Here is a 71000-nt window from a genome sequence, read left to right as displayed (position 1 = left end):
CCAACTTAGCCTTGTTCCATTTTAACCCTTAAACTCCATTTTTCTATACCGTTTAAACATTTATACTATTTTTTATAATTTGTTTTTATTTATGTTCTTCAATTGCAATTTCTTATTTTAAAAAAATAGATGTGTGCCTATTTATTTTCGTAAAAAAATTAAACATTCGAGAACGAACATAAAAGTTTTCAAACAATAATATTATTTTTTGATATTTCTCTGTATTTTTGCATGAAAATAAATTGACGGAAGTTCTTTGATTTTCTTTCTTAAACATTCAATTAAATTAAATAACACTACTTATTTATTTTTTCTTATCATCTAGGCTATTTAAATTTAATGCAAATACTCACTTTTAATTTTTAATATAAATCAATACGAATAAAAAAATCCACCTTCAAAAAGACTTGACTGACTTTGTTAATAACACTACTAATAAAAGACTCTTGTTCATTACTAATAACACTACTAAACAATGTTAAAACTCGACTGACTTTGTTAGGTTGTCGGTGATTTTAAAGAAAGAAAACCAATACAATTTCGTCGGTTATTTTTCACACAAAAATACATAACACTCTTAAAAATAAATTATTATTTTTAAAAAGAATTATTTATTGTTAATTTTTAATTTTTTAACTAAAATTAACTGACACATGTCGATTTAAAATAAGAAGTTGCAATTGAAGAATATATATAAAAATAAAGAAATCATAAAAATAGTATTTTGTGTTAAAATGGTACATAAAAAATGGAATTTTAGGGTTAAAATGGAACAAGGCTAAGATAAAGTGTAAAAATTAAAAATGTGGACAAGTTAGAGGGGCTATATATGTGTTTGGCATATTATTTAACTAGATATGGGACCCCTTGCTAGCACGGGGCCCAATATATGTTACTGTTTCTGTTTCAATTTATGTGGTACATATGAAATTTGAAGTTAATCAATTTTTTAGTATGTTTTTTATATATTTTAAGTTGCTAATTATTTTTATTTAGAGTATGTTTTACGTAAATATATTATAAATCACAATAATTAACAAGTTAATATAAAAAGAAACTTATAAAAAATTTATTGACTTTTGAAATTTCATTTGTATCACATAAATCAGGACAAAACGAGTAATATATATGAAAATTATATAAAACGTACTATAACTCACAATAATTAGCAACTTAAAATATCTATATATCTATATTTCTCCCAATTTATGTGGTATAGATGAAATTTTAAAAGTTAACAAAAACTTTTTATATGTTTTCAAATATTTTAAGCTATATTATATTATGATTTATAATACTTTTTACATAAAATTTTTATTTATATAAAGTATAAAATAAATTTTTTTAAAATGATAACATAAATGTCAGCATGAGTCCAATCTATGTTAATTTCTATGTTTTAATTATTGTAATACCGATTGAATTTGGAGAGCCAACTAAATTTTTTTAAAGGATTTTTTTTATAAATTTTAAGTTGTTAATTATTATAATTTATAATATTTTATTTATTTTAAACCAATATATGTTTCTCTCTGTCTCAATTACATGACACATATGGAATTTGGAGAGTTAACTAAAATTTTAAAATATGTTAAGTTGTTAATTATTATACATTATAGTACTATTACGTCATTTTCAAATAAAATATGTAATTTTTTAATTTCAATTTATGTGTCATTGATATAATTACATATATTAAGTAATAAAGAATTAATGTCTAAATTATGTGACACCTATGAATTTTGGAGTGTAAATCAAATTAGTTATATGATTTTAAAAAAATAAAGCGGTTAATTATTACAATTTATAATACTTTTTATATATTTTTTAAATGATATATATATATATATATATATATATATATATATATATATATATATATATATATATATATATGATATTGATATTAATATTATAATAAATTAAATTTTATTATTTTTAAATTTATGATCTCAATTGTCAGCCTATGCCACATTATAAAATGTTCCAAAGTAGATATCAGATTTACAAAAATGTTGATGCCAACTAAAGTAATAAAATAACATCTAAGGGCATGAACCTATATATATATATATAAAACTGAATATAGACAATATGATGTGGCACCTCTCTATGGCCAACATTTCTATTCATTTTTTTTCTCCTTTTTTTGACATTTTATCTTTGTTTTGTATTTTTTATTTGTATTGTAAAAAAAAAAAAACTGAAAGTATTTATGTCATACCTAATTAATTATACTCTTTATAACATCCATTACACTAATATAGATTTAAGTAAATGGAAATGGAAGATGAAAAGATAAAAACTATTCATTTTTCATAACTATTTATAATTATTTAGCCTATAAAATAAAATAAAAATAGTTGAGCATTTGTAACAAATAAGAACAAATTTCTTCACTTTGGCTCTTCTTCTTCTGACGATGATGATGAATATATGGTATCAACTTATGTCGCTAAGATGTCCATCAAATTTCTAGGTCATGTGACTTTTTTAACAAAAGAGAAAGAGAGAATATCTCATGATTCTTGTGAAGACATTAATGTAAAGAAAGAAATCATGTAACAAAAGTTTCTCCTCAAAATAAAAGACTTTTTGAAAAAATATTTATTCCTCCTACAAGGAGAGAAAATTCATTGTGGTTGAGAAATTTATAAGAAAGCAGATTAGTGTTTCAAAGGGTAAGAAAAATTATTTGGAGAAAAAATCATTCTATTTATGGAATTCTTATCAAATTAGGAGGAGAAAAAACAAAAATTTATTTTGTGATTTGAAAAGAGAGAAAATTAGATATTATTTCTTTCAACCTCATTATTCTTCTAATTTCTTTCTTCTTTTATTTTGCGTTGATTTTTTGTATCTTTAATTAAAGTTATTTTTTGTTATTTATGTTTAACTAAAGTTTATATATATTTTCTTAAAAAAGAATTTAAAAAGATGATAATATTTAGTTCCTTTCCTCATCAATGCTATTAATCTCATAATTAGTGTTATTTATATTATTTTCTTAATTAATTTTTTCTTTATTTAATTATTTATTTGAAGAAATTAGTTATCATAACTTTATAATAATTACACATGTATTTTTACATAATTGATTTGTCATTTTAAAATTTTTTGGATCATTCTTCATCTTAAAGTTTCTATCTATATGTAACAATAAAGCTAAAATAGAAAATGTGGGGTGACACCTTCTTAGCAATAAATATTTGTTTATTCTTATCTATGTTTCTGACATTTTTTGTTATTTTTTCCTTCAAATAATTGTTGCCTCGATTTTTAGTTTTAGTTTTATTTTTTTTAGCATTTTATAATTTTAAAAGACTGAAAAATTCATATATTGAAAATTTATAAAATATAAAAAATAATTTATTTAACTCCTTTCATCATCAATATTATTATTAATTTCTTTTACTTCTTTCCTTTATCTTCATTTCATCATTAATGTAATTTATATCATTTTCTTAGATATATATATATATATATATATATATATATATATATATATATATATATATTTATTTATTTATTTATTTATTTTTTGTGACATTTCTTAGAAGTTAGGATTACTATTTATTTAATTTTTAAAAAAATTGAATTCTTTTGTCATACTAAATACAACATGTTTTATTATAATTACATTCAATATATTAATCAATATGTTGTACGAATGAAAATAAAATTATCATTTCACAAAAACAAAGGTTAAAATATAATTTATTATGATTAAGGAAAGATAAAAATATTATTCCAATATCCATAACCATATTTAATACATTAAAAATTAATTGAAAAGTTGTAAATGGAAAAGGAATCACCATTTAAGGAATCATTATTTTTAAATTTTTGGATCATTTCTTCTTCTAAAAGTTTCTATCCATATGTAACAATAAAGTTAAAATAGAAAATGTAGTGACACCATTCTTAGTAATAGATACTTATTTATTCTTATCAATTTTTTCTGACAATTTTGATTATATTTTTCTTTAAAATAATTATTGCCTCGATTTTTATTTTATTTTTAACATTTATTTTTAATTTTAAAAGATTGGAAATTTTATGTTAAAAATTTAAATAATAGAAAAAATGATTTATTTAACTTTTATCATCATCAATACTACTACTTTATTTGACGTTTTTTCAAAATCTTCATCTCATCATTAATGTTATTTATATAATTTTCTTAAATCACTTATTTATTTTTTTAACTCTTATATATATATATATATATATAAAAGTTGGATATGTAAATGATGATGTGACATTTCTTAGAAGCTAAGATTACTATTTATCTAATTTCTCAAATTTTTGAGTTCTTTTATCATACTAAATACAATATGTTTTATTATAATTACATTCAATATAGTAAACAATATGTTCTAGGAATTAAAACAAAATTATCATTTCAGAAAAATAAATGTTAAATTATAATTTTATTATGATTCAGGAAAGATAAAGATATTATTTCAATATCCCATAACCGCATTCAATACATTAGAAATTAATTGGATATAACTGTAAATGGAAAATGAATCACCATTTAAGGAAAATAAATGTTTGCAATACCATAATAATTAAGGAGAGAGTAAGATATTATTTTAATATCCTAATTCGGAACTTTTAATCTACTACTAAAATTAAAAAGAAAATGCATTAATAACATTAAAAAGTTATTTGTTTAATTTTTTTTCTCATTCTACTAATTCAATTCACTCAAACTTAATTTTAAAGATAAAATAACAGCTCCATTTTAATTGTTATCAATATATTTCAAAAATATTTAATTTTAATGATCGCGAAGTGCGACCAAATTCTCTAGTTTAAAACAAAAAGGTAAAATTTAAATGGGTCTACAATAGAATTCCTAGAAATCCAACTTGAAAAATTATGTTAAAAATGGAAAATAAAAAGTGAAATAAATTTAATTGAGAGTTATTCTTCGTCTGTCCCATTTTATGTGACACTTTTTATTTCTCGAGAATCAAATAGTTTAAGTTTGATCGTAAATTTGCTTATGGTATCTTCAATTTTTTAAAAATGAAATTTATATATTTGTAAATTACGTAAAAATCAAAATATTATAATTCATAATAATTAATAATTTAAGATCAAAGATAAACTAAAGAGAGTAAAAGGGGAGAATGGAAAGTAGAAAAAAACGAAAAAAATGAATACATAGAGAGAGAAACTGAGGAAAAAAAGTAAGAAAAGTAATTATTCATGTGGGTTGTTGTATATGTAGAAAGACACGTGTACAATTAATGAGCGACAATGAATTTTATAGTACAATTTGAAATGCTTTGTGTACAACTTTGTAGTGCCATGTTCGTCCTCTAAAGTCTCACTTCTAATAATGAGTAATGACTAATGCACTACATATGAGCAGTGGCGGATCCAGGATTTAGACTCCGTGGGTGCCAAATAGACTTATCGATTAAATTAATTTTATATTTGATTAAATTATTCGTCTTTTCGATATAAATTAATTTTAGTTCTTTAATTTTTCTTAAAAGAATGTGTGCAGCAATTTCCTTTTTCTTAAAAAAACGTCTTTCTCAAAAAAATAGGTACAAATGGGATTCGAACCCGCAACATCAGCCTTCTAAAGTTGCCCTCCTACCGTGGCACCACAAGCCAATTTTGTTCTGTGAGTGGCACACTTTATATAAATATAAATATTATATATATATACCTATGTATATATAGAGTTTCCGTCGAAGTTCGGGGGTGGCGTGACACCCCCAAACCCCTTAATAGATCTGCCTCTGCATATGAGCGGACTCCAATATTAAATGATTACAAAAATTGAGTCTTTATTAGTTGTCTTTTTTGGTTATTTGGAAGCCAAAATCCAAACCCATCAAATCAAAATATTTATAACGTGCTAGATTTTGCCCCCCCCCCCTTTTTTTTTCCCTCTATAAAAATCAGGTATAATAAAAATAATATATGTATCAACTTTATGTATGAGTAATATTTCATGTATTAGTAATATCTCTATAAAAAAAAATATTTAGCTACAATTAGTTATTATCGTTAATTAATTGACACTAAAAATTAGTTTTTATGTCACTTATATTTATTTCAATTCAAAATGTTCTTTTCAATTTGTTTTTTCTTATCAATTAATTGGTGTTTTTTGTAATTAAGTGAAGGAACATGTAGTTGTTGGGACCATGTACTAGAATTTGTATTTATCAACAATTTATTACTACGTTGTACCGCCCCTCTTTAGGGGGGATGGCGTGAGGTACGGACTAATTATGTACCTAGTATACTATACATGTATTGATAGCTATGTTATTTCTTAATTAACCCATTAAAAAAAGGCTAGAACCACTTTAAAATGAATAATTTTTTTTCCTTAATTAATTCATTAAAAAAGTTGCAATTACTTTTAAGGCATGAAAAAAAATACTTTTAATCCTCAATTACTGTGTACTAATTATCAATGTATGTAGACGTGTATTATACATTATATTATTGTAGATTATGATATATTTTTGCTTAGTATATGCATAACTATAGATTTGTTCGTATATTCAGTTAAAATATATTTGATCAAGTATATGTTTGCACTATAACGTATACAAAATTTATTTTCATATTTTGTTTGTATATTATGACCTAAACTTTGTATTAGATGTCCAATATATGCATATATATACATATGTGTTGAACTTTAAAGTCTATTGCAAATAAGCATGTATTCATTTGAATATATGTGATTAAGTATACATTAAATTAAGTATATATTCGTACTATAATATATACATTACTTATATTTTGTTTTTATACATTATTAGTATATATTAGCATATTTTGCAGCTATTGATGTGTGTATATATATATTTACTTTAATATTTTAATACATAAAATCAAATTTGTACACATACTTTCAACTGTGTATACATAATAGCTATTGAGTATACATTCGATTTGAAGACGTATACATTAGACTATTATAGAGTCTTGCATCAATGTATACAAATTCACTTTTCATATTAAATAAGAATCAAACATTATTTCGAATTGAATATCGAAGTGAGTTTGCATGTTTTGAAATCGATGTTGCAGGTAGAAAATCTTCAAAATCAAAATTATTATCCACTAGTAACTATAATTGACGATTTTCAAACTCATCATTGTTTTTTCATTTCCTCCAAGGATTTTACACCATCGTTACAATCTTCGTCATTTTCTATATACATTTTTTCTCTTTTGAGAATTAACTACTCTTACTCAAAGAAATATAACAGAAAGCACAAAAAATTGTAAAAATTTTTGTATCCAGCTACACGATAAGGAATGGAAAAATCCTTATTTTTTTTGAAAAAAATCGCAGACACTCAATATCAAAAAGTTTGGTGTGATTTAAGTTACTTATTGTGAAAAGTTACTGTTGCAACTGATCTCAGATGGGATATTTTAGGGAAGAAGATATTCTAGCCTAAAAGAGGGAGAAAAAAAAGGAAGAAAGAGAAGAAAAACTAGGAGTTGAAAACTACTGTGATTTTTATTAGATTATTCCCTCTTCCATATTAGTGGATTATTTTCATTTTTACATGCATATAAAGAAATTATAAATAAGAAGATAATTTTACTAATTCACATCTTAAAAAGCTTTTTAAGAATTTTACAAACAAATGTGAACGGTTTAAAAAAGAATTAATTGTAAGGTAAGAGAAAATGGTCAAATCCCCCCTTAAGCTATGATTGGATTTTCAACTATACACTTATTATTCACGGGAGTCCTATCACCCTCATAAACTGTTTAAAACTAAAATTATTACCACCCTAAATGCCTACATGACAAAGTGAATGTATTGCATTCTCTTTGAGAGAGCGAAAATAAAAAAATAAATATTAAATATTTTTTCATAAATATGCATTTTAAATTTTTTACTTATTTGTTTCTACTTCTAATTTGCCTTCTTCTCCATAGCAACTTAGTAGTTTTGTCAAAGTCGGTTTAAAGATTTTTCTTTAAGTTTTAGACAATCAATTCAATGGATAAATTTTATTCTAGCTTCAGATAATACTCCTCAACTGATTTTAGCAACTTGTAATTTTCTTGCAAATCTGAAAAAATGTAGTTCATGTTCTTCATCTTCTTTGTATAATTGCTACAAAAATTTGATACAAAACCACCCTAAATCTTCTCCAAATTGCCTCAAATTTTAGATACAACATTTCGATTCTTTTGACATATTACCCATTCAAAACGAAGCTCGTTCGTGGTAACTCAAAATTAAAACTCAAGCTGATAAATTAACTTTAATGGTGGTTTCAAGTTGTGCTTCAAAGTTTTAACCTTTAGCTTCGATTTTCAGCCTATAGTTAGTGATTTAAAAAAGAGGAAAACAATTACCGTCAAATAAATCTCAAAAAGCTAAAAGTATTATATAAATTAGGACCACTTAGTGGGGAATATTTACCATTTAATGCATGCATTACATATGAGGGGACTCGAGGAAGGTGGATCACTTGATATGAATATTGGATAATTATAAAAATGGGTCTTTTTATTTTATTTTTTTAAAACTTTTTTGGTTAGTTGGAAGCTAAAATCCAAATCCATCAAATCAAAATATTTATAACGTGCTAGCCTTTTTTTCTCTATAAAAAGCAGCTATGTTCACCTTCTTCTCATCACAAAATTAATATTCCTTCTTAATTCTTAATTAAGTTATTAATTATTCGCAGTGATGGCAATCGTAGGAGGCCTTGTCGATGTTCCATTCGAAAACAAAGTCGAGTTTGATGATCTTGCTCGTTTTGCTGTCCAAGATTACAATCAGAAAAATGTAAAGAATTATTTTTCATTTACTTCGATTTATATATGAAGGCCATCTTAGCTTTGTTATGAAAAGTTAATTACATGTCTTAGTTAACATAATTGATAGTGTAAAATATCTACACATCATCCGTGCACAACATTTAAAATGCATTAATGTTACAAATAAGCAGATGACTCTTCGAAGAATATATAATTAATTTTGAAATGCTGCTTAATTACTTTGTGAATAATTAGTTGATTCAGATGACTATTCATAATTGTTTCATTTCAACAACATATATTTTGTATTTCAGGATTCTAGTTTGGAGTTTAAAAAGGTTTTGAACGTGAAGCAACAAATAGTTGCTGGAATAATGTACTATATAACATTTGAGGCAACTGAAGGTGGAAACAAGAAAGAATATGAAGCCAAGATTTTGTTGAGGAAATGGGAGGACTTGAAGAAAGTTGTAGGATTTAAACTTGTTGGTGATGACAGTACAATGCCTGGGGGAATTGTCAATGTTCCAAACCCAAACAACACCGAGTTTCAAGAACTTGCTCGTTTTGCTATTCAGGATTATAATAAAAAACAGGTTAATTATAATGACTTACTCCTCTTTTATTTTTTCGTTAATTTCATATTTAAATCGCGAGTTCACTACAGTAGTACCAACATCATATACAATCTATTTTCCAGAATGCTCATTTGGAGTTTGTAGAAAATTTGAATGTTAAAGAGCAAGTTGTTGCTGGAATCATGTACTATATAACACTTGCGGCAACTGATGATGCTGGAAAGAAGAAAATATACGAAACTAAGATTTGGGTGAAGGAATGGGAGGACTTCAAGAAAGTTGTAGAATTCAAGCTTGTTGGTGATGATAGTGCAAAACTTGGGGGCATTACTGATGTTCCATTCCCAAATAACCCCGAGTTCCAAGATCTTGCTCGTTTTGCTATTCAAGGTTATAATAAGAAAGAGGTTAATTCAAATGGCTTACTCCTCTTTTATTTTTCGCTAGTTTCACATTCAAACTTATAATATTCAAATTCTGAATCTGTTACAGTTTCTAATAATTCTTTCATTTGAACGAATGACATATACAATCTATTTTTCAGAATGTTCATTTGGAGTTTGTAGAAAATTTGAACGTTAAACAGCAAGTTGTTGCTGGAATGATGTACTATATAACACTTGCGGCAATTGATGCTGGAAAGAAGAAAATATATGAAACTAAGATTTGGGTGAAGGAATGGGAGGACTTCAAGAAAGTTGTAGAATTCAAGCTTGTTGGTGATGATAGTGCAAAAACTGGGGGCATTATCAATGTTCCAAACCCAAACAGCCCCGAGTTCCAAGATCTGGCTCGTTTTGCTGTTCAGGATTATAATAATACACAGGTCAATTATATATAATGACTTACTTTTATTTTCTATTTTTTTGTTAATTTCACATTAAAACCTATAATATTCAAATCTTTGCAGTATCTAATAATACTTTCATTTGAACAAATGTCATATACAATCTACTTTTCAGAATGCTCATTTGGAGTTTGTAGAAAATTTGAATGTGAAAGAACAACTTGTTGCTGGAATGATGTACTATATAACACTTGCGGCAACTGATGCCGGGAATAAGAAAGAATATGAAGCCAAGATTTGGGTGAAGGAATGGGAGGACTTCAAGAAAGTTATAGACTTCAAGCTTGTTGGTAATGATAGTGCAAAAATACTTGGGGGCTTTACCGAAGTTCCATTCCCAAACGACCCCGAGTTCCAAGATCTTACAAGTTTTGCTATTCACCAATATAATAAGAATCAGGTTATTTACAATGACTTACTCATCTTTTATTTATTTATTTCTAGTTAATTTCACATTCAACCCTATAATATTCAAATCCAGAATTCACTACTGGATCTAGTATATGATTCTTTCATTTGAATGAACGTCCTATACAATTAATTTTTCAGAATGCTCATCTGGAGTTTGTAGAAAATTTGAATGTGAAAAAAGCAGTTGTTGCTGGAATGTTGTACTACATAACATTTGTGGCAACAGATGGTGGAAAGAAAAAAATATATGAAGCTAAGATTTGGGTTAAGGTATGGGAGAACTTCAAGAAAGTTGTTGAATTCAAGCTTGTTGGTGATGATAGTGCAAAGCTTGGGGGCATTATCAATGTTCCATTCCCAAACAACCCCGAATTCCAAGATCTTGCTCGTTTTGCTGTTCAAGATTATAATAAGAAAGAGGTTAATTAAAATGACTTACTCCTTTTTAATTTTTTCGTTAGTTTCACATTCAAATCTATAATATTCAAATCCAGATATTCCACTACATTATCTAATAATACTCTCATTTGAACGAATTTCATATACAATCTACTTTTCAGAATGCTCATTTGGAGTTTGTAGAAAATTTGAATGTGAAAGAACAACTTGTTGCTGGAATGTTATACTACATAACACTTGCGGCAATTGATGCTGGAAAGAAGAAAATGTATGAAACTAAGATTTGGGTGAAGGAATGGGAGGACTTCAAGAAAGTTGTAGAATTCAAGCTTGTTGGTGATGATAGTGCAAAAACTGGGGGCATTATCAATGTTCCAAACCCAAACAGCCCCGAGTTCCAAGATCTTGCTCGTTTTGCTGTTCAGGATTATAATAATACACAGGTCAATTATATATAATGACTTACTTTTAGTTTCTATTTTTTGTTAATTTCACATTAAAACCTATAATATTCAAATCTTAAATCTATTGTAGTATCTAATAATACTTTCATTTGAACAAATGTCATATACAATCTACTTTTCAGAATGCTCATTTGGAGTTTGTAGAAAATTTGAATGTGAAGGAGCAACTTGTTGCTGGAATGATATACTATATAACACTTGTGGCAACTGATGCTGGAAAAAAGAAAATATATGAAGCTAAGATTTGGGTGAAGGAATGGGAGGACTTCAAAAAAGTTGTAGAATTCAAGCTTGTTGGTGATGATAGTGCAAAACCTGGGGGCATTATCATTGTTCCATTCCCAAATAGTCCTGAGTTCCAAGATCTTGCTCGTTTTGCTGTTCAAGATTTTAATAAGAAAGAGGTTAATCGCTAAATTAAAATGACTTAATCTTCTTTTATTTTCTGTTTAGTTTCATATTCAAATTTATACTATTTAAATTCTGAATTTACTGTTGTATCTAATAATTCTTTTATTTGAATGAACGTCGTATGCTCTATTTTTCAGAATGGTCATTTGGAGTTTGTAGAAGTTTTGAATTTGAAGGAACAAGTTGTTGCTGGAATAATGTACTATATAACACTTGCGGCAACTGATGCTGGAAAGAAAGAAATATATGAGACCAAGATTTTGGTGAAGGAATGGGAGAATTTCAAGGAAGTTCAAGAATTCAAGCTTGTTGGTGATGCTACAAAGTGAAATGAAACAACTTTTATATTGGTACGAAATAAAGCCAGTTGTTTGGTATGAAGTTATTGTAATGTTTATGACAAATAAAGCTAGTTGTTTGGCATAAAATTACTATTATGTTTGTGAGAAATAAAATCAGATCTATGTATCTGAAAGTATTTGATTATGTTATTGTAAACGTATTTGAATAATATTTTGTTTTCAGAAAGCTCTCTATGAAAAATATGTTATATTGTACTTACTATATATGCAAATAATTAACTGAACAAGTTGTAAGCAAATGATAATTAAATGAACAAGTTGTAAGCAAATGATAATTAAATGAACAAGTCGTAAGTAATTTATAATTAATTGGACAAGTAGGAAGTGGTTTTTTTTTAAATATTTTTTAACACAAATTGGTTTTTTAACACTAATTAACATTTCAAGCAAATAATATATAAGGAGTTTCTAAGCCACTACTCATAAACAATCCACATGTAAACGTCAAACACACGTATGATAAAAACTCAAAGTCAACCAACATACAAAATAACCACAAGCTCATCTATACGAATTGGACGGAACTCAATAATTTTATTTATTTATACTTTTTTTTCTCCACATTCATTGAATTCAATGGTTCAATAAAATGGTCCATGGACCACAAATTTTATTTTATTTTTTTAAAAATCAAATGTGAATTGGGTTTCTTAGCTTTTCTAATTACTGAAAAAATAGAAAAAACTACATAGCCACACATACTTTATTACCATATATACATATTTTATCTCTAGTTTAAAAATATTACACACAATACCACTTTTTAATAATTATACCATATATTTTTAAAAGGTATATCAGATACACAATCCCTTAAATATGATATTAAATAATTATCTTAAAATATAATCTCCTTAATTAATAGGACACTAAAAATTCAAATCCGATTCCCTCCCCCAATCCCATTAATCGTATGTATCTCTCCACTTCTTCCTCAAACATCTCTTGCATGTTCTAAATCAACAACCAATTTTTGAATATTAGCAATATATCAAGAGGTAAGATTTTCTTTAGGTTTTCGATTATTTTGTAATGTATCTTGAAATTTATACAATTTCATGTATCTGGGTTAGAGTTCTCCTTTTTCTAAAGTTCGATAGTAGTTATTACATTGTTTGAAGTTGTGTTGTATCCATAGAGCAATGTCTCAAAATTCCGAAAATAGTATGAGTTCTTTATTCATAGATTATTGTTTGAAGTTGTTCAATCAATTATTTTCTAATATTAATTTAATGTATTTAGTATTAATTTGATGTATTAAGTATCAATTTTATATGTTATATTAAAAACATGTGTCTCGAATTATGTGTATCTGAATATGGAATATACAAAAAGAAGAAGCATATACATCTAATTATGTGTATCTAAATATGGAATGTAACTGAAACACATGAATTTAGGAACAAACCACAACTGTAGAGTATCTGCCGTATCATTAATCCAAGAAAAATAGAAAATTATAAAAATCCTTCCCTTTTTAGCATCTGAAAGTTTCTCATAGATATGTAGAGTATGACTGTAGACTATCTATCGTAGCATATGTTGCTAGTTATGCTTGGATTCGATGGCTCCACCAAAAAATTTGCTTTTTCGTCCCTCCGATTAATGAATATTTGAAAAAGGTCCTCCAAGTGTTGGAGAAGAAATTTGAGTCAATTGAAGAATGAGACTGTTAAGGAGAAACCATCACTATAATTTGGCAGGAAAAAATTACAAACAAACAACTAAAAACCTTGAAAATTGAAGCTTGAAAGGAAGGAATTGATGAAAAAGATGAAGGTTTCAATATCAGATTTAATAACGTTTATGATTTTAATTTTTTAGAAAATTAGTTAATAGTGATACAGAATGATTTCCTAAATCTGTTCTGTTTGTTAATTTTCCAGAACTTGCTCTGCTACTTAAGGTATTCAGTTATAGTAGTTTAATTCAAAAAATTTATCACGTATCTCAGCCTTACACACCCAACAGATACACGTATCTGATATATCTCGACACATGTATCCATCAGCCAAAAGTGGTATAGCACGTAACATAAAAAAATATCAAAATTTCTAGTAATTAGGCTCTAAACTACTGGGATATATGTAGTTTACCCAAAAAATTCTCAATATTAGTTAAACGTGTTTAGTAACAAAAAAAAGTATCTGCCTATTGTCTTGAACCTATAATTCCTCATTTGGTTTGGCAACTACTCCCTCACTCCCAAATTATTTGTTTCTTCTTTCAAGAGTTAAATTACATAAATTTTGATCAATAATTAAAATATATTTTTTTCTCACCATATTGATAGTAAAAGTATCACAACTTATAGTACTTTTTATGTAATTTTTGAATATTTAAGTTTTAATTTTAAAATATTGAATTAATCTGATTCAATTTAACTCCGATAATTAGTTAGATTGACTCTCGAGAAGCGAAACATGACAAATATTTTGAGAGAGGAAGGAGTATTCGATTTCTTTGCAGTTTTTCTTTTCTTTTGGCCCATTTTTATAGTATTGGACTATCATTCCTAGATAAAAATAACGTTTATTGACCACTAAAAAATATCCAATTCATATAGGGTTTCAAATTTCAAAAGATAGAACTACTTGTTTTTTTAGTTACAGGTGCTGAAAATGACTATTTGTGTATCATACCCCATTTCTATATATTCAAAAATGTGACATAGTGATCAATAAGATGAATTGAGAACCTTAAAGACTCAGGTTCTAATAAATTTCAGCAGAGATAAAAATACTAGATAGATCTCGAGAAAATCCTCTCATGCACACAACAACTTGAAAATCAAAATGTAACATAAATTTTACATGATTATTTGAAATGCCAATTTTTTCCCCATTATATGTGAACACTTATAAAAAGCATAGAAAATAATTCTTGTGAATGTTGAAGCAATCATGGACGAAATTTGCAGGCAGTTTTGAACTGTTGAGCAGCTTCATCTCCTTTAAACTCATTATCTACCCATGCTGAGTATCCTCCTTCCAAGTTTCTTACATCCTTGTACCCCTACACTCAATAACATCACACGCGAAATGAAATCAGAATTTTAACTTTATGATTCTAAAATTTATTACGTACGATAATTTCAAGTGTATGTTAACAACTGATGTCTAAATTTTGATATTGGTATATATTTAATAAATTTCTTAATACAAATACACTATTTGAGCAAATGTTATTGAGTTAAGCCGACTCCCCCAAAATTACATAGTAGTGTATAGTACAACACTAGTATTAATTTGTAAGAAAATATTGACTTTTTTTTTATGACAAGGGAAATCCGCAGCAGCTACCCTTTGGGTGCACACAGGGTAAAACCCTACTCCTATGCAATAGCTCGCAAACCAAAAATATTAACTTTTATTCATGTAGACTAAACTTAGATCGAAATAAACTTAACTTTCAGCCACTTATAATATTTGCATTAAGATAGACTTTCTACATCACATTCTTTGGGTGCCACTTTTTTCCTGAACCCTGCTAACGCAATATGTTTTGTGCATTAAACTGCCCTTTTTTTAATTATTATTATTATAAATGGGAAATTGAAAGGTTCACTAACCGCATTAAGGAGATCGACACATGATCGAAGTCCTCTCCCTCCACTGTTGCATCCCTTCAAAACAGATCGATCACAATATCTTGTTAATTTACTCACCTATTACTAGATAGAGAGACGTAATCAAAATTTAAATTTTATAGGTTCAACTTCGATCATTACGATTTTTTAAATATTGAATTCATTTCACTTTTGAAGTTATATGTTCATGAATTTGGCATCCGCTATGAGAGTTGTTGGTTCAAAATTAAGTTACTTAAAAGATTATTATATATAGGTACGTAACTCTATTTAATAAGCCTTGAGATAAATGACAAGTAACCTACTCTAACAAGTTAATTTAATTTATACCATGGTGTAAATAACTTTTAGCGTTATAAATATATATATATATATATATATATATATAATTAGTAAAATTATTAAAAAGAAAGTTAAAAGGTTTATGAGTTTATTTACCACAATCAGATGATCCTCCTTTTGGCACACTGAAGAGACTTGCTCAAGAAAATCTGGATTTTTCACCCTTCCTAGCAAAAAAAAAAAAAAAAAACCTTCTCACACTAGAAAATAGTTTATAAGAAAAAAATACACAAAAATAATGAAAGTAAAAAAAAAAAAAAAAAAACCTTGTTCATTGAGAAACATGTAAGGAATATTTATGGCTTTATCAATATGTCCTCTATTATACTCTTCAACTGTCCTGTAAACATTGAATTATCAAGATATCCTAAAATATCACAAATTAGTTTACTTTTACTATATTTTTTTTATTTTCTTTTAAATAGACTTTACAATTACGTACTCACCTCACATCTAAATAAGTGTGACCTGAAGAGAGCAAATCCTTTGCACTAATCACATCAACATTTGAAACATCCTCATTGCTGCACACCAAAAAATATATATATTATAAGATCGATCAAAAATATAACGATCGATCAGAATAATAAGATCGGTTAGAACTGAATTAGTATAACGATCTATTAACAAGAGAATTAAGCATTAGAATTTTGTGTTAATTACCTCTTTATTGAATCCATTTTATGCTTATATATTGAAGTAGATACATCTTTTCAAACTTAATTTTCTTGGTTTTATAGAAGCTGCTCATTGTATGTTTGGCCGTTGACCTTCTTCTTATTGTAATAATAATAATAATAATAAGAGATGAATAATTGCATAATTAATTGCTTTGTTATAATTAAGTGATAATACTTCTTCCTTAATTGAACATGGCAACAGGTCACGTCAATTACGCAAATCCGTTGACTTTTAATTTGTTCACAAAACAATTATAGCTAATTTCTCATCTTGTTTTCCTTGCTGGACTTTAACTAATTGATCTCTGTATATTAACTTCATCGGTGTGAACTTGTTCATATTACTAGTTCCAATTCGGATAAAGGAAAAGGGTTATCGAGGGTCAATCAAAAACAATTTTTCTCTACCCAATAAAGATAGGAGTAAGATTGCATATATCTTATCCTGCTCAGATTTTATTTATGAGATTACACTAGATTTATTGTTGTTGTTGCCTTGCTAAACATGGAAATAATAATGTTATTGAGAATATAATTAAATAATAAAAATGTACTCTCTCTAACAGCTTAATCGTTTAGATGAGATGGTGTAACACTTCAATATAGTATCAAATCGAATCTCACTGTCACCCAAATCAAAAAGAATTTTCACGTGCCTGACCCATAAAAAATAATCAATTAAATAACTCTAACAATTTAACCTTTTAAATGAGATAATCACACACTTCAATTGTTCAACACATCTTTATTCATTAAAATTGTTTTATTTATATCACAAACTCAATCACTATTACAAAGGAAGTACAATACATAGCAGCATAGAATTATTGAAAATTCAAAACATAACATAAAAACACACACACACACAATTTATTCCACAAGGATTATTTTTGGTACATCCAAAATCAAGAAACACATCAATTTATCCCATAGTGATAAATTAATTAAATTTTGTATGGATTGAGTGCAGCTTCAAATTCAGAAGTGTCAGTGAAGAAAATCTTCAAATACTCAGTGTATGAAAATGGCTTGTATTTAGCAGGATTAGTTTCACTTAAAAGTGCTTTAGCTGGTTCAATTATGCATTCTCCATAACAAGCAGGACTAGTTAAACATCCAAGAGATATTCTATCTCTCACTGAATTTGTAGCCACTCTATGTATTCCACTTTCTAACTTCCCATTGCTTATCACCTGAGTTAAAAAAAAAAAAGAATTTACAATTTAGTCAAATTTTGTGTCGACCTATAAATGCACTCGTTAAAATTATGATGAGTGAAAAAGTGTTAAAAAAAGACTAGATGATCGACCATACCTAAAATCACATGAAAGAAGTTGTTTTGAAAGAACTATAATTTCTTGGAATCAAATATATACTGATAACCTAGGCCATAATAGAAAATCAAAAAGATCCATATAACTTATATCCAGGATCAGAGCTAGTAAGGGTCCAGAGGTTCATTTGAATTACCTTCAATAAAAAGTTATATTATTTATATATAGTTAAAACTACTCTCTCTCATACACTACAAGAAAAGTGTAAATTACATGGGGATTTTCCTGGGTATTAATATTAAAATTTACAGGAAAATAAATTTCCTACGATTTTTCATACTAATCCCCAGGAAAATCCCCATGTAATTCACACTCTTTTTGTAGTGATATGACTTACTTTCTTTTTAGTCAATCCCAAAAAAGAATGACAAATTTCTATATTAAGTAACAATTTTACTTTAAAATATCCATTTTACCTCTAATAAAATGATTTATAGTCATACAAATTACTATCATTTATTTTAAACCATAAGTTTTAAAAGTCTTCCTTTCTTTCTTAAACTCCATCCTGAGTCAAACTACCTCACAGATGGAGTATTTTTATGCGTAAATAGTAAATGTTGAACCCCCTTTACTACTTCATATTTTGAACCTTCTTAATGAAAATTTTAGCTCCGCTACTGTTGATATCTATTATTTGATATTAAATTAGTTTTAATTTTGTTAGTAATTGCTTTTCTTGGAATGTTTAACCTTATCATAGCTTTACATTCCAACAAAAATACTTATGTTTTACTCATTTGTATCAATTTATATGATTCACTTATTTTTAATCGATCTCAAAAAAAATAACACATTTCTACATTTAATAAAAATAAATATTCTATTTATAATGACACAAACACATATGATATATTTTAGACCATACATTTCAAAAAACTATTTTTTTAAAAATTTCATGTCACGTCAAAATTTATAAATACCTTCAAAACCATGCCATTGATGCAAACCAATGCACCAGGAATAGGCTCAACAGCAAGCCACTGTCCATCTTTTTGACGGCGCACATGTAAGCCGCCCAATTCTTGTAAAAGCAAGTTGATGACTCCGCCGTCATTATGTTCCACGGCTCCAGCCGTTACAGTCGGGTCGGGGCATTTTGGGTAAAGGTTGATAGCCATATACTGAATATGGCTCAGCTCATTTGCAAAGTAATCCTTTTCAAGTCCCAATCCTTCACACATTAGCTCCAAAATTCTCAAATTTGCCTTCCTCACTCCCTCAGTATATTTTCCAATCACTTCCCTATTAAAATATAATAATAGTGAGACATTTTGTCCCGAATTCTGATTAATCGAGCTTCAAATAAGATATTAACCATAGATCGGATGGAATTTTAAAAAAAAATATATTAAGGCCTAGTTGATATTGTTGGGGATCGAAAGTGATTATTATAGTTAATGTTAAGAAGTCCCACATCGGTAGAGGGATGGGAATTTGGTCTCCTTATCTGGACTTGGACACACCTCCCCTCATGAACTAGTTTTTGGGGTTGAGTTAGGCACATGTGTCATATCATTATATGGTATTAGAGCAGGTTGCAGCGGTCCTAAGATTGAATCTCACTACCACCCAAAATTAAAAAGGGGAAAAAGGACTAATATACCCATGAACTATTGTAAATGGTATGTAAATACCCTCCGTCATATTTTTGGGACATTGGTGCCCCTGCCGTTCAAAAACTAGAGCATATATGCCCTTCACTCTAACGGAATTATGACGGAGGGTATTTGCATACCATTTTTTCCACGTGGTTGGCCCATGAAAAAAATATCAGACCCGCACGCGAGGGGGAGTGTTAAGAAATCCCACAAAATATGAGTATAATAAGTGCAAATGACCCCACAAATATATGACATGTTTAAGGTACTTTATTTATTAAATTATGAAATAGAGTGATATTAGATTTAATACTTACCTATATTGTGCTGGCTTTTCAGGCCAAGAATTAATTCTATCTTCTTTGGTAGGATGAGTACAATGAGCAAAAGTGTCTTTCCAGAAAATAACTTCTTTATCATTTTTGCCATTCTTCTTAGGTTTATATTCCTTTTCAATATAAAGCTTTGGCTTCTGGTCAAGATTTGGCTCAAATTCACTCAACTCTTCTTCTTCAGCATACTTTTCCAAGTCCTCAATTGGCAACTTGAAAAATTCATCACAAACTTTAAGGACATCACCAATCAACTCTTGTGGCACTCCATGGTTAATCACCTGATGACATCATAAACAACAATATAATTATCGATTTAATTTATATACATTGACAGAAACTAGTACACACTATTATCAGATAAATTTAACGTGTTATAACAAGTTACTTGCATATATGTACAGTCAAACAACCTCTCTATAGCTGGCATCCCTCATCTATAACAATATTTCACTATAACAATCATATTTTTTTTTTGTGGAGCCGATCTTTCATGTTATAACAACATTTCAATAACGAAATATCATAACAAACAATGTTGTTATAGAGATGTTTGACTCATGTACTGTAGGTTACCAATGAACGTTTAAATAAAGCTACTTGCAATTGCATCGTGATGTTTGAATCAATTTACGTGCACTTCCCAATTAATTACATGGAAAACCTAGCTACTACCTCCACCAACATATATAAGTATCATGCAATTACATTTCAAATGACCTAATTGTATAAATATTTTTCCAACATATATAAGTACCATGCAATTATATTTTAAATGACCTAATTTTATAAATATTTTTCACGTACGCAAACTAACAGTGCATAAAACTTAAAACTCTGTAATTATATTACCTGAAAAACTCCATAGTCTTGAGAAGCTTTGATGATTTGTTCAGCTATGAGGGCAGAATTAGGATGTGACAAATCAATAACTGGAATTTCTTTACCAATTGGGACATTTACATTCAATCTTTTCTCTGTAGGCACCACATACCTTTCAGGCACAGTGTTCACTTGTGAAGCCCAACTAGAGACCAGAGATGCCATTTTTTGGTTTTCTTAAAAGTATAGATGATTGTAGAGAATTGAGAATGTACTAATTGTGAAGCATTCTTAATTCATACCTTATTTTATAGTGGTCCTTGCCAAATATTTTAATGCTAAATATTGGTGCACTCTTTGTAAATGTATCAGTTAAGTCCGCTAGTGATATTATTCTTTTTGGATTTAGATTCACATGGTATTAAAATGTATCACTAGGATGTAACACATATTTACTTATTTACCCAACATTTTTCCTGTGTTTTTCTCAATGTGAAACTTCTTATCATAATCTAGTATGTCAGTTGTCGCATACACCCATAGCAGAGCTATAGCCACCTCAGGGTGTGTCCAACTGGACACCCTTCATCGAAAAATTACGTTGTGTATATATATATATATATATATATATATATATTAAATTCGGTGTTTTAAAGGATATATATTTAAAGTTGGATACCCTTGACAAAAGCTACGTCATTGATGCAGTGGTAATGAGTGTTCATTTTAATCAAGTAGTTTCGGGTTTGGACCTCTTTGTAGCATAATGTTTTTTTTTGACAACAGGTCACTTGTACACACATCATTATTCTTGGACACCTTTGATAAAATGTCTGGCTCCGCCACTACTGATATACCTACTCTGACTCAAAGTCCTTGATGAAGTTTGTCGTTGCCTAGCTAGAATCAGTCCGAGGTTTCCCTGCCTTATCGAAATTTGTCTAAACTCGATTGAACTCTTATCCACATCAACAAAGCTTACTCAGGAGTGGCTTTGATACCATCTATAATGATCTAACCCACTAATGACATTGTCTGCTTTGTGCCTAGGTACACACAACTTTCTATCACATTACTCAAGTGTAAAATATGCTAACTTATTTGCCGGTATGTAAATTCTTATTCTAAGCTAGAGTGTTGCAGTAAAAATATCTATCTATAATAGTCTCCTTCAAATATTGATTAATTGATTATGAGCACTATAGATCAAGTGTTATATTATCACGAGGAGACTTAAATGTACGAAGCAAGTTACTTTCTTTGTTTTAATTTATATGATATTGTTTTCTTTGTAATGAACTTCTATAGTCGCATAGTTTAAAAGTCTTTCATTTTCTCTTAAACAATATTGTCATAAATTAGGACTGAAGCAGTACAATTACGGATTTCTACCATTAAACTTGAAAATTTTTAATTTTCAATTAATTGCAACTAATTGTGGATTTTATTAAAAATGAATAGATTTTTTTAAAAAAATATATAATTGCAGCTAAGAGATCTCCTACAGGTTCTTATTAATTCTGTAACACCTATTATGAATTCGTTTGGAGTTTTTTGTTACAAAACGCAGTATCCAACAAACAAGATTAAATTTAAAAAATTGAAGTGAGTATGATATCATGAATTACAACGGAGATTAGTAGTACTATCATGAGTCGTAGTAAAATGGATCTATCTTTAATTAGAGATTTCAAATTTAAGCTTTCAGAATAGAGAAAATCATATTGTGAGCACCACCCCTTAGTCATGTAATGCCGAATTCAACTTTAATTGGGTCCCAATACGTCCAGTACCAGACATTAGATGGAAATAAGAAAAACAGAGATTAGTCGTATTAAAAAATAAATAATCTTGATTATATGAACAAGACAAATGAAATTATTTTATCACAACCATTTTTAAAAATGAACTACTCACTATCTTCCAACGAGCGTCCTGTTCTGTTTACATAATTAATAGCAAAATACGGAAGATACGTTGGTACGTAAAGAAGCAAGTCTTATATCTTAGTTACGCATTTTAAATTAAAATCGTGTGAGCCTAGGTCCAGAGCAAATAATATCGCTTATAAGTTGGGTTATTATATTGTATCGATCAGAGTTACTCCACATGCAATCTTAAATGATGGTGGGAAAAATCTCAACAAAAACTCTGAGTCCCAAAGGGAGTGAGATATATATAACATTCTAGATGAATCTCATATCGACAAGTTGAAATGGAACACATATTGAATACCTAAAGAAACAAGTCTTAAAACATATTACACTTGACACCTATTAGGAAAAAAATATATTTACAAATACCCAATAAATATGCACTTTATTGTGCACCTCAAGGTAATACAACTCACATAATGTATACGTCAATGGTATACAACAAACCAAATGTGATTCAACTACTGCAGTTAAGATATACAAAATGTGAATTGTACATTCCAAAGGTATACAATGTATATAACTGTTGCTAGAGGCGTATCCAGGATTTCAGAAGGATGGGTGTACTATTATGAAAAGATGTCTCTAAGATATAAATTTGATCGATTTAATCTTTACGTTCTTAACATAAAAATGTTAAATTTTTAAAATTATAAGCCAACATATATAATACTACTAGTTTTAAATTTTAATATACACATTTGATTAAATTATATAAGAAAATTTATCGTGCTAATTTTTTTTAGGAATTTCCAGTGTTACACACTTGAAATTTTTGAGAGATTAAAGCAAAAAAACAAAAGAAAAATTGATTGGAAGGTCAAAAGTGTACGGATAACTACTTGGAGGGGTGTTACTAACAAAAATAAGATAGATATAACATTTAAATTTCTAGCTTTGCTCAGAGATGTGCACCCAATCATCATCGTATTATTATATGTTACTTTTAACGTGGGTTCACACCCCTATATTTAAATATATATATTTTTTAAAAACACTACTATATATAATCTAAAGAGGGGACCATGGGTTCACGTGAACCCACAGAACCCCGATACGCTATGTCTACTGCACACTGCAGTTAGGATAGAAAGCTTAGCCCACGGTAATATGAACCACCCAAATTTAAGCAGATCAATAACTCATCTATTTATTAATCTTGACTCGTTTAATTCAACTCATTTAAAAGTTTAACTAATATATAGTCCAAATAAAAACATGAAAAATCTTATCAAAATATTTTTTATTTGATATATTATATACCATCATAATATTGAAAGAAAAAGTTTTATTAGTTACTTAAATAAATTATAAAATAACAAACTAATGAATAACCAGCTTGTCATCATGTTTCAACCCAATCCATTTAACATCAAGTAAATTTTAGACAATTTATTAACCCTCACATTTATTAACTCTATTCGCTTTGTCTAGAAGCACATGATTTTATTTATTTATTTATTAAGTATCATTGAAAAATATCCATATCAAGATGTTTTAATAATGGTAGGTTTGTCTGTTTTTTAGCCATAATTTGAAAATATGATAAATTAAACGATACAATCTCTGTTCGCATTCTTATATATATATATATATATATATATATATATATATATATATATATATTTCAATCATTTTGTCAGAATTTGCAAAATTTTCTTAAAGAAATCAAATGATTTCACCAATACCTCTGTAGCCATAACCATTTTTCAAAATATTCTTTTGCTCCATTAGAATATATTTTAAATAACATGGGAAATTAAAAAGATATAATAATAACAGATGAGCAGTCTAATATTATTTGAGGACTCACTATATATATATATATATATATATATATATATATATATATATATATATATATCTTAATCTAAAACTCACAAAATGATTGTATAAGTTTAGTGGGTCTTAACCTACTCATGTCTGTTAAGAATAATTATCAATATGTATCATTGGGCCATTTAGTTTACCAATATATATATATATATATTGCTAGAGTATATACAATATATATCTTATCATGTATATGATGTATATTATATGCATAGTATTATAGGTATATTATGCCTATATAGTATATATTTATTATAAAGTACACATTACTTGGATTCGGCTCCTCTCCATTTTCCCCAAGTTCCTACTTGGATTAATGACACGTGATATAGATTAAAATAAATGGCTAAGATTTAATTTCCCAATGTAAATCTCTAACCATGATTTAACTAATAAATATATTATATATTTAATTTTAAAAATTACTATAACCCCCACAATCTTAACAACATATTATCTTGTTCATAAATTTTGGGGTGGGGGGGGGGGGGGGGGGGGGATTCCTAAATTTTTTTACTTAGGATGTTAATTTTATTTTATTTTTAAGTTAATATTTTTTTGCATTTTTTCATTGAATTTTTCTTGTTAACTATTAGCTATTCAAGAGTATTATTTTTCCTATTTTATTCACCTTTTTTTTTTTTCTATTTCCTCCAAAATTAACATTAGCTATATTTGGCAGCAGTTCAATATTTAAAAGAAAATTTAAAAAGATCCCACGTTAAAAAAAAGTGGTTAGGAAAAACTTTTTTTTTCCCTATATTTATAGACAAGATAACATGTTGCTAAGATTGTGAGATTATAAAAAAATTTAATACTAAATATATATTGTATTTATTAGTTAAATCATGATTAAAGATTTACTTTAGGAGATTAAATCTTAGCCATTTATTTTAACCTATGTCATGTGTCACTAATCTAAATAGGAATTTGGAGAAAATGAAGAGGAGCCGGATCCACATTACTTATATATTTTTTATAATTTAAATAGTTGAATGGTTCAGATCCATAATTATTCCTAATTATTATCCATAACATGTATTACGTTATATAAAGCTATTATAATTGATTGGATTATTATTAGTGGCAAAGAGAGTGGGAAAAAAAACAGAAGGAAAATTTGGATTATAACATTGCTTTACAAATATATTTTTTTATAAGATCTAGTCACAAAAAGTTAAATTTGGATTATTGCCCTCTGATAGATGAAACTTCATAATTGTTGGTGACGTAAGGTTTCAATATCAATAATTGTAGTACAACACAATTCACGTAAATAATTTTTAATTACTGTCGTCAAAATGAAATATAATAATCCTTCTATTTCAATTTATTTGTCTGATTTTAATTTAACATGAAATTTAGAAAATTAAAGATTTTTTTGAATTAATTTGTGGTCTTAAATTAAAAATTTATGTAATGTATTAAAATGTTCTTTGATTTTGTAGTCTTAAATATGTCATGTGAAAAGCTAGATTAAAAATTTATCAAAATAGAATTATATATTTAAATAAACTACAAATAAAAAGTAAAACAAATAAATTGAAATGGACAAAATAATATTTCTGAAACAATAATGTATGTCGATCTTTACCTAATCATAATCGGATAAAAATGTATACATATCCTCCGATTATAACTTTTACTTTTAGTCTTCACCTTATTGGAATTATTATAGAATCATATTTTACTTTCAATTATTTAGACCCAATAGTTAGATCAAATCATTATTACTTATAAAATATTCATCAAGAAGATAGTAATGTATATATTCTCAAGCGTTTATTAGATAGTTAAGTTAACTACGTTAAATATGTCATCTCCTTTAAGTATACATATCAACCTCAATTTGAATAGGTCTAAGGTTTTATGACTTATTGAAACAAATGCATATGATTAAAAGAAGTGACAATTTTAGCTGGTTACCTTATTTAAATAATGAACACTTGATAACACATTAAAACCTTTTTTGAATCGAAAGTGTGTGTTTGATATAGAAACGTAATTAGATGTGTAATTAGAACAAACCTTAGTTCGAGTGTCCAACTGAAATTTATTTAGGTTACTTATATATTAAGCCTAAATATATAGTTCAAAAACTCAATCAAACCAATACATTCTCTTCTATCTCAATCTATTTTTTTCCCTTTTGTCCAATGGAAATTCACATTCTTTCACATGTTGAAGCTATTATTGGAATTCTAGTTTTTGTTTTCCTATTCTTTCTCATAAGAAAAGCAAAAACTTGGAAAAATAGCAAAAAATTTGGCCCACCCCCTCCACAACTTCCAGGAGCATGGCCAATTATAGGCCACCTCCCTCAAATCCTAAGTGACACATTAGACGGTCGCAATAGGAGCAACACGGACGGTGAAATTCCTCTGGCCCATACCCTAGCCGCGTTAGCAGATAAGTATGGGCCAATTTTCACCATCCGTCAAGGAATGTTCCCAATAGCCGTTGTGAGTAGTTATGAAGCAATAAAAGAATGTTTTACTACACAAGACAAGAACTTAGCTAATAGAGTAGCTACTTGTTCTTGTAAATATCTTGGCTATGACCATGCAAATCTTACATTTGCAAATTATGGACCTTATTGGCGTATGGTTCGAAAATTGGTGGTTAATAATTTGCTATCGAGTAAGAGTCTGGAGAGGTTAAAGCATGTTCGAATTTCAGAAGTGGAGAGTAGCATCAAGGAGTTGTACACACTTTTTGTTGCTAATGAAGCAAAAAATGTACCAACTAAAGTTGATATTGGCCATTGGTTTGATGATATGATGTTAAACATAACGGTGAAGATGATTGGTGGAAAGAGATATAGCCAGGTACGCAGAAATGAATTCAAAATTTAAAATTAATCAATTCAAATTGCAATATATATACGTACTACTAATTAGAAGTGGCAAATTTAGCCCATAAAATATGATCCGCATAATCGATTGAAATGACTCATCCATTTATTAGGTCAATTCATATTAGTCCAATCCATTGTTGTTTATCTAAAAGTTGGACGGATATATGTTAGTTGTCCAAAGATAAAGAATAATTTTATCATTTACTTAAAAATATATAAAAGAAAAAACCAAAAAAAAAGAGTTATTAATAATTGAACGGGTTGGGTTTTGGCCCATTGTAGCCCATTTTGGCTCAATTCATTTCAATCCAATCCAAGTAATTTTGGGTGCCCATTTCGATTTGCCCAACCGGCCCAAATCCAACTCAATTCACTCATTTGACACTCTTACTTCTAACACTAAGATTTTGCTCAAAAGGAGTACTCATTAGACCATAGTCTAAAAAGTCTATAAATAAGTTACAAGAAAAAAATACAACATACCAATAATAAATTTTGAACCTAATAGACTATGTGGTAGATTTTCAAATTCATAAAGTTCAAATTATGAATCGATCTGTTCTACACAGGTGATTAATAAAGAAGAGGAGAAGGAAGAAGCCGAACGTTTCAGAAAAGCGTTCAACGAAACGATGTATTATATAGCTATAGTTGGTATAGAGGATGCATTTCCAATTCCATTACTACAATGGCTTGATTTACAAGGTAATATTAAGGTGATGAAACGTATAGCTGATGAAATGGATGTTATTCTTCAACGTTGGCTTGATGATCATACTAATAAGAGGAAGAATAATGATTCTAATGATGATGATGATCAAGATTTGATTGATATAATGTTAACAGAGTTAGATAAGGATGATTTCCAATATGGTTATTCAAGGGAAACTATTATCAAAGCTACTATGTTGGTATGTGCAACTATCTTATATTTCGATTTTAGTGTTATCTGTTGTTTTATTTGCTTCCGTTATCATATTATCGTATGTTATTGATGTGTTTTTGCTTGAGCTGAGAGTTTATTAGAATAGTCTCTCTACCTTATCAAGGTAGGAGTAAGGTTGTGTACATACCAGCTCCTCGAGCCCTACTACTTGTAAATTACACTGAATATTATATTGTTATACTATGTTGGTATGTGCCTCAACGGTTGATCTAGCTCTTTTAATTTGACTGCACATGAAATTTAAGAACTAAAGAAAGTTTTTTTTTTTAATTAGCATATTAATTGATATGTGCACATGTGCATTTTTTATCCTTCAAGTTGTGAATCTACATAAATTAAACGAATAATTAAGTGCTTAATCATTCAATTTGTATTGCTACTCAATTATTTAAGGTGATATAGTTTTAAAAGTACTCTAATTATCACACACTTCCTTTACAAGGAATCAAAAACACTCATTTTAATCAAATAAAGGTGAAATATTCTTAACTAAATATTTCAAAAGGACCAAATCTAGAATATATCAATAATTAAGGGACCAAAATGCAATTATTATTTTATAACATTTTTGTTGTTATTTCTGGGACCCACGATTGATATGATTTGATGGTTAATACATATTATTATATGCTCGTACATATTCAATTTAAATTATGTACACTACCAATCACGATAATTAATGTGTTATTCTTTTTACACGCAGACTATAGTTTCAGATGCTACACATACCACAGCTGTTCACTTGATATGGATAATTGCCTGCTTACTAAACAATAAACATGTACTGAAAAATGTACATGAAGAAATTGACACAAAAGTTGGCAAAAATCGTTGGGTCGAAGATTCAGACATAAAAAACTTAACGTACTTCCAAGCAACAATTAAAGAAGTACTACGTTTATATCCACCATCACCTATGTTAGTTCACGAAGCCTTAGCTGATTGTCAAGTACTTGGTTACCATATTTCAAAAGGCACACGTTTATTTGTAAACGTGTGGAAACTTCAAAAAGACTCGAAATTTTGGCCAGAACCTGAAAAGTTTTTACCCGAGAGGTTTTTAACCACTAAGGCAAAAGTTGATGTATATGGTAAAGATTTAGAGTTTATCCCATTTGGTTCTGGGAGACGATCATGTCCTGGAATTACTATGGCCATGCAAGTAACCTATCTTTCAATTGCGCGATTGCTTCAAGCGTTTGATTTTGAAACACCAAATAATGAGCCGGTGGATATGACCGAAGGACCGGGTTTTACCGCGGTTAAAAAAATTCCGTTGGAAGTTGTGGTAAAACCTCGTATGCTTCCTATGTATTATGGGGTTTAATTAATAATTTAAATACCTTAATTTGGTGTTTTTATTGTTTTATTATCAATAATAAAATGTATTGTTTGATCGATAAGATTTACCATCTGTATCGTTGTATATTATAATTTGTATTTCCCTCTTGAAGTACTTTTTTTAATCGAAAGTAATAATGAATTCGTTCAAAAAAGAATGATATTAACTTTTTATTTAAAAAAATAATATTTTATAATTCAAATTAAACTTTGTGTTTTATATGTTAAAATGGGATTTTAGTAATAGGACAGGTTACGTTATTTGTATGCAATCAAAATAAAAGAAAATTTATTTGTATTCATCACAAATTTCTTTTTCTTGCAAATATATACATAAGGTTCCTATGCAGTCAAGAAACTTTATCTCCAATAATAAATAAAAAAAGTCATTCAAACACTAAATAAATAAATCTCTAATAATAATCAAAAAGTCTTTCATACATCAAAGTCAACATTTACGTGTGTAATTTGAATTAATGTTTGTTTCCACGTTTAACATACGAGTTTATTTTAACGGTCCAATTCGTTAGTGATATTGTTAATTGGGTCTAAGATCAATTTAAGAAGAATTAAGTTCTCGAGCACGGGACCAAACTAAATCCATTAAATTCAATATCACACTTAATTAAAACCCTTGACACAAGTGTTGAATATTGGAAATTTAAAGATACTCCTTTCGTTCACTTTTAGTTGTCATATTGTATTTTTCAAAAGTTAATTTGACTAATTTTTAAAGTTAAATTATATTACATTAATTTGACATTTTCAACAAAAAAATTTGATATTCAAAAACTATACGAAAAGTACTATAAATTGCAATTTCTTGCATATCAATATGATTAAAAATACATCACAAAATGTTAGTCAAAGTTCTTATAGTTTGACTGTAAAAAAGAAAACTATGACAATTAAAAGTGGACGGGGGAGTAACTTTAAATAGATCAAATTTATTTATTTTCCATTTTCTGATATTATTTTCATGTAAATTTTAATTTTAATTTTAAATTTGCCACCATTAAACAAACACTATTTATTAAAATTGTTGATTTTCTTTGGTCTTTAATTTTATCAGGTGAGAATATAATGAGAATTTTATCATATGCTTTAGAAGAAATTAAATAGGTAAATAAATGCGTTATTAAATTGTAAGAAGAGAATGCATTTTTACTTTACTGTACCCACTTTTTTAAAATTTTTATTTTGTGATAGTAGGCTGGAGATCGTCAGTACAATTTATGCTAATTTTTTCTATATTTGATATTTGTATGGAGTTTCTATTATCGTATGGAGTTTCAATTATTTCAAATTTTATATGGCGTAAAATTCATTTAAAAACAAATTATTTTTTAATAAAATTCTATTTTGTACCTAACTCTGAAAGGCCTATAACTCCTCACGTTATATATGGACCCCCATCTCTAATGTATTGTTCTATGAAAGTAATGTTATTAATTGATAACCAACGAGAGTTGTGGTAGAGTGGTAAATACTTTTTTTTATTTTTAATCAAAGGTTTTGGGTTTAATTTGAGTTTCTCTGGATACGAAGTCGCCTTTATTAGAGAGCGTTTTACCTCCAATATGAGATTTTCTGACTCGAATTCAAATTTAATCGAGCTTTAATATAGATACTTGACACCGAATAGAAAAAAAAACATTATTAATTGATGAAGATGTTTAGATTTGGTCAAACAAGTACAAGAAATATGTTAAGGTGGTTCAATGATAATAAATGAGTGTGCCTTCTTAAATAGTCCATTGTCCTATTCTTATATTTTTGGAATGAGATGTCATCAGAAAGTTACGGATTTCGATAATGAAAATATTTTCTTATAAAAATATAAAATAAAATTAGTATAATAGTCTTTTATAATCCGACGGATTTTGCGTATAACAAAAATTTAGTATACGAAATTGCTTTCTTTATATCTTAAAGGATGGAATCCATACATATTTGTTTGGTTGAATTCAAACAGGGTGGCTCAACATTATTTATGGTCTGAAGTCAATATTGATGAGAGGCCTTTATTTTTATTTAATTTAATTAAAGTGACTGTAAGTGTTGAATAGTGGAAATTTATTTTTTCAACATTTGAATTACAAAATTTTTACTAATAACCTCTTATAGTCAATTTATCTTGATAAACTTTTGGGGATGTATTACAAATTTAAATTCTTCTCTTTTTTTCTTTGATATTTAAACATATTTTTTCTGAATTTGAATTATAACAAATGATTACAAAGATGAAATATAACTATGAAGTGGAAATAAATTATGATTTTTTGGAGAATACTACTTCTACTATTGTTTCAATTTACCTGACCTTCATTTGGAATACAATAGGCAAATTAACTATTTTTCTAATGTAAATTCGGACATAAAATTTTAATTTTTTTTAAATAAAATTTATATATTTAAAAACTTCATAAAAATATTATAAGTCACATCATTATAATAAGTCAAAATATAGTTCTTTTATATTTAACATAAAATAGAGCTCTCCTTCATATGACTAGACTTACCAATCACTACAATTTTTATTTAATTTAATATAAAAATAGAACTCTTATATATATATATATATCAATCTCATTTAACATTAAGTATAATTCTTCTTCATCTTTCTTCTTCCTCTCTAATACCCAAAAATCCATAGAAAATGCATAAATTATTTGCAGTAAGGTCCTTAAGTTCTGCCATAGCAAAAAACTTCAAGTCCCTACAAAATCAACAAGCTGCTTTTTCTACTTCATTACTATTGGATGATACTCAGAAACAGGTAAATAAATTATATATATACCTCAATTTGTCATTTCAATTGAAATTTAAGGACCAAATTATAAGTTAAAGTTAATTTTGAGGGGGTAAGTTTTACTATTTTACAAGATTTACTAATTATATTTTGTTTGCATAATTTTGTAGTTTAAAGAAAGTGTAGCAAAATTTGCTCAAGAGAATATAGCTCCTTATGCTGAAAAGATTGATAGAACAAACAGTTTCCCAAAGGTTAATAAATTCATTATATTTAATAATGCGATTAAAATTTAAAGATTTTAATGAAAATATGATTATAGAGATTATTTATTTGTCTATTTCATGATTTTCATTCAGGAGATTAACTTATGGAAATTGATGGGGGACTTTAATTTGCATGGAATTACTGCACCAGGTAAAAATGATCTGATAATATAAAAGTTATTATAGTAACAATGTATATAAATTAGGATAAGAATATATATTATTTAATTATGATTAAGTTGCAATAATTTATATGTATATATAATTGATTTAGTATAGATATTGAGTGTTCAATGATCTTATTGGGATCGTAAGATATCCAATATAATTAGTTTATAGGAGTATTATATAATATAGTCTTATGAAGTACTAGTTGCATTATAGTAAAGATTCAATAGAAATAAAAAATATATTTTTTTTATATATAATGTCCTTTTCAAATCAAAAGACCAGAGGCAGAGAGTAGTTAAATGAAGTAAATGGAAAGATGGTGCCAGGGATGTAAGTTATAAATGACCCATAATTCGTCTAGATTTTTATCGGTTGAACTCAAAATAATTTAAATTTAGATAAAATTTAACTCAATAGTCAAGCATTGTCCATTTCAAAATGATTGTCAGTAAAGTCCAATTTAATTCTCAACTTCAACCTGTTTTTTTATATTTACTAGCTAAATAGTATCATATTTTGTCCAAATATTATTCATTCATCTAATAGGATTGGATCTCAAACTCTAGATCGAGTCAAATCGGGTCTCAGATTCTGGTCAAGGCTCAAATCTTGGGTCTTGGGTCAAGGTCAGGTTTGGACCCGAGTCAAATATCAAGTCCCAACTTACATCTCTCGAGTAAGGGTCAAATCTCAAACTGTCAGTCACGCCAAATCAGATCTTCGGGGCTCATGTCTAAAGTTTTGGGTTGATTTCGGGTCGGGGCTCATGTCTTTTAAGTCTCGAGTTGGTTTTGCGTTGGGTCTATAATCACGAGTCCCAATCATGCTTGGATCTCGAATACCGAGTTAGGCTCGAGTCTCGAGTCTCAATATGATAATCCCCTACAATTTGGTCTCAGATTAATAACTATTTACATGTCAATTTGTGACACTATCTCATGAATAAATAATCATATCGTAAAAACCAAACATGAAAATTCCCACTATTATGTAGTATAGATTTTAGACAGGCCAATTTTTAAAAAAAATAACATATTCCAATTGGAGAAAAACTCATCGCAGAAAACAAGGGCATCATCATCTTGTTGTAAAAGCATTTTCTATAATAGTATTATGATCAATTATTTCCACAAAATAATGTCACAAAACCAAGTGCACAATTATATTTCAACAAAGTGAACAACATTTTCCTTAATATGTTCACTCCGTTTCACTTTAACAAATCTAAGAGAATTTTTTGTGTTTACTCTAGTGAATATTATTATTTATATATACAAAAGCTAGCTAGCGTTTGAGTTCTGCTGAACCTGTAACAAGACGTGTGTTATATGTAGAGGAATATGGTGGTCTCAACCTTGGATATTTATATCACTGCATTGCCTTAGAAGAAATTAGTCGTGCATCTGGTGCTGTTGCTGTTTCCTATGGTGTTCAATCCAACATTTGCATCAACCAATTGGTAACTATTTATATATATAATATATGCTTTATAGGTACAGTACAACGTGTTTAAATAGTTGTACCGTATACGTTGACATGACGATTAAATTTTGATGACATTTTAATTTGTAGGTGAGAAATGGAACCCCTGACCAGAAGCAAAAATATTTACCAAAGGTTCTACTAATTTTATCTCTCTTAATTATTTTTAAAAAATTTGAATGCATAAAATTGAAAAAGTGTAGTCTGATGCACTAAGCTTTTGATATGCACGGAATCCAAAAAAAAATCGAATCATGAGAATCTATTGTATGTAGTCTAACTCTATTAATGACTTTGATTTTGTCATGAAGCTTATAAGTGGGGATCACATTGGGGCTCTAGCCATGAGTGAACCAAATGGTAATTTGTTATAATTAATTTACTTTCATTATCAATTTGTTTTTACTTATGATCACTTAATAGGTAATTTAATAATGTAAATATACTTTATACTGTCAATGTATAGAAATTAAACGATCAATAACACTTTTTTTTTTCACTTTGCTCAGCTGGGTCAGATGTTGTTAGCATGAAGTGTCGAGCCGATCGTGTCGATGGTGGCTATGTTTTAAATGGAAATAAAATGTGGTGCACCAATGGTCCTGTCGCTAATACTTTGGTATATATCTCTTCATAATTATTATTTTCACCGTTCATTTTTACTTGTCTAGTATTAACTTAACACACCCTTTATGAAGCAATAAATACAAGTTAAAGTGGATGAAGGAAGTTGTAGACTCCTTTTTTTTTCCTTTTTCAAACTTGATATTTAGACACAAATCGATCTACTATTTAATTTCGTATTCTTATATGTGAACTATATACTATAATTTTTCATGGTACATTATTAAGTTTTGTGTTAAACTTATTAATCAGATTGTTTATGCAAAAACGGATACGACTGCTGGTTCAAAAGGAATTACAGCATTTATCATCGAAAAAGAAATGCCAGGGTACGTAACATACGTACCTCTCACTTATAAAATTCAAATTCTGAATCTATCATCTTTATACTCGTATCAGAAAACCACCATAAATGTCTTAAATAAATTGCTTTCACTAAATAACATTGCTATTTAATTTCATAATATATTGAAAATGCAGATTCTCAACTGCACAGAAATTGGACAAACTTGGGATGCGAGGAAGCGATACGTAAGTTTAAATTAATAAATATCGGGCGAATGGCTAGTTTCTAGTATTTTTTAGCGGAGCTAGCAATTTGCCCGATAATAATATTGAGGAAATTGTAGTAGATCTCATATGAACTCAAAAATTGCAGGTGTGAACTTGTATTCGAGAATTGCTTTGTTCCTAAAGAAAATGTTCTAGGGCAGGAAGGAAAAGGTAATTTATTTATTTTTCGAAAAATCTTTACAAATACGATATTGTACGTATCATTTATCTCATCACGTACATTTTCTCAATTTTTCGTATGTATAGGAGTGTATGTTCTAATGTCGGGGCTAGATTTAGAACGACTTGTTTTAGCAGCAGGACCGGTTGGAATAATGCAGGCATGTATGGATATTGTTATTCCTTACGTTCGACAAAGGGAGCAATTTGGAAGACCAATCGGCGAATTTCAACTTATACAGGTATATAACTATAACTTCATTCAGGCCACTAATTTTATTGAGACGCTCTTTAATTCAACTTTTTTCCATCCAGGGAAAACTCGCTGACATGTATACTGCTTTACAATCTTCAAGGTTAGAATTTCATTCGAATTAAATTATTATTATTATTATTATTTATAGTAAATTCATATTCCTATGTCAATTATTTTTATTGTATTTTTCAGATCATATGTGTATGCTGTTGCAAAGGATTGTGACAACGGGAAGATTGATCCAAAGGTTATTTTTTATTTTGTGTGATTTATAAAAACTTCTTTAATTTATTTCTAAGTTTGTAAATTATTTTAATTTTCAGGATTGTTCTGGGACCATACTACTTGCAGCTGAAAGAGCTACTCAAGTTGCTCTTCAGGTGAAAAATAACTTCCTTAACGTAAGATTGTCCGTATATATAACTTAAATTTGTGTCTGAGTGAAAATTAAATTGCAGGCAATTCAATGTCTAGGTGGAAATGGATATATAAATGAATATCCAACGGGACGTTTACTAAGAGATGCCAAAATGTATGAGATTGCAGCAGGAACAAGTGAAATAAGAAGACTTGTAATTGGTCGTGAGCTCTTTAAACATCAATAAGTAATTACAAATTATAATTAATTAGGGGATCCTACATTATTTAATTTCTTCTTATATCCCCAAAAAAATTGTATGTTTAATCAACAAATTATATATTCACGTATCTTGTTCTCGATGTTCACAAGAAAGTTTGACCCGATATTTTGTCCTTAACAAAAACAAAAGAAGAGTCAAAATTAATTGCACAATGGTTATCCTTACCTTCTATCTTTCTCAGACTTTTCTTGTGCGATTATAACTTAAGATCGTGGATTATAATTTATAAAAAAACGAAAAGAAAACTTACATTTGATCTTTCCATATGAAAAGATACGAAGGAAAAAAAGAAATACTTGGGATATATCTTATAGAACTGTTGAGAGAGATACTCAAGATTCTAGGTACTAACCATTTACCCGTCTAAATTCCATATGTAAGATGTTTATCTTTCATATTCCACGATAACAAAGAAATCGAAATTAATCATTCGATGTCTACTTTGTTCTTCCCTCTTCAGTTCCCATACAATTTGTTACTTACAAACTAACAATTAGCCATGGCATCACATAATAGCATCGACAATCATAACGACGTCAAGCAAGCAAATGGAAGTATACAAAAATATAAAAGACAACAAAATAGAGTTTAAAAAGGTCTCAATTATCTCCAAGTTCTAAAACTAGTTTTTTTTATTTTTTTTGTAGTTTTACATTTATTTTTATTTTTTATTTTTTTTTATTTTTTTTATTTTGATTCCAACTTCTTCCTATATGTACACCTTATAATCCTAAGACGAAAGTACAAAAAGGCACAAGGTATCCCCTCATGGTAAAATTTTAGCTCAACCTCGGAGGTAAAAATTAACCTCACAGAAGCTCTATATACAAAAATTTTGCCTTGATCATCTCAGAAAGGTAATTCGGCAACTTGAGCTCATTGTATGGACTGCAAGGCATCAAAATTCGCTGACAGACGGTTCAATGAAGCTGAGAATCACACGTTGGCTAGTGACCGTCCTCCTTTGTGCTTGCACTGGCACCTCCTCTGGCATGTTTGAAGTCATCCAAATTTCGGAACTCTTCTCTGAGTAGTCTATCCAGTTCTGGAAGCTTCTTCAAAGGTGCTCTCTGACCTCGTTGCTGACGAAAATGGTGAAAGGCCCTTCCAGAATGATTGCAGTAAGATCATGTTAGTAAGAGCATACAAATACTTCCAATACAAAATCTAGATATCAACAAAAGCAAAGTTAATGTGTACATATTATCTCTAAACTTACTCTAAATCAGCCCTTCCACAACACCTTCCCCTACACATCCGAGGTTTTACTTTTAACAAAGGGAAAAGGGTGGTCAGATACACTATATGCTCCATTCGTGTATATGGGGAACCCTCCCCACTTTTTATTCGATAGTCACTCAGAACTGAAGTCCACTATAAGGTATATGTTTTGTTTTACTTTTAGTCAGAAGTTCTCATGGTTCAATTGGTTTCACATTTAATTATTGAAGGATTTGATCGGCAGTTTCTTCATTTGCAACTTTGGTTACAGGTATATGTTGGTTCCAGTGACACACTTCATTTGCAGCATTAACCTAAGTTGCGCGGACACTTAAGCAAACAAGCAATAGTCACTCAGAACTAAAGTTCACTATTAGGGCTCGTTTGGTGTGAGGTATAATAACAAATAGTCCCGGGATTAAATTATAGTACCGCTTATTTTGTTGTTTGGTTGGCAAGTTCGGGATAACTTATCCCGGGATTAATAATTAGTACCGGGATAAGTTATCCCTCTCCTTGGGTGGTATAGTAATCCCGGGATAACTTATCCCGGGATAAAATAGGTAAATGACAAAAATGTCTCTTTCAACCCTTTTGTTATATCACTTTTTACATTAATGAAGGGCATTTTTGTAAACAAATAAATTGTTCTTAAAATTTATTATTTTGAATACAACAAACCAAACACTCAATAAAAAATAATCCCAACACAACTTATCCCATCATAACTAATCCCAACATAACTTATCCCAACATAACTTATCCCATCATAACTCATTTTCAAACCAAACGACCCCTTAAGGTATATGTTGGTTTCAGTAAGGAACTCTTTCAAAGTCCATTACTGCTGTGATAGAGGGAGATCCTTGAAGTTTTGCCCATGGGGCAAGGGGTCATAAATTCAAGATCATCAATTTCCAAGGTCATTGGTGTAATTTCTTGTGTGATAGATCAACAAGATCCTTCACAACCAGGAAGTCCTCTAAAGAAGGCAGCAAAAATTGATCATGGCACGTTACCATGATGCTTCTGCTAACATGCTTAGGCACATGGGACTTTGAAAGAATACCGCAACTATGGGGGTCCCAGGTAAGGAGAATGAGAGAAGAAAAAGAAGATCAAAATGCAAAAGAAGAAACAACGGGAACTTAGAAGGGAAAAAAGCAAAGCAAACAAAATCAAGTCAGGAAAGCAGGATGGAAGAAAGGATTCAAAGTAAACTCTTCCACTCGTGTTACAGTTGCTATAAATAATGCTGTTATTCAGAAACCATTTTTTAAGGGAGCATTGCCTCTCTAAAATTAAGAGTTTTAAAAAATACTGAACATGGATCACTGAATGAAGTGAATCTAAAATTGGAAAGGCAAGTAATCAGAGGTTTAAAATGATTCAGAAAACATAGGTTCTAACTTGGCGCTTAAACAATTACTATAAAAAAGCATCCTATCTACATGATACCTTAATTCCCAGTGCTTTGATCCTTCAATGTCAGCCGGAGTCTCATAGGTGTCACAAAAAAAAAAGGGGAGGAAAGGACACGGAAACGAGAACTTTCAAACAAGGTAAGGTATATTACCAGTACTTCTCAAGGCCGTAAAGGTTTCCCCTATTGTAGGTGTCAAGCGTCAATCTCTCAAAGTCGTCATAAAGGCCCTCTCTAAATTCCTTTTCCAAACCATAACTGAAAAACAAACACAGTATAATGAGCAGTCAAATAAGTATGTCAGAAGGAAAGGGCAACTGACTGCTGAAAAGAAGAGTAACTGTTGAAGTTGCATCACATGGAGGTGGATCTAGAAAAGAACAGCTGAAGAGTTCAAAAGTAAAAGGGAAAACAAAACATGTCATTCTTCCCTTTTTTCCATGTAAGTCACAATGGCACGTAAACACTACCTATAAAATCTAAATAGGCACTCCATCCCATAGTTATAATTAGCAGCTGCATCTTCTTGAGCCATCTTTTGGAACTCATTGTACATAGAACGTATGAACATGTTCCGCAGAAAATATGACCAAAACCTGTAGAGTGTATTCATTTCCTGCATGTCAAAAAGATAAGAACCTTTAGAGAAAATTAATTTATGCAATTTAGGCACGTAAGTTGATGGCCAAATGAGCAGTATATGGACAAATAGATGCATCATACATGTGTATATGTATGCATAGAGAGAGATGAGTGAGAAACCTCTCATTATGAGTTCAGCCAACTGCTTAGTAAGAATATTGTTCATTCGTAAAGTTCGTAAGCATTCATGTGATTCCTTTCAAGCAATATCAGGTTTGCAAATTCAAGAGAACTGTCCTTTTTGTACAGATTTATTTTTAAATTGGATTTATCAACAAACAGTACCTTTTAGGTAAAGAACAGTACTACTTGTGAAAATTTGTTTCATAAGTGGGTTATAAACAAAGAGTACCTTCTAGGTATGGAAAATTTGCTTTTCTTCATGAGGGCACTGGAAATTTTCTTTGTGAAAAAAGTTGGATAGATTTCTCAGAGACCTAATGTTAGAACATTCTAGTAATTTTTTGTTACCATCTTGGTGCAACAATAATAAGATGAGTTTTGACTGGTCAAAACAAAAACCTCAAGGAAGTCCATGAAATCATGAAACAAATTTCACATTATACATAAAGAGATAAGTCATCTTTATTTTCATATCCCACCCCTCAAATGAACTTGCAGAATAAAAGTGATAAATTCCTCGCATTTAATACCCTTATATAAGAAGCAATTCACTGTTATTAAATTTAATATATTTCCTCTTTCTTTCCTTTATGTCATCCTCAACAAGAGAGTGATGCTATTATGAAACTAGTACATCAAACACAAGCCAATGCAGAACAAAACTTAAGTAGGCACCTCACTGCAACCAACTCCAAGTTTCTTGCGATCATTCAGACAGCGCTTATGATACTTCTTGTACCTAAAAGATGGAAAACCCAAAACCAACATTCAGGAGCGAAAAGAGATGCACAAGGAATATATGTATAAGTCAGTGCACATGCAGAGCCGCCCATGAACAGATGCATGCACTTGAATACAAAATGCAGAGAACACCAACTCCTTATGAAAGTAAATCTACTCACAGCTGTTGTGTAAAACCATTTTCTTGTAGCAGCTTGTGACTTGGATGCTGGAAGGGTGGAAATGGTTTAGGCATGGAACCCACAGGTGGACTACTACTTGCAAGATTGCTGTGCGGAGAGGCACTCAACTTTGAAGGCCTTGACCTGTAAACAGAAGTTCAGGTTACTAAGTTATTGTGTAACAACCCAGAACTGTTTTCACAATGTCCCTAATAATCATATATTTCATAGACTTGCATTTGCTCTTTGACAAAATAATTAAATAATCTCAAACATATTACAATACACAACTACATTAGAACAACACCAGGGATCCAGAACATACACATGACTGTCAGGAGGTGTAGAACCAAAGAAAAACCCAACTGAATCGCTAGGTGGACTTTCAGATATTGTTCCTACACTGTTCCGAGAAACGCCATGATTCCGGTAATTTCCAGAAAACAGCCGCTGCTTATGTATTGGATGTGGCTTAGCAAATCCTTTGTTTTGCTTTCTCCGAGAGTTAGAACTTCCAGGACCTTCAGTGTTTTTCCCTCCAGAAGAATGATCGGCATACTTTGATTTTGATAAAGCAGCACCAGTACCGGAAGACCTAGTAATGTCATCTCTAGGATCATTATTGTAGTTGTTAGATCTATGACTGGATCGTGTAGCTTTAAGCTCCTGGAAGATGAGAGATCAATATAATATTGTATAAGTTGAATAGGGAAAGAATGACCTAATTAAAGCAACCACCAACCTGCTCGTAGAAGTAGAGACCATCATTTATTGCAGAAGCAAGCTCAGTAGATATTGGTTTTGATTCTTTTCCAACAGTTCCAGATACCTGAGATGCCCGAGTGTTCTGTAGAAAATCCACACAAATGAGGTAATTAGCCTAATTACACAACACTCCAGCTCATAGTGTAGCAGAAATAAAAGAAAGGCAAAAGAAGTCATGTTTATTTTTGGATTAGGAAAAAAAAAGTGTTTAAACACAACAGCTCATTTTTCCACATGCTTCTCCTAAGCTGCATCAGTTGCAGTATCTTAGCTTTTCCATGAATTTGGCCAAAACTTTTGTCTATAAGGCAACTGATTTTAGAACTTGTTGAATCTTGATGGTACAAACTATCCTAGTCATGCAAATTAAAGGCTGGGCAGATCAAAGACTTGTAAGGAACACAAAGAGAGAATCTAAGGAAAGCATCAGCTTTTACACACCAACCCCAGCTGTCACTAACAAGGCTGCAAAATACAATTACCTTTCTAAAAACAAAAATATAAAGTGACGCATCTAGTGAAATCCCAATAAAATCACCAGTCATATTGACTACAAGAGTCCAGCTTCGGAAGCATAATAATCCTAAACACCATTCCAAATGTACACTCGAAAAAGAAGGGTTCATAGATAATTAGCTATTGCTTGGTGCCTAAAAGAAATTAACTAATTACCTACTGAGAGAATGGAATAGCTAACTAGCTCATGCCTAGTGCCTAAAATAAAGAAATAAATTAATGGCAATTTCAATTGAATTAGTAAACTGACATGGCAAATTCAATTTAAATTAATAAACTAAAAAAAAAAAAAACAAAGAAATAAAAGCTGAAGAAGAAGAAATAAGAGAAGACAAAAATGGGAATTTATACGCACAACAAAGAAGTAAGAATGGGAAAAAACAGTCTGCTATATACGCAGCATCGAGCCAACACTGTGTGTGATTACTTATGCAATTTAGTAACTTCTTTTTTTTATAATGGTGTCGTTTAAGTAGCTTGGCCCACCTCGACTAATGACTAATCTACCGAGTACCTTCTAGCTCCCACCCGCACAAGTATTGGTTAACTTTACCAACACCAATACCTAAGAACCCATATAGCATAGCCTCAATTGCAATTGTACATTGGCTCCCAAGGTTGTTACCCAACTCTTTGACTGCTTGGACACCCCCTTGGAGCTTACACTATGTAATAACTAACAATGAAGACAAAAAACTGAGCAGTTTGGTACATTTTGCTAATAGTTATTTGTGGTTCATATATAGAAACAAACTTCTGCAAAGGCGGGAACCTGAGGTTGTCCATTCACATCCTTTTGAAAACTTCCTCCTAACTCATTTATTTGGAATGCAAAGATTCCATTAAAAGCAAAACATTTATTGGATAATGGTCCGTGATTGGCATAACATCAATTGCTATATAAATTGAAAATACCTACTCATCCTTGAGCTTAATCATCAGATTGTGTGTCGGAAGGGGAACAAGACATTTCTTTTCATCTTGATTCTACAGTCTATGCAGTCAAAGTGCAAGGGACTACAACCTAAAACCAATTTATTGCTATATCAAGTCTTGAGCAAATTTCCTGTTGCTTCGTGGGGTAATGCTGCAAGCCTCTTCCTAGGTATCCATCCACTGGCAGATCTTCAGTGAGACCAGGAGTTTTTTTGTTTTTTTTTTTTTTATGACAAGGGAAACCCGCAGCCGCTACTCTTTGGTGCGCACAGGATAAAACCCCCGCTCCTATGCAATAGCTCGCAAACCACATAGGAGAGGTAACCCGCACTAGGCAATCCCGGTGCGATGAACTCGACCCAAAAGGCAAACCCCTTGCTTTTGCTGACAAGGGGTTTCGAACTTGAGACCTCCAACATGAAAGTCTCAAGCCCAAACCACTGGGCCACCCCGAAGGGTACCAGGAGTTTCTATTTATTTGTTAAATTTCAATTGAATTTCCAGCTTAGCTCAAGGCACACCTAGTCCTCTTATTTATGTTTTTCAAAAAACTAATAATTAGGTATCTCAGGCACCTTAATAACAAATACTTTTATCTAATTAATAATTAATTAGTTATATTTACTCAACTTCAGTTAATGCATGTCCACTACTTAGATGTGGTCAAGTACCTGAGGCCCTGGGTTGTCAAAGTACAAAATGAGGCATACACATTAATTAGGGAAGTACCTGACGCGGGAGACCCCACATTTTCAAAGTACAAACGAGGCATAGGCATTAATTAGGAAATGAAAAAAGGGGTTGAACTATATAGTTCAAATATCCCAAAAATTCTTTCACAACTAGATTGGGACAAAATATTGAATAGGACCCTCTTGTAATTGCATACTCAGAATATCAGTTGGACCCAAAGGGAAAGACTACCAGTAAGAACACCCACATGTCTATAAATTCTTCCCCAAAATGGAAATACTTATTACTAGAACTATAAACCAAGAAAAAATATAATGGGATTAGTGGTGTGTCATGAAAGTAATACAATGTAAATTCTATGTCAGTTCATCGAATGGACAAAAGAATCAAATATTACATCTCCCAATTTTTGCATCCAGAAACTAATATCACCATTATACAAGACCTGATTGTACCTGTAACATAAAATAGGAGTCTATCCTTCAGTTGTTAATGCATGTAGTAAAACTCTTAGGAGTAAGTTTGACATAAAACCAAGTGAAGTCTAAACACATGACAACAAATTCAAAGAAAAAAGTTATCTTTGGAAACTGAATTCACCCAAATAAAAGACATGGAAAGCAATTTTCTTACCCGAGTTACAATGACAAGTTTCTCAATAGCCTCATCATTAACGTACATCTCATCATCTTCTTCATCAACTCTTCATGAAGCAACACCACCAAGATTTAACAATATAGTCAGCAATATTGAACCATTAAGAGATATTAGCTCATACAAAGTCTGTCCTCACAGTATGATTTGGTTGTTCCATGTGGAGTTAACAGATAAATCAAGTAACAGTGACAGCAATTACCATAAATTCTTTTCTTTTTTGAGAAAAGGCAAGTATTTACATCCAAAGAAGAAACAAAAAGAGAAGAGTCTAACCTGGTTATCTACACAAGAATTTTATGAATTGTAACAGGGACCATAAATTCTTCTTCCTCCTTAGACTCATCGCAGGAGCTCGTAACTATAAGATCACTAGTTAACATTTTTAACCTATTTCGGGCAAGCAGATGACTTCCTACCAGGCACCAGCTATAGTAAAAAGATCCAGATACAAAAGCTATATATTTTTTAAATATGCCCACAGGCATAACCAGTCTCCTTCAGATACATACCAATACTCAATTTATAGAAGCAAATCAAGTATATAAGTATCGCTATATGATTTTTTTGAGGGGGCAAATGTTAAAAATGCATATAAAACAGGTTTTTCACCTTGACCTTACACAAACAAACAAGAAGACACCTATAATATTGACCAAATTGGTTAGATTCTGGGAGGAAAGAGATGATCAAATTTGCGAAGTGTACAAGTAAATGAAACATAATATGACCAAATTGCATTAGATAAGCTGAACAGCAACATATGTAAACAGCAGTGCCAGTCATCAGCATATCTTTGTGCCGAAACAAGCCAGCGATGAAGCAAAACCAAGAGAAATTCTAACAAATTCAGATAAGAAAATAAGTAAAACAAAGTTACAGAAATCGTCTATACCTTCCACTCAAAGAGGACTGGTCCTTTTTATTTTCAAGCTCCATCTCTTCATCAAGCATGAATGTGCTCGAGAAATCATTAGATAAGTCATCTACATTCTGTTCTACAACATCTGATGCCATAACCCTTCTTGCATCACCACTTCCTTTGTCAACTCTGTGAGTTGAACCATGGAAACCAGATTTCTTCCTACTGTTTTCTGCTTTACTAAACACTGATACTTTTTTAGTATGTTTCTCTATTGATGCAAGCTCACCTACACGATTTTCTTGGGAAAATCTGACTTGAATTCCATCCTCCTTATTTTCATTGACCTCATCATTCTTTATAACCTTCCCCATTGAGTGTTCCACCGGAGTCGAAGGGGATGATTTCTGATCAGCACTAGCTGAAACCCACTTTGACCATTCATCACGTCTTCTCAACTTGTCTCCCTGCAGAAATTAAGCAAACAACACATTAACAAATAAGGACAAAGGGACAGGAGTATTTAATGTAAAAGGCAAAGATAAACATAAATCTACTGATAGGCTAACTCCAAAACTCTCTGTACTAGCAAATTGCCAAATTAGTCTCAATACATTTACCCAAGTTGCAAATTTGTTATGATGCCGTGAAGTCAGTAGGAAAGGAAAGACCAGGAAGGGAGGATTGGAGCAGCAAATAAGAAGGAAAACCAAGGAGGGAAACCTACAAGTTGAACTTTACCTTTCTGTTTCTTTTGTTTCACCTTTGCTTTACTTTTTTGTTTATTTTCTTCTTTATTGATCATATTCTGAATTTCTTTACTTCATTTTTACCTTACATGGAGGTCTTAGTATGCGTAAAAGCAATTAAAGGATGTTTAGGATGCAATACAAACAGTTTAGTAAGAGAAAACTGGAACATATATGTAAAAATTAGTTGGGAAATTTACTTTTTTTCATGCCAAAAGGAAAGGAAAGAGGCAATGGGGTATTCAAGCAAAAGGGAAAGCATTTTACCTTTACTTCAACAGTGCTTGAAGCCTGCAATGCATCAATGATAAATGCTATATCTGTACTCATTTTTTTAACCTGAAGCAGAAATGGAAAAAAGAATATCTGCAATTAGAGCTTTTTCATTTCACAGAAAGGATAAATGCTTAAATGTGTCAGACAAAAGTAAAAGACGAGAAAACAATGGACCAAATCCAAGTTTAACACATGAAAAGATGACGGCCTTCAATATTTAAAATAAAAAGCACTGCATCCTATCAGTAAATGTGAGTGTTTCTGAGAAGTTTTGAGATTGTACCCTTTTGAAGTCGGCAATAATAGAGATTGGAACCCAACCTTGATCGTCCATTAAGGAAAGCAAGTAGTGGTCATTCTGCAAATTCTGATCACTGCCAAGGCAAAAGGTACATATTCTTGATATCAATCTACAATAGTCAAAAAATTCTAGGACAATTGCTGGCAAAGTAATTAACCCACAAGAGCTGTATCTGTGCAACAATAATTCTTTTTCTTGAAATATACATTCAGTAAAGAGTGGGATCATCCTCATTATTAAAACTTCAACATGTCATTTTAAGGAGTGTCCATGAAAAGGTCGCCTACTATTATTCCTGTCCTACAAGATTACAACTGTAACTATACGATACCAATGAAGATGCAAAGAAAACCATAATCAGGGAATAATTACATCTATTCAAGAAAACATTAAGATAACCAACACAAATAGAACTTTTTCTTGATGTAGTCACCTGAAATAGTATTCAATTTGCTTCAATATGCTCTCTCTCAAAGCTAATGCAGGTGATGGTGGAGTAGAGGCTCCAGAGCTAACAGGATGTGGGACAAAGAAAGGTGGGTAAGGCACTCTCACAGGAGGGGGAGAAGGAAGAAAATATATAGCTCCTGGATGACCTGTAAAATAGTCAGCTGTCATTCACTTTTAAAAACAAATCAAAGACTGAAAATAAACAATTAATTACACTGGTGAGATGAAGCTGTTAAGGATAAGGGGTAACAGTTGATAAGGTCAATATTAGTGCCATCCGCAAAGCACCACTATAAGTGAGGGAGAAATAGGAGCAGTACAACTTAAAGGGTAAAAACCCAGGGACATCAAGCTACTTTAGATGGTAATTGCCATATGCCAATTTTGTATTTTTAAGAATAATGAGGTCACTTATTCATGAAATTAGTTCTGCATAAATTACCAGGAAAATTTGCACCATCCATGTAGCCCGGGGCTGGACCAAAATATGGAGGCCTTAGGAAAGGCCTTAGCCCCATACTTTGTTGCAGCTGAATGTCATCTTTAGAACCCACAGGTCGCTGATTAGACAAGGCTGAACTAAACTGGCTACCACGTTCTTGTGTATTAGGTCTTCCTCTGTAGAATTTGGCATCTTGGTCATTTGGATCCCCACGTGATGGGGGGCGAAACCCACCATTTATAAGGGGTACAAAAGCTTGAGATGCAGCATCACCATCGGACCTAGCCACGTGACCTTCAGCTCCTGAGAAAGACCCTCGAGGGGGCTGGTATGCATACCCTGGAAGAGGAATATGTGGCATAGGTACCATACTTTGATAAAAAGGAGGGAATCCTGATTGGTGGTAAGCCAAGGGCACAGGAAATGATGGCACACCATTTTGGTTGTGCCTAGGCCCTGGTCTTTGTTGAACTGCAGATGATGACTTATTTGAAGACTTGGCACTAGAAGATCCATGGAACTTTAGCTGCTCACCTCGGACCTACAAGACAACAGATCATCAAATATATTTCATGGTAATACATCCTAATTCATGGTAGTAGGGAATAAATCCATCCGCAGAGGTGTAATGACCGCACAAAGTCGCCATATTATGAACCTATTTGAATGTACCAGATATGGTGCAGTATCTTGCAAAGGTATCAGACAAAGTATTACTTCGACACACAGTCAACAGACATAGAACAATGACTAATCAGTTTTGACATTTAAGCTGAAAAGATGGAAGAAAAGCACATTACAAGAACATCAAAAATCCCAAAAATTATGACAACTAAAAGAACTACACCTTAATCCCAAGCTACATGGATCAGCTATACGAGACCACAATATCTATTCGGGTGACTGTTTCTGCAGCAGTACACTTCTTCTCTAGCAATTGTTCGACAACACTACACCTTTTTTTGATAACCAATTTGGTGACATCTCTCAGCTTTCGAGTGACTATTCCAGCGGCAATGAGCCTCTTTCCAATAATCGTTTTGATAGCACCAGTCCTATTCCAACCAGCATTCTGCCATTTTCTGCAGCAAAATTTTTCATGACTGAAACAACAATGCCTCCTCTTATAGTAGATGCTCCAGCAACACTGCCTCTTCAGATAATTCAGCCAGTGGCATTTCAACTATCCAAATAAACATTTAAAATGTTTGCCACCTTGAACTTGGAGGGTGCGTTCAAAATGTCAAGAGAATCATTCAGAATATTGTTTCTTCCAGAACTCATTCACTTCCAGACATTCTCTTACCACCGTTACTGGCATCAAAATGATGCAAATCTAATTCCTTATGAAATATAAGTTTCTTTTTTTTCCTTTGGCAGTAAATTGAAACATTTTGTTATTATATCAAACAATTTAAGTGTGTAAAATACTTAATACTAGTTCTGTCCCAAACAATGATATAGTCAGAATATCTTCATTCCATATCTTCCCTTCTTTCTACATGTATATATACAATCAAAGATACACTTACAAATGGCGTCTTAATAGTTCAAAAATCAACTACAGATCATTGCTAGAGTAAACAACAACCCATCACATATACCCACAAATATTTTCCCCTTTACACCAACAATCGTAAATCAATACAAATAACAAACAAAAAAAATGAAAAAACCAAATTAAAAAAAAGCACTTTTATCCTAATGTAATTAAAAAAAAATCAAACTAACCTTTTCAGAAGCAACATTGCGGCTGCCTCCAATCTCCTGCTGCGGCGGAGGTGACGGCAACTTAGCGGCGGAACTTAAATCACTAGCCTTAATCATCTGCTGAGCATCAGCAAGTGCCGGCCAGGATTCAGAATCAGCATCCCCTAACGTCACAGAAGACTTATCAGCCGGCACCGGCGCCGGCGCCGTCACCGGAGTCTTCCACGGCGACTTTGGAGGCTCAATCACCTCCTTCTGATCATCTCCAGTACTCTCATTTTCCGCCATAGTCAGCAATATATATATAAATTCAAATTGAGTGATATTCCGATAAAGAGAAGGCGAAAACGGCGGAGCTTTACAGCGGTGTGTGGTGGCTGAGAGAGAGAGAGAGATACTACTAGGGTTGAGGAGTGTTTTCAGACAAAGAGACAAAATATTGAATGTTGTCAAACAGTGACAGCTTCACTCAATGCTCTATATTTATACTTCAACACAAAATACGTTTAACTCCGTCTATTTTTATTCGTTCACTATTCACTCCCACATATTAATAATTGGGATAACATATCCCAAAATTGAAGTATTAGTATTATCGCACTTATCCTAAAATAACTTATTTTCCAACCAAACGAGTCCTTAAACGGCAAAAAATAAAATTACGATATCAACCGTTGAATATAATTAATTTCATGCTTTTAAAATAGTAAATTATAAATTAAATGGTTAAAAATAATTCATTTTTCAAATTAAATACTAGTAAAAGTGGATTTTTGTTTTTAATATAATGAATAAATTGAGTAAGAAGTATTATTTTTTGTCTCAAAATAATTGTCACTTAAGTAAAAAATGAATAATGTCACTTTAAAATTCAAGACAAAAGTATTACTTCCAAGTTCCAACTATACATTCTATTTTTTTTATAAAAAAAAAAGCCAATTCGTCGATTGATCAATTTTTTTTAAAATATCTAATTAATAAAAATAATATAGTAGATTATATTTTATATTAATTTTTTTAATAGATGTGAAATGAGGTAAAATAGATTTATTTTGATTGAAAAAGTATAGGTATTGCTGATTCCAAAAAAGATAAGATTGGACTATTCAGACTATAAAATCTAATTTAAAGATATTCTCACTACTAGTTAGGAAAATTTTACGGACTGTTATCCAACTTTCATTTGTTTATTACCTTTAAAAAAAATGAAATAATAAAAAAGACGCTTAAATTTTGCGTAAAATTTAATTTTAAAAATACTATTTTTTGTAACATACTACAAACATTATCCGACACAGTTTTAACAAGAGATACTTCCTATGTCCCCAAACATTCTGGTTATGACAACAGTGGGGTTAAGGGTATATTCAGTATACAAGAAAATACTTTTAGGTTTTTTTTATGTTTAATTGGTCAAATTATTTGAAAAAATATTTTTCGTTCCTTAAAAACTTAAAAAATAACTTCCCTAATAAAGCAGGAAAAAAAGTCACATTCCACATTGACTGCTTAAACTCAGGTATGGCCCAAAAGAAATGAATTTTTGAAAAAGCATACAACAAATGACAGCATATGATTTTTAGAATCCTACAAAGATTCCAGCGTTGCCATTTACATATAAAAAAGCATAATTGTTGCATTGTCACAACCACCAGGTTAATCCCTATGCATTTAACAGATACTTAGCAAAATTGTTCCGGGGAACAGAAGCGCGAAAAAGATGCATGGGAGACCTGAATAGGGCAACAGACCTAATATTGTGCCGAATAACTAAGGAGTTCTGGGAGGTCACTCGGACAAGGTTCAGACTCCAAGTGCTGTTAAACTAGAGCTATTTACAGAAACCATTCGTCTAAAGCATACATTAACCGCGTACAGTAAAACAGGAGGCGCACAGGCCTCAACAGAAGAACATGGAGCTAGCAACATTCTCTTGAAGACGGGGCAACTGAGGAACAGTAACTGGACCAGCATTTGTCAGACCACCATGGCTTGACGATGTCTCTGATGCGTCCTCGAATTTCATCCATTGTCCCACCTGTGTGGCAGCCAAATGGGCATAACTTATCGGAGCCACTGCATAGAACCGAAAAGAAAGTGAGGGCACAAGCAAAAGGAAAATATAACATAACTTATCCAAATATGCTTATATTTACCAATGGATATAGCAGTAGTGCTTCTTTGGTACCTGCAAGAAGTGTATAACAATTAGAATTACCGCAACTGCTATGATTTAAAAGTTTAAAATTCGGGCCAGCTACGAAGAATCCAATTTATGCAAATACTCACACATAGGACAGATTATGAACAAGTTCTTGAAGTTCATCAGGTGAGAAACCAACTTCATCCAACAACACATGGTAATGTGTAGGTCGAGTCGTACCCTACAACAATATCCAAGTAAACATCATATGATATAAACATTACACCAAACTTCAACGAAATGGCACAAAACAGAACAAAACACTCACAATCATTCCCGCGTGGGCACACAGATAGAAGTCGTTGTTCCTTGGATGACAAACTTTGTTATCTATAATTGTCCCTGCAAAAAATCTGTGTAAACAAATTGATCCAGTGCTTTCGCTACAACTAAAATTCGCTGCAACTTCTATTATTACCTGGTGGAACATTATCAGGAGATCCAGACTGGAAAAACTTTGTATGATGATTTTTCTGAGCAACAATGATAACAAACTTGGGCGACCACTTTTCATCTAGAAACTTGCAGGCCTACATGGATAGAACAGATGAGTTAGCACGAGAATCTCTCGTATTTTCCAAATTATATATTAAGACAGCATTTATCAGAGTGCAGAACCTCAATGAGCTGGTCCAGTTCTATGTTTAGAACTTGATTAAATTGAGATTCACTGACACCATCCCTGACATTTCCAAGAGGGGCCATTAGCAAAGCCGTCAAAGAAGTGTACAAAGTTCACTGCTATGTGACAATGTTAGGCAGGTGGAACACACAGTAATAATAACAAACAATAGAACAAGAGAAATGTCAACAGCTACTCCTCATTCCCAAGAGTTGGACCAGCTTCATGAATCCTCATAAACAATTAACTGGATAAAAATGGTGGAAATAGAGGTAGAACCACAAAAACTCACCAATGTCATGTTCAATACAAATTTCTGAAGATTTAGACATTCATCATAAGTGTAGTGTCAATAATAGAGCAATAGCACTTAGAATGTATATAATTTGCTGAAAGCAAAATGGTGAACAGGCTGGGTTAGATCACCTGAATACTATAATGTGCTCAGGCTTCCTTTTCCCGGAACTCACATAAAAATCTAGCAAAAGTTCCCTGCATTTTGAAATTTCATTATTATCAGAAAGTTAAATCTGGAAAACCAAAAGGATACCACCAACAGAATTGCAAAAGAAACCCGCAAACCATTAAGCAATTAGTTTTACACCATAAGAAAAGCAGTAAACCATTGGAAAGTGAAACCAAACTTTAAAATGCATAACATACTGACAATACAACTGAGTATTCCAGAAACTGATTAGGCAGAACATCACGGAACCAGTGGTATTTGATTGAGGAGCTCATTTGACATGAAGAAACACAATCCAAACTAACAAAGTATTATGCTATTCTCTTTTTCCATAAGGCATCACAATTCTGGTGAAGCAACTCCCTCGAGAGTCGAAATACAAAATGTAAACTATCAAAACAAAAATAAATTATCTATAGTGCAGCTAAACCGACTCAAAGATCAAAATGGATGTGTTAGAAAGCATAGCATACTCTATCATATAAGTTTTTAAGTTCCGACCGGCCAAAGTTAATTCACCCTGGCCCAAAAGAAAACAGTCCAAGAGAAAGTTAAAACCTACAAAACCAAACTCACCTCATAATCCCATCATCCTCAGTGTCTGAAACTTTTTTAAATATGTTATCAATCATCTCTACTTTAGGAGATTGAGTGCGCACGGAAGCTCTATAACGAGATATTGACGGCCACTGCCTTGAACTCACAACCTGACAAAGCAATAGTATAAAATGAAATTCTTTAAACATATAAAAGGCAATCAACATCAATGAAAGAACCTACTGCAGCAATTGATGGGACATCAGACTGGCCGGGAGAGCCATGTGATACGTCCATTCCAAGAATCATGGTGGGGACCTTAGATACCATGGGGATGGAAGGAGAAACTTCCGCAGCTAACATAGAATTTAAACCACCGAGCTGCCAACAGAAATTGTGATGTTTAAGACTGATCCAGGAAATGACGGAAGAAAGGAAGGTGCCAGGATGATAGCACTGAACCAGATGCACAGAGAACTCTCACCTTAGCATTGATCTTAAGGAGAAGGTTTGTGAGATACTGATCATTAACTCTTCCAGGAGCCAAGCATTGGGTTACTATACCATGATCAGCCAGATTTTTCCGCTTCCATGGTCCTTCAAGTTTCATCAGTCAATTATTTTAGTAATTAGTACTTATGAGATACGCTTAGTGGTCCTTAGTGGTCAACAGAACAAGAAAATCGGACTAACCATATATGTCACAATTTTTCCTCTCAGGAAGAAGACAGAGAAGAAACTTCGGGGCACCAGGAAGTTTTGACTGGATCTCTTCAAACATTTTGTCAACTCTGACAACAGGTGGAGCCCTTCTAAGCTGTGGAGACTCTTCAAACACTTCAAATGGAGCTTCCACACTCTGTAACGTTAAAACAGGAATAATGAAAATCGTCCTTTCTACTCAGTTTTAAAGTAATAGAAGTTGATAAAACATACAATTCCTTTCGTCTCTCCAAGTCTTGTCAAATCTCTGACTAGGCCACGGACGTCACAGCGTGCAGAAAAGTTCACAACAGCCCAACGTTCTACCTTTGCTGGATCAAAGAATCTCTGCCAGAATAGATAAAAAAAATAAAAAAAATTCAAAGTACATCTTAACAACAACTACACTGCAATACCAAGCTAGCATGTAGTCAGCATACGATTTCAAAGCCAACATCATCTTAAATGAGATTATGAAATGAATCCCATCGATCCTGTGGAAAAATCATATGTGAAGAAGAGTTCAACTATACCTTATTATTGAAGTTCCACCTGCCATTTCGGGTGAAAAGGTCATCTCCATTTCCTGCCTTCAACTGCCACAGAACAAATATATTATCTCAAACTCACTACATGAAGACTCAAAAATATAGCTAAAAGAAGTTATAATAGATAGCATACCTTAGGAGCAGGCAGCACACGCCCTTCAACCTGTGTGAAGTTGCTACTGATTGAGACACCACAAGAACGAAGTAGAGGCTCAGCATCATAATTGTTGATTTTGAGAGCCTTCCACAATCCAGTAGGAAATTAGTTAAGCATAACTAGAGCAAGCAAAAGATCATGTGTTAGGGTAGAAGAGACCTACATTACTCAAAATTTCCATTCTCTCCTGAGGCTTTTGCCTAGACTTCTCCACCAAGGAAGCCCTCTGAAAGGTGGACAAGGCTTTTGTGTACCTTTGCAATGAGACCAAAGTGCAGAGCTGCAACATTCAACAACAGAATTCAAAATTGCATGAACAAAAGACAGTACATAAAAGCTGTAAATTTTAACTCAGTACTTTTACCTCAATGGGGAAATAGGTGGGACGTTTAGGCTTTCCAACATTGAGGCACGGCAAATCAGCAGAATATCTCAAGTCTATGTTACGATGATTAACAAAGTAATCATAAACTGTCACTTCTGAAGTCTGCACTTCACCATCCTCATCTTTGCTCCTCTGCTTTAGAGTAAACCTAAAAGTGTCAAGAGAAAAAAAATGAGTTTTGCGCCATTACTTTATAGCAAATCAATGTCAACCATCCTGCACAAGTGCATCTTAGTTGAGCCAAGGTTAAAATAACAAGAAATAACTAGATCACTGCTAACATACGTCTGCTCACGACAAGGTTTTTCGCTCAATCCAGTTATTTTGAATTCTTGGTTAGCGGGAGCAGTCTTCACTCTCAGGTTCTTCAATACGCGCTTTGCCTGATCAAGTGTAGAGAATCCATTGCTTAGAACATGATTATACAAAAAGATAAATAATCAAATATATAACAGCACACCTTCGCCCAATCAAGTGAAAAGGGATCTTTTGCATTTTGGTTCGCTATCAGAAAGTCAACCACAGGCCCAGGCTGGATTATCATTGTGGTAGACACGTCTGCGATCAAGAAAACCACAAGATATGGATCTCATTTTATTATTTGAAATAAGTATGAAACATGAAAGACAGAATATTTACCAATGTTCAAAGACAATCCCGACTGGGTGGTTCGAAAACTCGAATGGAACCCTCGGCAGCCAAGAACACCACCTCCAACATCAGCGAAGTTTTTTGGGTCATTATGGAAAAAGGATTGCCGAACAAGTAAACAACCCCTAATATACAAATAGTCATTATATACCAATCAAGAGAGGCACAAAATACTTGTGTAGTAATCATCTCATAAAGAGAAATTAAATAAATATACAACTTACTGTTTTGCAGCATGCTGCCTTAAAATTATATCCAAAACTCGCAAGGCTTCTTGAGAGTTCTCAGACTCTTGACCTCGCAAAGCATTTGCAATCGCCTGCATTGGAATCTTGGCAGCGAAGCTAATCTCCACCTTATAAGTTTTAGATTGGTACGGCCGCCTTAATCTTTTCCTATCAGTTTCATTAGGAGGGCTTCCATGTCTGCCAGGGCTGGAGTTGCCATTGGTCCCATTGTTCCTGTGTATAAGGTGGTGAAAAGGGTTAATAACCAAAATAAGAACTAGGGAACACATTAAACTAAGCCACTCTGAGAACCAACCGATTAGATGTTATGTCATCTAGTACAACCGTGAACTCTAATTTATTTCTAGGTAGTGAACCAATGGTGAACAAACTCTTCTCCCCATCATATGCAAAATCCTTCCCGGCCAATTCTGTATCATATGTTTCATGCACTCTATCCAGAACTTTTCTGCCAATTCCTTTTCCCTCGACAGGTCGACCATCCTCATAAAATAGGGCAACCTGTTATAAGACATTGTTAACAATGGCATGGAGTTATATGATTGTATTGAGAAAAGAAAAGATAGGAGCATATCAAGGAGAGGTATGTGAAAACATACACTGTAATGAAAGAAGTGTCCATCAACATTAGACACGTTCACTTTAAAGTGATTGGTAAGGATCGGGATCTTTTGTCCCTTGCTTCCAAGGCCACGTCTCGCCATGGGAACACGTAAAACCTTTTTCTTCACCGGCTCTGGTTCAGCTTGTGCTGGAGAGAAATCAAGTGGAACAGGGGGAGGAGGGGGCAGAGCCTCTGTGGATCCACCATTCTCTTCTTCAGCCATTACCACAATCTTCTATAACAAAAATCACAAGTTTCAAAAGATCTTCAGCAAAACTTGAAAAAAGTATGCAAAGAGCTTTTCTAGGCAAAAAGATGCACTTAGGAAGCAGTCAATAAAAGAAACTAAATGCAGACAACTACTAATCACTTCCAGTCTTAGATCTAGTTTTACTTAAGTAATAACACATGAGATGACAATTCAAAAGGTAATAATGCATAATGAAACACAAGTGAATTAACACTAAAAACATCTAGGAATGAAAAGATTCAAAATGCAGTAGCCAACAATGAGGTCATAACTAAAGACGTAACTCATTTTACAAATGAATGCATGCAAATTGGTGAGTACTAAGCCATGTAGATTGGCCAGAATTTTTCACTAGAAGCCAAAAAAAGAGGGGTAACAAAGCCCAGAACTTCCACTGGAAGCATATAAAAAAAAAAGGTGGGTGGGGTGGGGGAACAAACCCTAGATAGCATTTCAAGCACAGACAACCAAAATACCCACATGCTGTACATCAAGAACACACCAAACTTAATACAGAATCACAAGTGATAAGTATTTTTCACTTTATCTTTATCAAAAAAAAATGACAAGTATTCTTCAGCTTACTGGTTTGGGAAAAAACATGTCAAAGAAAACAGCCTTCAACACCACAAAGCCCAGAACTTTAACTAGAAGCACAAAGAGGGGTAAAAAACAAACCCCAGATAGCATTTCAAGCACAGATCACAAACACCCACATGCTATACTTCAAGAAAACACTGAACTTAGTTCAAAAGAAGTCTTCTTGAGTTTCCTGGGTTTGAAAAAGAAGAAGATAACATAAAAGGCCTCAAACCACAAAGATCAGAACTTTTCACTATAATCACAAAAAAGAGGGGTAAAAAACAAACCCCAGATAGCATTTCAACCACATCCAAGGACTACACAAATGAACATGCTACGCTTCAAGAAAATGCCAAATTTAGCTCAAAAAAAGTCTTGTCCAGCTTAGTGGGTTTGAAAAATATGTCAAGTTAAAACTTAAGAACCCTCAACACCACAAAGCCAAGAACTTTTCACTATAAGCACAAAAAAGAGGGGTAAAAACTAAACACCAGATAGCATTTCCACATTAAAAGAACTACACAGATAACAAAATACCCACATGCTAAACTTCAAGAAAACACCAAACTTGGCTCAAAACAAGTCTTCTTCAGCTTACTAGGTTTGAAAAATACATCAGGTTAAAAGGCCTTCAAACACCACAAAGACCAGAACTTTCCACTATAACCACAAAAAGGAGAGGTAAAAAACAAACCCCAGGTAACATTTCAACCACATTGCACTGTTAAACAAAATACCCATATGATTAACTTCAAGAAAACACCAAACTTGGCTCCACACAAGTCTTCTTCAGACTACTAGGTTTGAAAAATACCTCAAGTTAAAAAGCCTCCAAACACCACAAAGACCAGACCTTTTCACTATAACCACAAAAAAAAGAGGTAAAAAACAAACCTCAGATAGCATTTCAACCACATTACAGTGTTAAACAAAATACCACATGCTATACTTCAAGAAAACACCAAATTTAACACAAAATAAGTCTTTTTCAGCTTACTTAGTTTGAAAAATACCTCAAGTTAAAAAGCCTCCAAACACCACAAAGACCAGACCTTTTCACTATAACCACACAAAAGAGAGGTAAAAACAAACCCCGTATAGCATTTCAACCACATTACAGTGTTAAACAAAATACCACATGCTATACTTCAAGAAAACACCAAATTTAACACACAATAAGTCTTCTTCAGCTTACTTAGCTTGAAAAATAAGTCAACTTAAAAAGCCTCCAAACACCACAAAGACAAGAACTTTTCACTATAACCACAAAAAAGAGAGGTAAAAAACAAACCCCAGATAGCATTTCAACCACATTACAGTGTTAAACAAAATACCACATGCTATACTTCAAGAAAACACCAAATTTAACTCAAAATAAGTCTTCTTCAGCTTTCTGGGTTTGAAAAATAAGTCAACTTGAAGAACCTCCAAACACCACAAAGACCAGAATTTTTCACTATAACCACAAAAAAGAGAGGTAAAAACAAACCCCGTATAGCATTTCAACCACATTACAGTGTTAAAAAAAATACCACATGCTATACTTCAAGAAAACACCAAGTTTAACACAAAATAAGTCTTCTTCAGCTTACTTAGCTTGAAAAATAAGTCAACTTAAAAAGCCTCCAAACACCACAAAGACTAGAACTTTTCACTATAACCACAAAAAGAGAAGTAAAAAACAAACCCCAGATAGCATTTCAACCACATTACAGTGTTAAACAAAATACCACATGCTATACTTCAAGAAAACACCAAATTTAACACAAAATAAGTCTTCTTCAGATTACTTAGTTTGAAAAATAAGTCAACTTAAAAAGCCTCCAAACACCACAAAGACCAGAACTTTTCACTATAACCACAAACAAGAGAGGTAAAAAACAAACCCCAGATAGCATTTCAACCACATTACACTGTTGAACAAAATACCCACATGCTGTACTTCAAGAAAACACCAAATTTAACACAAAATAAGTCTTCCTTCAGCTTAGTTTGAAAAATAAGTCAACTTAAAAAGCCTCCAAACACTACAAAGACCAGAACTTCCACAATAACCACAAAAAAGAGAGGTAAAAACAAAACCCAGATAGCATTTCAACCACATTACACTGTTACACAAAAAACCCACATGCTATACTTCAATAAAACACCAAATTTAACACAAAATAAGTCTACTTCAGCTTACTAGGTTTGAAAAAATACATCAAGTTAAAAAGACTTCAAAGACCAGAACTTTCCACTATTAACCACAAAAAAGAGAGGAAAAAACAAACCCCAGATAGCATTTCAACCACATCACAGTGTTAAACAAAATACCACATGCTATACTTCAAGAAAACACCAAATTTAACTCAAAATAAGTCTTCTTCAGCTTTCTGGGTTTGAAAAATAAGTCAACTTAAAAAGCCTCCAAACACCACAACGACCAGAACTTTTCACTATATCAGGTAAAAAACAAACCCCAGATAGCATTTCAACCACAGAACACTGTTAAACAAAATATCCACATGCCATACTTCAAAAAAGCACCAAATTTAACACAAAATCTTCTTCAGCTTACTTAGTTTGAAAAATAAGTCAACTTAAAAAGCCTCCAAACACCACAAAGACAAGAACTTTTTACTATAACCACAAAAAAGAGAGGTAAAAAACAAACCCCAGATAGCATTTCAACCACATTACAGTGTTAAACAAAAAACCCACATGATATACTTCAAGAAAACATCAAATTTAGTCAAAACTACCATACCTAAAGCTCAAAAATGGCAAATGAAGAAACAGAGTCAAGAGGTGAAACCCTAATGTACGACAAAAGAGAAAGAAAGAGTGAGGTTGTAGTTGAACTAGGGAGTGACAGCAGCTAGTGCACCTAAAAACATAAACAACTGTAACTAAACACTCTCTTTGACCTCCACGTGTCCCTTCGTTATAATCAATGTACTCTTCAAACTGTTTTTCTTTTTCTTTTTTCATTTGTGGATAAGAGGAAAATCCAATAACAAGGGCATAATTGTCTTCTTAGTGCTTGTTTAGCGGTCACTTTCTGATTTATATATCCACTTTTTTAAAAAAAATTTATATATCCACTTGTTCACTTAATTTTATTGTTTTTTTAAAAATATATTTTAATTATATTTTTTAGAAGTGGAAAATTGATTAGAAACAACTTTTATAGTCCCATAGTAAAAATAGATGTATATCTTATTCTCTTTAAATTTTATTTATAAATTACATTAAATATTTTATCATTATAACGGACATAAAATGTCAAAAATGAAACGTGAGTTTAATGTTGTGCTACTGTTCCAATATGCTATGGTACAATTTGGGGTCGTTTGACCATAATTTTTATTTTTTTTTGAAGTTGAACTCTAAAAAAAAATATGTTTTGTCATAAATTTTGAAATTCAAATTTAAAATTAACAACTGTTTGGTAATACAGTAGACCCCACCTCTTGTTCACATAAATAAAGACAATATATTCTAGTTCTATTCCACCTTTTTGTTTAGGCTGCTTGTATTTATTTGCCAAATTTAGACAATATTTTTACTAGCGTACTAATAAATAATAATAATCAGAAAAAACACATGAAAAATGGAGGACATAAATAGTGAGTAGATTGTCATGAAGTGAAACATTATCTCTCTGTAGGTCGTTCGGTTGGTGGGATAAAGATAATAATTTCAGAATAGTTCATGAGATTATTATATTATGTGTTATATAATCTCGGAATTATGTTGTCTTACAATTAAGTTACCTCATATATAAGGTGATATAAGGTGAAACAAAATAATCTCATGAAATATTTCAATCTATTACATCCCACCAATCAAACCAATCCTATTGTTACTTGTGCAAAATATCTTGTTAGAGTTAAATGACCCTTATAGAACCAAATGACCCTTACAGAACCAAAATAACCCTTGTAGAATGACCCAATCTATCATATTCCACTCGGTCTCTCGAGCCCACGTTGAATTTCCGACTTAATTTAATCACACACAGGCCTCAACAAAAGAACATGGAGCTAGCAACATTCTTTTTAAGACGGGGCAACTGAGGAACAGTAACTAGACTAGCATTTCTCAAACCACCCTGGCTTGATGATGTCTCTGATGTGTCCTCGAATTTCATCCATTGTCCAACCTGTGCAGCGGCCAAATGGGCATAACCTATCGGAGCCACTGCACAGAACGGAAAAGAAAGTGAGGGCACAAACAAGGCATGTAATCAAGCAAAAGGGAAATATAACATTATATGCATTTGTCATTTGTGTGTGTGGTTATGGTGGAGAGAGCAGCAACAACTAGCACAAGTCCATTCTAGAAAGCATGTTTTCACATAGGATGACGATTATATTGCATTTTCCAAATATGCTTATAATTACCAATGGATGTAGCAGTAGTGCTTCTTTGGTACCTGCAAGAAGTGTATAACAATTAGAATGGCTGCAACTTCTATGACTTGAAGGTTAAAATTCAGTCGAGCTACGAAGAGTTCAATTCATGCAATACTCACACATAGGACAGATTATGAACAAGTTCTTGAAGTTCATCAGGTGAGAAACCAACTTCATCCAACAACACATGGTAATGTGTAGGTTGAGTCGTACCCTACAACGATATCCAAGTAATTAAACATCATATGATATAAACATTACACCAAACTTCAACTAAATGGCACAAAACACTCACAATCATTCCCGCGTGGGCACACAGATAGAAGTCATTGTTCCTTGGATGACAAACTTTGTTATCTATAATTGTCCCTGCAAAAAATATGTGTAAACAAATTGATTCAGTGCTTTCATTACAACTAAAATTTGCTGCGACTTCTATTATTACCTGGTGGAACATTATTAGGAGATCCAGACTGGAAAAACTTTGTATGATGATTTTTCTGAGCAACAATGATAACAAACTTGGGCGACCACATTTCATCTAGAAGCTTGCAGGCCTACATGCATAGAACAGCTGAGTTAGCACGAGAATCTCTAGTATTTTCCAAATTAAAGTTCAAGACAGCATTTATCAGAGTGCAGAACCTCAATGATCTGGTCCAGTTCTATGTTTAGAACTTGATTAAATTGAGATTCACTGACACCATCCCTGACAATTTCAATAGTGGACATTAGCAAAACCATCAAAGAAGTGTACAAAGTTCAATGCTGTGTGAAGAGTTAGGCAGATGGAACACACAGTAATAATGACAAACAATAGAACAAGAGATATGTCAACCAGCTATTTCTCATTCCCAAGAGTTGGGTCGGCAACATGAATCCTCTTAAAAACAAGAGATTAGCTGGACAAAAATGAGGTAGAACCATAAAAAATCACCAATGTTGTGCTCAATACAAATTTCTGAAGCATTTAGACATTCATCATAGGCGTAGTATCAATAATAGAGCAATAGGACTTAGAATGTACATTATTTACTGAAAGCAGAATAGTGACCAGGCTGGGTTAGATCACCTGAATACTATAATATGCTGAGGCTTCATTTGCCTGGAACTCGAATAAAAATCTATCAAAAGTTCCCTGCATTTTGAAATTTAATTATGATCAGAAAGTTAATTCTAGGAAACCAACAACAGAATATTAAAAGAAACCTGCAAACCATTAGGCAATTAGTTTTATACCATAAGAAAAAGTAAAAAACCATTAGAAAGTGAAACCAAGCTTTAAAATGCATAAGATACTGAACTCACCTCATAATCCCATCGTCCTTAGTGTCTGAAACTTTTTTAAATATGTTATCAATCATCTCCACTTTAGGAGATTGAGTGCGCACAGAAGCTCTATAATGAGATATTGAAGGCCACTGCCTTGAACTCACAACCTGACAAAGAAATAGTATAAAATGAAATTCTTTATACAATTGGGAATAAAAGGTAATCAACGTCAATGAAAGAACCTACTGCAGCAATTGATGGGACATCAGACTGGCCGGGAGAGCCATGTGATACGTCCATTCCAAGAATCATGGTGGGGACCTTAGATACCATGGGGATAGAACGAGAATCCTCAACAGCTAACATAGAATTTAAACCACCGAGCTGCCAACAGAATTTGTGATGTTTCAGACTGACTCAGGATGATAGCACTGAACCAGATGCTCAGAGAACTCTCACCTTTGCATTGATCTTAAGGAGAAGGTTTGTGAGATACTGATCATTAACTCTTTCAGGAGCCGCCAAGCATTGGGTTACTATACCATCACGATGAGTCATATTTTTCACCTTCCATGGTCCTTCAAGTTTCATCAGTGGATTATTTTAGTAATTAGTACTCAAAGAGATATGCTTAGTGGTCAACAGAACAAGCAAATCAGACTAACCATATATATCACAAGTTTTCCTCTCAGGAAGAAGACAGAGAAGAAATTTGGCATCAGGAAATTTTGACTGGATCTCTTCAAACATTCTGTCAACTCTGACAACAGCTGGAGCCCATCTAAGATGCAGAGACTCTTCAAACACTTTAAATGAAGCTTGCACACTCTGAACGTTAAAACAGAAATTATTAAATTCATCTTTTATACTCCGTTTTTAAGTATTAGAAGTTGATAAACACATACAATTCCTTTCATCTCTCCAAGTCTTCTCAAATGTCCGACTAGGTTGCCGATATTACAGCGTGTAGAAAAGTTCACAACAGCCCATTGCTCTACCTTTGCTGGATCAAAGAATCTCTGCCATGATAGATAAAAAATGAAAAAAAAAAATAAAAAAAATTCAAAGTACATCTTAACAACCACTACACTGCAATACCAAGCTAGCATGTAGTCAGCATACGATTTCAAAGCCAACATCATCTTAAATGAGATTATGAAATGAATCCCATCGATCTTGTGGAAAAATCATATGTGAAGAAGAGTTCAACTATACCTTATTATTAAAGTTCCACCTGCCATTTCGGGCGAAAATATCAACTCCATTTCCTGCCTTCAACTGCCACATAACGAATATATCACCTCAAACTCACTACATGAAGACTCAAAAATATAGCTAAAAGAAGTTATAATAGATAGCATACCTTGGGGGCAGGCAGCACACGCCCTTCAACCTGGGTGAAGTTGCTATTGATTGAGACATCACAAGAACGAAGCAGAGGCTCAGCATCATAATTGTTGATTTTGAGAGCCTACCACAATCCAGTAGGAAATTAGTTAAGCATAACTAGAGCAAGCAAAAGATCATGTTAGGGTAGAAGAGACCTACATTACTCAAAATTTCCATTCTCTCCTGTGGCTTTTGCCTCGACTTCTCCACCAAGGAAGCCCTCTGAAAGGTGGACAAGGCTTTTGTGTATCTTTGCAATGAAACCAAAGTGCAGAGCTGCAACATTCAACCAATAATTCAAAATTGCATGAACAAAAGACAGTACATAAAAGCTGTACACTTTAACTCAGTGTTTTTTACCTCAATGGGGAAATAGGTGGGACGTTTAGGCTTTCCAACATTGAGGCACGGGAAATCAGCAGAATATTTCAAGTGTATGTTACGATGATTAACAAAGTAATCATAAACTGTCACTTCTGAAGTTTGCACTTCACCATCTTCATCTTTGCTCCTTTGCTTTAGAGTAAACCTAAAAATATCAAGAGATTAATGAGGTTTGCACCATTACATTATAGCAAATCAATGTCTAACATCCTGCACAAGTGCATCTTAGCTGAAGATAACAAGAAATAACTAGATCCTTGCTAACATACGTCTGCTCACGACAACTTTTTTCGCTCAATCCAGTTATTTTGAATTCTTGGTTAGCGGTAGTAGTCTTCACTCTCAGATTCTTCAATACGCGTTTTGCCTGATCAGGTGTTAGAGAATCCATTGCTTAGAACATGATTATACAAGAAGATAAATAATCAAATATATAACAGCACACCTTCGCCCAATCAAGTGAAACGGGATCTCTTGCATTTTGGTTTGCTATCAGAAAGTCAACCACAGGCCCAGGCTGGATTATCATTGTGGTAGACATATCTGTGATCAAAGAAACCCCAAGAGATGGATCACATTTTATTTGACACAACTGTCAAACATGAAACCTAGAATATTTACCAATGTTCAAAGACAATCCAGACTGAGTGGTTCGAAAACTTGAATGGAACCCTCGACAGCTAAGAACACCACCTCCAACATCAGCAAAATTCTTTGGATCATTATGGAAAAAGGATTGACGAACAAGTAAACAACCCCTATATAAGAATAGTCATTATGTACCAATCAAGAGAGTCACAAAAATACTTGTGTAGTAATAGATATATAACTTACTTTTTTGCAGCATGCTGCCTTAAAATTATATCCAAAACTCGCAAGGCGTCTTGAGAGTTCTCAGACTCTTGACCTCGCAAAGCATTTGCAATTTCCTGCATCGGTATCTTGTCAGCGAGGCTAATCTTCACTTTATAAGTTTTAGATTGGTACGGCCGCCTTAATCTTTTCCTATCAGCTTCATTAGGAGGACTTCCATGTCTTCCAGTACTGGAGGTTCCAATGTTCCTGTATATAAGGTGGTGAAAAGAGTTAACAACCAAAATAAGAACTAGGGAACACATTAAACTAAGCCACTCTGAGAACTAACCGATTAGATGTTATGTCATTTAGTACAACCATGAACTCGAATCTACTTCTAGGTAATGAACCAATGGTGAACAAACTCTTCTCCCCATCATATGCAAAATCCTTCCCAGCCAATTCTGCATGATATGTTTCATGCACTCTATCCAGAACTTTTCTACCAATTCCTTTTACCTCGACAGGTTGATCATCCTCATAAAATAGTGCAACCTATTATGGCATGGAGTTACATGATTGTATTGAGAAGAGAAAATATCAAGATATGTGAAAACATACACTGTAATGAAAGAAGTGTCCGTCATCATTAGACATGTTCACTTTAAAGTGATTGGTAAGGATCCGAATATTTTGTCCCTTCCTTCCAAGGCCACACCTAGCCATGGGAACACGTAATAACTTTTTCTTCACCGGCACTGGTTCAGCTTTTTCTGGAGAGAAATCAAGTGGAACAGGGGGAGGAGGGGGCAGAGCCTCTGTGGATCCACCATACTCTTCTTCAGCCATTACCACAATATTCTATAGAATAAAAAAGACCACAAGTTTCAGAAGATCCTCAACAAAACATCTAGAAAAGAAAAGATTCAAAATGCATAGCCAACAATGAGGGCATAAGCTAATCAAGTAATTCACTTTACAAATGAATGCAAATTGGTGAGTGCTAAGCCATGTAGATTATTGCAAATAGAATTGCTATATAGTTGCACAAAATCTACAAGATGCAACTGAAAGTACATTTAAATTTGTGAGAGTCAGCAATTACACTCATTGGATGTTTGTTAGTGTTTGGATAGATTATATCGTTCTCCACCATTACATAATGTCACATATCCATAATTTGAATGATAAACATATAAAAAAAAAGTAAAATATAGGGAGAGCTACTATGAAAAGATAAGATAAAGGATAAAATAGAATTGTTAAATAATAAGTAAAGGCAAAATAAGAAGAAAATATGAAGGTAACGACGCGATCACACCAAATTGGTTGTTACATAAAATGAGTCTTTTTTGTAGTTATCTAACAATGAATTTAAACGATACGATATAATATTAATTTAAGTAACAATCAAAACAAACATTGTATTCAAACTAATAATACGTAACAAACATCCAAACAAGATGTTAGTATCTCACATTGCACTGTTAACAAAATACCCACATGCTATACTTCAAGAAAACACCAAATTTAGTAAAGAATAATAAGTATTCTTTGATACAAAATATCATTCTTAGGATCCTATAAAATATTAATATTTCAAAAAAAAACAAATAATAATAAAAAAGTACCTGAAAAATGCCGAATGAGTTAAATCAAATAAGAGGCAATTGGTGAACAGAAATTACTTTTGCATGATATATATAGCTAAAGATTTATAGGAGAAGATGAAAAGTGGTAGTATAAGTTAATATTCAGAAGTTAATGATATTAGACGTGGGGAGATGAAAGGTTGGTTGTTTTTACTAAATTTAATACATTTTTTTGGTAAACCATTGAAAGATTACCATAGACAACCAATGTTTACATATAAGAGCACTCCAAGGAATCATAATCTAAGTGTTATTCATCTCGAGACTTAGAATGAGTAAGCAAAAACAACAACTAGTTACATAGTTTCTGAACTAAATTACTACACTTCCTAGCTTCTTTTTAGTGCCTTGAACTTGGTCGATTCTTTCAATCATCTGCGATAGCTACCTCCGTATTTACATTTACTCCCTTCCATGTGTGATAGATCCTTACCCCCGAAATAGTTGTTGTCGGCTCTTCTTGAATTGTCTTCAATGTCTCTCTTTTATCCAATGTCATGTCTGCACCCGGTCCTTCTGTATTTAAATTTAAACACATTAGTGTGATTTAATACATTTAATCACGCTAATTATAAAGAATAAAGGATTAACCAAAAATAAAAAAAATAAAAAAAAAAGGAAAAAAAAAAGATAAATGTGTTTTGTTGGTCCTAAAGAGATGTCACATCACCTTGTTTATATCTAGTTTTATATTATATATTCTCTTATTATATAAGAGGGAGTTTATGATGGGACATTGTGATGTCCAATCATAAACTCCCTATATAATATATAATATATAATATAATAAATCATTTTTTCTACTATATAATATATATTTATTTTTCTACTATAAGGGAGTTTATATAATATATAATAATATAATATAATAAATCATTTACAAATGAATTAAAATATTTCATATTTAAAGGATATATAATAAAATAGGTTCACTCTTAAAATTCTATCCGGGTCACATATTTTGGGACAGAAAAAATAACATATATCATTTAAAATTACCAAAAAAGTATTATAAATAATAATAATTAACAACTTAAAATATCTTAAAGACATTTTAAAAGGGTTAATTTTGTAATTGTAATTCTATTATTATATAAGAGGGAGTTTATCATGGGACATTCTATGTGTCCCATCATAAACTCCCTATATAATATATAATATAATAAATCATTTTTCTACTATATAATATATATAATGTATATTTATTTTTCTACTATATAATAAAAGGGAGTTTATATAATATATAATATCATAATAAAACCCTTTTTATTATATAGTAGAAATAAATATAATATATATATAATATAATATAATATATAATAATATAATATAATAAATCATTTACAACTGACTTAAAATATTTAATATTTAAAAGATATATAATAAAATAGGTTGACTCTCAAAATTTTATCCGGGTCACATATATTGGGACAGAAAAAATAACATATATCATTTCAAAATTACCAAAAAAGTATTATAAATAATAATAATTAACAACTTAAAATATCTGAAAGACATTTTAAAAGGGTTAATTTTGTAAGTTTATCCATATCACATAAATTAGGACAAAGTGACCAGCAATGTAAGTTATTTGAAAGTTACATAAAAATATTATAAATCACAATAATTAATAACTTAGAACATTTTATTTTAAAATGCAAATTTGGATGACTCTTCAAATTTCATTTGTGTCACATAAATTGAGACAACAAAAATAACATATACTGCGTCCATTTTAATTTATTTGTCTTAATTTTTTTTATCTTTAAAAATTGCGTAAAAATACTATAAATCATGATAATTGACAACATAAAATATTTCAAAAATAAATACATATAAAAAAATTCGATTAATTCTTGAAATTAATCTATCGTTAAAAATTATGTATAAAATACAATAAATCGTGATTTTGACCACTTAAAATATTTATTAAAAAAACAGAAAAAATAAATTGACTGATTGTTAAAATTAATCTATCAATGTCACATAAAATGAGACAAAAGTAGTAATATGTATTGTTTAATGTGAAATTATTGAAAACTACGTAAAATGTATTATAAATGTTAACAATTAACAACATTTGATTGAATCTTGAAATTTTATCAATGCTACATATATTCAGACAAGTGGAGTAATATATATTAAGTATTTAAAAATTACGTACAACCATATTGCTTTCTGTAGGCTTCGAATTATCGTGGTCATTTTTTAGGCTGATATAAGTTTTGTACTTTTTTTTTTAATATTATAAATCGCAATAATTAATAATTTAAAATATTTTAAAAAAAATATTAAAAATTTAGTTGGTTTCGGGAATTTTATTTATACTATATAAAATGGGACAAAGGAAGCAACATATATCATTTACAAATGACTTAAAAAATATTAAAAATTACAATAATTACCAATTTAAAATATTTAAAAGCTATGTAATAAAATAGGTTCACTCTCAGAATTCTTTCAGGCTCACATATATTATGACAGAAAAAATAACACATATCATTTTAAAATTACCAAAAAAGTATTATAAATAATAATAATTAACAACTTAAAATATATGAAAGACATTTTAAAAGGGTTAATTTTGTAATTTTATCCATATCACATAAATTAGGACAAAGTGACCAGTAATGTTGGTTATTTGAAAGTTACATCAAAATATTATAAATCACAATAATTAATAACTTAAAACATTTTTTTAAAAAAAATTAAAATTTGGATGACTCTCCAAATTTTATTTGTGTGACATAAATTGAAACAACAAAAATAACATATATTGGGTCCATTTTAATTTATTTGTCTTATTTTTTTTTTGGGTTTTTTATATTTAAAAAATGCGTCAAAATATTATAAATCATGATAATTGACAACATAAAATATGTTTTGAAAAAAAATACAAAAATTTCCACTCATTCTTTAAGTAAATCTATCGTAAAAATACTATAAATCATGATAATTGACAACATAGAATATTTCAAAAATGTTGTATGTGGATAGTCTTATTGTACCTTGAATAGCGTCAAATAAAGTACAAGTTTGTGATAAAAAAACTTATTCCTTTATCCACGCAAACAATCGCTTCAAAATCTCCGTTATTAGCCCCAAAACATACCATTTATATTATTGGGCCCGTGCCCGTGCATAGCACGGGCAACATTACCTAGTATAAGATAAGATATAGATATAGATTGTCTATCTTCCCTAATTAATTGACAAAATATTTAGTAAAAGATAGACTGCTAAATTAAGCCCGCGCTTCGCGCGATCATAAATAATAATTGCATTGAACTTACAAAATATTCTTTACTAATATCTATACATTAAAAATAATATAAAATAAGTTCTTAAAAAAATATTAGCAATATTCCAACATGAATTTGATTATTTTTCATTATCACACAACTCAAGAACCTCTAATGAATGAATTATTCAGGAAATAATAAATCATTGGTTCTTTAATCAACATTAAAAGGAAAATAAAGAAGAAAATAAGAATATATATATACAAAGGCATTTCGTAAGAAAAAGAACACATTTAAGTTGCATATATTATACAATTGTGATACATGTCTCGGGGGAAAATTCAAAAATTTGTTAACAGATTCAAAAAAGAAATTACACTTGAACATGAAAGCAATTATAATTTGAACTGCATAATGAATTTCTTCAATTGATAAGTGAGAAACTTCATATCTATGTTAA

At 31.3% G+C, this 71000-nt stretch overlaps 8 protein-coding genes across 18 annotated transcripts; 3 read left to right on the top strand and 5 right to left on the bottom strand.

Moving 5' to 3' along the window:
* Positions 1-8651: 8651 nt before the first annotated feature.
* LOC125808068 (multicystatin) lies at positions 8652-12414 on the top strand. Its single transcript, XM_049487856.1, has 9 exons — positions 8652-8807; positions 9094-9375; positions 9480-9764; positions 9902-10183; positions 10320-10604; positions 10754-11035; positions 11176-11457; positions 11601-11882; positions 12027-12414. The coding sequence occupies exons 1-9, from the start codon at positions 8709-8711 to the stop codon at positions 12216-12218; spliced, it is 2271 nt and encodes a 756-aa protein (XP_049343813.1). The 5' UTR covers positions 8652-8708; the 3' UTR covers positions 12219-12414.
* A 2555-nt stretch (positions 12415-14969) lies between these two features.
* On the bottom strand, positions 14970-16900 carry LOC125808074 (protein HIGH ARSENIC CONTENT 1, mitochondrial). The gene is made up of 6 exons (XM_049487861.1): positions 16846-16900; positions 16629-16706; positions 16449-16522; positions 16279-16349; positions 15823-15876; positions 14970-15266 (listed from the first exon to the last, which is right to left on the bottom strand). Exons 1-6 carry the CDS (start codon positions 16860-16862, stop codon positions 15153-15155), a joined length of 408 nt encoding a protein of 135 aa, XP_049343818.1. The 5' UTR covers positions 16863-16900; the 3' UTR covers positions 14970-15152.
* A 692-nt stretch (positions 16901-17592) lies between these two features.
* Positions 17593-21227, bottom strand: LOC125808073 (hyoscyamine 6-dioxygenase-like). Its single transcript, XM_049487859.1, has 4 exons — positions 20982-21227; positions 20115-20410; positions 19120-19441; positions 17593-18055 (listed from the first exon to the last, which is right to left on the bottom strand). Exons 1-4 carry the CDS (start codon positions 21174-21176, stop codon positions 17807-17809), a joined length of 1062 nt encoding a protein of 353 aa, XP_049343816.1. The 5' UTR covers positions 21177-21227; the 3' UTR covers positions 17593-17806.
* Positions 21228-26861: 5634 nt separating this feature from the next.
* Positions 26862-29875, top strand: LOC125808071 (xanthotoxin 5-hydroxylase CYP82C2-like). The gene is made up of 3 exons (XM_049487857.1): positions 26862-27546; positions 28145-28486; positions 29225-29875. Exons 1-3 carry the CDS (start codon positions 26875-26877, stop codon positions 29846-29848), a joined length of 1638 nt encoding a protein of 545 aa, XP_049343814.1. The 5' UTR covers positions 26862-26874; the 3' UTR covers positions 29849-29875.
* A 2606-nt stretch (positions 29876-32481) lies between these two features.
* On the top strand, positions 32482-36889 carry LOC125808072 (2-methylacyl-CoA dehydrogenase, mitochondrial). The gene is made up of 15 exons (XM_049487858.1): positions 32482-32641; positions 32785-32868; positions 32974-33031; positions 34386-34510; positions 34624-34668; positions 34845-34893; positions 35043-35152; positions 35410-35486; positions 35638-35688; positions 35816-35880; positions 35977-36131; positions 36205-36245; positions 36338-36392; positions 36469-36525; positions 36604-36889. The coding sequence occupies exons 1-15, from the start codon at positions 32522-32524 to the stop codon at positions 36748-36750; spliced, it is 1239 nt and encodes a 412-aa protein (XP_049343815.1). The 5' UTR covers positions 32482-32521; the 3' UTR covers positions 36751-36889.
* Positions 36890-37421: 532 nt separating this feature from the next.
* Positions 37422-49968, bottom strand: LOC125808066 (la-related protein 1A). The gene is made up of 14 exons (XM_049487854.1): positions 49473-49968; positions 47742-48282; positions 47283-47445; positions 46832-46922; positions 46540-46611; positions 45557-45990; positions 44641-44710; positions 41840-41944; positions 41423-41763; positions 41098-41241; positions 40871-40934; positions 39901-40046; positions 39584-39688; positions 37422-37890 (listed from the first exon to the last, which is right to left on the bottom strand). Exons 1-14 carry the CDS (start codon positions 49737-49739, stop codon positions 37734-37736), a joined length of 2700 nt encoding a protein of 899 aa, XP_049343811.1. The 5' UTR covers positions 49740-49968; the 3' UTR covers positions 37422-37733.
* Positions 49969-50991: 1023 nt separating this feature from the next.
* On the bottom strand, positions 50992-60322 carry LOC125807383 (protein argonaute 4-like). Of its 11 annotated transcripts, none has more exons than XM_049487089.1 (23): positions 60156-60322; positions 56570-56809; positions 56266-56471; positions 55947-56183; positions 55711-55847; positions 55532-55629; positions 55357-55454; positions 55051-55219; positions 54850-54966; positions 54663-54770; positions 54515-54577; positions 54216-54329; positions 53973-54138; positions 53764-53876; positions 53523-53660; positions 53319-53449; positions 52703-52768; positions 52273-52336; positions 52073-52184; positions 51923-51996; positions 51741-51835; positions 51608-51639; positions 50992-51527 (listed from the first exon to the last, which is right to left on the bottom strand). In XM_049487089.1, exons 2-23 carry the CDS (start codon positions 56795-56797, stop codon positions 51352-51354), a joined length of 2742 nt encoding a protein of 913 aa, XP_049343046.1. In that variant the 5' UTR covers positions 56798-56809; positions 60156-60322; the 3' UTR covers positions 50992-51351. The 11 variants fall into 11 exon arrangements, with proteins under 11 accessions (XP_049343046.1, XP_049343047.1, XP_049343048.1 ...); XM_049487090.1 differs by having other exon boundaries at positions 56570-56806; XM_049487091.1 differs by having other exon boundaries at positions 56570-56812; positions 60158-60322.
* A 1093-nt stretch (positions 60323-61415) lies between these two features.
* On the bottom strand, positions 61416-66495 carry LOC125807385 (protein argonaute 4-like). Its single transcript, XM_049487092.1, has 22 exons — positions 66268-66495; positions 65996-66201; positions 65686-65913; positions 65473-65609; positions 65297-65394; positions 65121-65218; positions 64828-64996; positions 64627-64743; positions 64442-64549; positions 64294-64356; positions 63984-64097; positions 63744-63906; positions 63538-63656; positions 63325-63462; positions 63115-63245; positions 62879-62944; positions 62452-62515; positions 62252-62363; positions 62102-62175; positions 61926-62020; positions 61795-61826; positions 61416-61591 (listed from the first exon to the last, which is right to left on the bottom strand). Exons 1-22 carry the CDS (start codon positions 66493-66495, stop codon positions 61416-61418), a joined length of 2736 nt encoding a protein of 911 aa, XP_049343049.1.
* Between the last annotated feature and the right edge of the window lie 4505 nt (positions 66496-71000).

The sequence above is a fragment of the Solanum verrucosum genome, unplaced genomic scaffold (assembly GCF_900185275.1).
Source record: "Solanum verrucosum unplaced genomic scaffold, falcon-dt-bn FXZP01000183.1, whole genome shotgun sequence".
Lineage (NCBI taxonomy): Eukaryota > Viridiplantae > Streptophyta > Magnoliopsida > Solanales > Solanaceae > Solanum > Solanum verrucosum.
This window is presented reverse-complemented; position numbering and strand designations above follow the sequence as displayed.

Excerpts from the sequence above, each read along its gene's own strand:
- LOC125808068 (XM_049487856.1), top strand. The coding sequence starts at position 8,709 with ATGGCAATCGTAGGAGGCCTTGTCGATGTTCCATTCGAAAACAAAGTC. Across the intron at positions 8,808-9,093 it reads AAGATTACAATCAGAAAAAT|GATTCTAGTTTGGAGTTTAA; the intron begins GTAAAGAATTAT and ends TTTGTATTTCAG. Across the intron at positions 11,883-12,026 it reads AAGATTTTAATAAGAAAGAG|AATGGTCATTTGGAGTTTGT; the intron begins GTTAATCGCTAA and ends TCTATTTTTCAG.
- LOC125808074 (XM_049487861.1), bottom strand. Across the intron at positions 15,877-16,278 it reads AGGAGGATCATCTGATTGTG|GGATGCAACAGTGGAGGGAG; the intron begins GTAAATAAACTC and ends TCTGTTTTGAAG. Across the intron at positions 15,267-15,822 it reads GTGTCGATCTCCTTAATGCG|GGGTACAAGGATGTAAGAAA; the intron begins GTTAGTGAACCT and ends TATTGAGTGTAG.
- LOC125808073 (XM_049487859.1), bottom strand. The coding sequence starts at position 21,176 with ATGGCATCTCTGGTCTCTAGTTGGGCTTCACAAGTGAACACTGTGCCT. Across the intron at positions 20,411-20,981 it reads AAGACTATGGAGTTTTTCAG|GTGATTAACCATGGAGTGCC; the intron begins GTAATATAATTA and ends TGATGTCATCAG. Across the intron at positions 19,442-20,114 it reads GAAAAGCCAGCACAATATAG|GGAAGTGATTGGAAAATATA; the intron begins GTAAGTATTAAA and ends ATATTTTAATAG.
- LOC125808071 (XM_049487857.1), top strand. The coding sequence starts at position 26,875 with ATGGAAATTCACATTCTTTCACATGTTGAAGCTATTATTGGAATTCTA. Across the intron at positions 27,547-28,144 it reads GTGGAAAGAGATATAGCCAG|GTGATTAATAAAGAAGAGGA; the intron begins GTACGCAGAAAT and ends TGTTCTACACAG. Across the intron at positions 28,487-29,224 it reads TTATCAAAGCTACTATGTTG|ACTATAGTTTCAGATGCTAC; the intron begins GTATGTGCAACT and ends TTTTACACGCAG.
- LOC125808072 (XM_049487858.1), top strand. The coding sequence starts at position 32,522 with ATGCATAAATTATTTGCAGTAAGGTCCTTAAGTTCTGCCATAGCAAAA. Across the intron at positions 34,669-34,844 it reads AGCAAAAATATTTACCAAAG|CTTATAAGTGGGGATCACAT; the intron begins GTTCTACTAATT and ends TTTGTCATGAAG. Across the intron at positions 35,881-35,976 it reads TCTAGGGCAGGAAGGAAAAG|GAGTGTATGTTCTAATGTCG; the intron begins GTAATTTATTTA and ends TCGTATGTATAG.
- LOC125808066 (XM_049487854.1), bottom strand. The coding sequence starts at position 49,739 with ATGGCGGAAAATGAGAGTACTGGAGATGATCAGAAGGAGGTGATTGAG. Across the intron at positions 45,991-46,539 it reads CAAGCACTGTTGAAGTAAAG|GGAGACAAGTTGAGAAGACG; the intron begins GTAAAATGCTTT and ends TAATTTCTGCAG. Across the intron at positions 41,764-41,839 it reads GTCTCTACTTCTACGAGCAG|GAGCTTAAAGCTACACGATC; the intron begins GTTGGTGGTTGC and ends CTCATCTTCCAG.
- LOC125807383 (XM_049487082.1), bottom strand. The coding sequence starts at position 60,074 with ATGCTATCTGGGGTTTGTTTTTTACCTCTCTTTTTTGTGGTTATA. Across the intron at positions 55,630-55,710 it reads GGGATTGTCTTTGAACATTG|ACGTGTCTACCACAATGATA; the intron begins GTAAATATTCTG and ends TCTTGATCGCAG. Across the intron at positions 54,771-54,849 it reads GAATGGAAATTTTGAGTAAT|GCTCTCAAAATCAACAATTA; the intron begins GTAGGTCTCTTC and ends GGATTGTGGAAG.
- LOC125807385 (XM_049487092.1), bottom strand. The coding sequence starts at position 66,495 with ATGGCTGAAGAAGAGTATGGTGGATCCACAGAGGCTCTGCCCCCTCCT. Across the intron at positions 66,202-66,267 it reads GACACTTCTTTCATTACAGT|GTTGCACTATTTTATGAGGA; the intron begins GTATGTTTTCAC and ends ATGCCATAATAG. Across the intron at positions 62,176-62,251 it reads TCCTAATAATGTTCCACCAG|GGACAATTATAGATAACAAA; the intron begins GTAATAATAGAA and ends TATTTTTTGCAG.